The sequence below is a fragment of the Haemaphysalis longicornis genome, unplaced genomic scaffold, assembly GCF_048455015.1.
Source record: "Haemaphysalis longicornis isolate Haplotype H1 unplaced genomic scaffold, Haemaphysalis longicornis Haplotype H1 scaffold_7, whole genome shotgun sequence".
Taxonomy (NCBI): Eukaryota; Metazoa; Arthropoda; class Arachnida; order Ixodida; family Ixodidae; genus Haemaphysalis; species Haemaphysalis longicornis.
In genome coordinates this window covers 12,845,723-12,916,858 of record NW_027526422.1, presented here as the reverse complement: position 1 = coordinate 12,916,858, position 71,136 = coordinate 12,845,723, and the positions used below count along the sequence as shown (strand labels likewise).

The 71,136-nt window shown below is 48.2% G+C and overlaps 2 protein-coding genes across 4 annotated transcripts in view; both read left to right on the top strand.

Moving 5' to 3' along the window:
- Smg5 (Smg5 nonsense mediated mRNA decay factor) overlaps positions 1–4,266 on the top strand; it is a 25,275-nt gene extending 21,009 nt beyond the window's left edge. The window contains 4 exon segments of the mRNA XM_077676536.1: positions 156–246; positions 664–744; positions 1,387–1,553; positions 2,860–4,266. Of these exon segments, the coding sequence (XP_077532662.1) occupies positions 156–246; positions 664–744; positions 1,387–1,553; positions 2,860–2,936 (416 nt within the window). The 3' untranslated portion in view covers positions 2,937–4,266.
- Positions 4,267–14,885: 10,619 nt separating this feature from the next.
- LOC144144542 (transducin-like enhancer protein 4) lies at positions 14,886–65,823 on the top strand. 3 transcript variants are annotated; one of them, XM_077676050.1, is made up of 21 exons: positions 14,886–15,344; positions 28,712–28,812; positions 28,992–29,055; positions 29,143–29,187; positions 29,517–29,579; positions 30,752–30,826; positions 31,893–32,157; positions 33,341–33,363; positions 35,092–35,184; positions 36,049–36,102; positions 37,299–37,536; positions 39,913–40,052; positions 40,606–40,670; positions 42,774–42,954; positions 53,636–53,704; positions 54,240–54,341; positions 55,584–55,729; positions 59,448–59,559; positions 62,069–62,151; positions 64,372–64,552; positions 64,636–65,823. In XM_077676050.1, the coding sequence occupies exons 1-21, from the start codon at positions 15,300–15,302 to the stop codon at positions 64,741–64,743; spliced, it is 2,253 nt and encodes a 750-aa protein (XP_077532176.1). In that variant the 5' UTR covers positions 14,886–15,299; the 3' UTR covers positions 64,744–65,823. The 3 variants fall into 3 exon arrangements, with proteins under 3 accessions (XP_077532176.1, XP_077532174.1, XP_077532177.1); XM_077676048.1 differs by having other exon boundaries at positions 36,037–36,102; XM_077676051.1 differs by lacking the exons at positions 14,886–15,344; positions 28,712–28,812; positions 28,992–29,055 and having other exon boundaries at positions 29,151–29,187; positions 30,705–30,826; positions 36,037–36,102.
- The last annotated feature ends 5,313 nt before the right edge of the window (positions 65,824–71,136 follow it).

The window sequence follows — 71,136 nt, the reverse complement described above, 5'->3', positions numbered from 1 at the left end:
GATGCAAGACTCGCACTTGCCGATCAGTGGACTCGTCCTGTGATCAGAGCTACAAGCGTTTGTGCAAGCAGTACAGTTGTGAACACGGTATCTGTGCTGCTTCCTTGGTGGCAGTAATGGAGCCTCTGAGGGTGCCCTTCTCTTTTTCCCCCCAGTGATCTCAAGCCTGGACATGCTGAAGCGGGAAAGTGTCGGTGCCCGTGAGTCCATCCGCTGGTTGGAAGGCGAACTACGCCGGGGGAGCAGGTATGCGATGGCGTGCACGTCAAGAGCCGTCTTTTGTCTCACCTGCCGAGAGTGGGCTCACCTTGAAAGCCTGGCCAGGTTATGTCAGGGGTCGCATGACACTTAGGCCAGGGAAACTGGCATAGATCACTGATGGAAAAGCTGAGCTTGCTGTGCCTATTATCACATCTCTGAGGTCCACAAAGCGTGCAAGCCTTTTAGTATAGATGCTGAAGGGAGCGAAGAATTTAGTGCATAATATTTTACCTTGTTGGAGTGAGCCTTCTTGGTCCCGAGGGGCCATGGGACTCAGGTCGTCCATAGAGGTACGACTCGCGGTGCCGTGTTATCCACCCCATGTGCTACTAGGCACGCAGGAACTTTGTTGTTTGTCAGTGAGGATGATGCCCTCCAAGGTGGCCCGTGTGAACTTTGCAGGTACGTGCGCTCCCAGAAAAGCCACGAGCGCCTGTCACTGTCTCCCATGAAGTACCCCAAGCGCAAGGAGAAGGAAGCCTGGTACGTACTGATCCCACTCTTGATCCCCTGCACAGCCGCATTGGCTTTGAAAAAAAACTGCTCCAAGGAGAACATGACAAACGAGCATATTTGAGAAAGTGAACGCCGTAACCTTGGTTATTTTTTCTCATTCAGCGCTCCATTTCCGGGAACAAGAAATACAAACCCATGCAAGGATTCTTCTAGCACTTATTAAACCCACCAACGACATATCTAAATTTATAACGATGCATGGTGTATGAACTAAAAGTACAGTATTGTACTCCTACGGAATTGAAGCAATTATTGTATTAACAAAATAAATCGAAAATTTTTCTTCCTTAGAGAGCTTTAAACTAAGATGAATGCAGTTTATTTGCCTAGAAACGCCTGTCTGTTCTATGTATGCCAAAAAAAGCAAGTCCGATGAGATAACATATCAAGAAATGTGACTGGAGTGGCAGCCCTGATTGCATTGACAAACATTGATAAAGCACTCCGGGGAAAATGTGAGTACGATAGCTGACCAGTTCTGATTAAAGAGCCCTCTCTGTGGAAGCAAGGGGGCACGTGTGACGGTCTCTGTGCTCCACCTTGGCTGTGGGTGCCACTGTTAGCGTGTGTAGAGTGCCGACTTGGTTCTTCCTGCTGCTGCTGCTGCAGGGAGCTGTTCCAGATCCTGGAGTGCTGCCACCACCTGGAGCGGCAGTGCCCGAGGGGGGGACACCCGGCCGACCGGCCACTGGTCACCTTGCTCGTCTGCTCGGGGCTGCCCCCGGGGGGCACCACGGGGCTCCCGTCTAATGCGGCAGCCATCGCAAGCTCGGCAGGCAAGCGCTGTTTAGTTGCACAGAATGGGGTGTACGCCTGGCCCCGGGCGAAAATTTCTCGTGGCATGCAGGCATGCGTTTGCGTAAAGTCAGGAGTGTGATGGAAACCCGTCTGGTTGGCAAAATACGTGGCAATAATTAAAAACTGACTCCGACCAAAAAAGTTAAAAAAAAAATATTTTAGCCTTTTTCACAACGTCTTTGTTTTTATATATCTTTTAAGTGTGACCATATGCAGCGGCGGCGACAAGCGATGCACAGGCGACAAGTGAAAACATTTTTACATAGGCCACCAGAGATGACGGCAAAAGCAGCGACGGAGGGCATTGAATTTTTTTCGCTTGTAAATGTTGCCCAGGTTATCTGTTTGTTGTGCACATTGAGTTGTTTTTTGTGTTGCTTGTTGCCGTCGCTGCATGTGGTTACCCCTTTAAGCATCCTTGTTTTTTATTACTTTCCTGGTCAGAGTGAGTTTTTAGTTATTGTCATGCATTTGCCTGTGCATTGTGATGTATTGTCATTGTATTTGCACTAATGACGTGGGGGAAAGAAGTGATGGGTGCACTGTAAGAGACCGAAGCAGCTCCTCCCACTTCCTTTCACATTAGTTAAGAGCGCGATTCTTTCTTGCGTTGACACATGGCTGGTTAGTTTGAAGGCCATGGTCCTTCTTTTCTGGACGGCCAGAATGAGAAATGGACTTTGGGTGGCCATGTAGTGAGATGAACTGACGACTAGTAGACCACAATGTGGATACTGAGGGATGGGTCTAGAAGAAGGGGAAGGCCATTAATTTGATGCAGGGACGAATCCAGGGGAAAAAATTTGGGGGCAAAGAGCAGATGCAGGCAGCACAGGACAGGAACGGTTGGAAGTCAGTGGGAGAGGCCTTTGCACTGCAGGGAACTTGGACAGGCTGATGATGATTAAATAAGCTTGCCATTTTTGATATATTGTAGTGCATTTGTAGCTGGCAACGTGGGGTTCTCACAGTAGATGCTTCGGGAATACAAACAAAGGATGACACATGTATATGAAATGCCGTCTTGCTTTCTTTGTGCACAGCCATGGAGGATACAGTGTCACGTGCAGTGTTTTATTTAATTTGCGTTTAGTGACAGGTAATGTAGCGCGTGCCGCCGTTTTCTTTGTGACTGTTTTTGTGTTCGTTCGTTAAACACTGATCCAGTGATATCTTTGAGAAGGGCTCACTGTATCGACAAAGTTGTCGCTCTTTTGGTTGCACGACGAGAGCACATTGCAAGCTACTTCAGCAGTGGGCTCTCCTCCTGTTCCAACAATGCAGGCATCAGCATGGAGGACGTGGAGGCCTTTGCTGCCAAGTGGCAGTCAGTGAGCGTGCCCCGAATGCAACCTGGATGAGGCTTGATTGGGGCCCTGTAACCACTCATCGAATGAAGCTTGGCTGCTGCTCCAAGACGGTGGTAGAAGGTGGCAACAACAAGGCTTGACCCACAGGCACTCGTCCCCCTTTGGTTTGCAACAAGTGCAACGGTCCTGTTCAAGCGCGGGGCTCCGCGACAACGGAAGATGCTGCCCCTGGTGATGCACTCTCGCAAGTCCGCTTGTTGTGCTCCAAGTTGGCCAGCTGACGGGCGGCACTTTTCGGATCATTCGGCGCCGCCTGGAGCCAAAGGGCCGGGGCATCTGTTGGTGTTGAGTGGGTTGACACAGCTCAATTGAAAGCAGTGTGGAAAAGAGGCTTGACATGCAAGGCATGTCAAGCAACTGCGCACGCGAGGTGAAGGGCTCAAGTTTGATAGCAGTGCCAGTTAGCATTAGCTGGGGAAGAGCTGAGCGCCATTGTTTGTCAGTCTCGGGTACTCCTAGTTTGGTGAACGAAGCAAAATCACCGATGGTTATTCTGTTTCTGGGAAGTCTGTATTAGAATGCTGTACGCCTTTCGACCTCACAGTTGCCAGTTATGTTCAGCGCTTGTGCGGGAAACCCAGCTTGTTGCCGTACTTGGTTCATGCGAGCAGCTCCGTTTACGTGTTGTGGGAGGAGAAGGCACATGACGCGACATTCCCGTGTCTGGTTTCGAGAATACATTTCAAGGGGGTCTTCTGTTTTCCCACGCCAAGTTCTTATCTGTGGCTTTTTTGTTCTGAGCAGGCAGCTGGTCTGTTTGTCATGTTCCGAGTGCACCACCACTGCAGCGCAACTCATGCCTGCCGGTAAGCGTCTCGACAGGTGGAGGAGGCTACGCGCAGCCCGAAAAGTCAGTCCCATGTTAACTATGACATGCTTCCGTTTGCCAAGCAGGCCAAAGGAAGGTCAAATTGCTATGTTGACTCTGAACGATTGGCATTGCAGCGTTGTGATCCCGGCAGAAGGTTGGGCTCTGTGATCGTTGGTCCTCCCGTGCCTTTCGAGGCTGCGTGGATGGAATGGCCCGGAATGAGATGGCTAGCAGTGATGCCCAGCCCCTGCAAGGGTTGACCGCTGGTTGGATGTTTTGTTTTGTTGATTTCTTTTTTATTTGTTTTATACATTGTCTAGAAAGGTTCTAGAAATGCTGGTCAGGTTATCGCAACATGTTTTTGTTGTTTGCGTGTTTAGATGCCAAAGTTTGTGTATCGGGTGCATTTTATGCTTGGTGCCTCTTGGGAGAGTGCTTGTTAAAAATCAGTGCCATTGGAAAAAGTGTGGTCTTCTCGTTCATTTCAAATAAAGATATTTTGAGTTGGAAGCGTGTGTCTATGTTTTAGGCCTCACGGTTTGTGCAGACCCTGAAACCGTAAGAGTTCAGAAGTGAATGTTGTGCTCCTTTTTCCTTTTTGTTGTGCTCCTTTTTCCAGCTTTCCCTTACTTCCAGTCAAATGCAGGCGTAGCAGCTGGGTTTTTTTTTTTCTCTCTCTCTCTCTCTCTCTCTCTCATTCAAAATACTAGTTTACTTGCTTAGAAATTCTCAACCATTTTGATGCGCACAGGGGAACCTTGTACATTGGAGGTTGATAGGGTAACCACATGGATCGATTTTTGCGAGCAACGCGACGAGTGCAACCCGGTGAATATTATCTCTATGCTCAGTGGGCGTTGTTATCTCGTCGCCCACACTACGAGGTCACTACTGCACCCATTGTGTTAAACTTGTCATGCGTCGCTCGTCAAAGTTACTCCATGTGGTTACTCCCAAAAGCTCGATCCTGTGTTCAATGGTACGCTGAAAAGTGCTCTGTGAATTTTTTTCCCAATATATATTTGGCGAGAGAAAACTCCAAAGACTGTGCTTGACAACACGTATTAAAAAGTTGCTTCTTTTTCTTTCTTGCTGGAGTAAAAAGAACAATTATGCAAACTTAGGACCATTGAAACGGTTTTCTTTGTGGGCGGGGTGGTACTTTTTGAATACTTCGTGTCATGCAGAGATGGTCTAAATCGATGTGAAATGATGATCAGAAGAATGGTCAAACTTCTGTGAGAAAAAAAAGTGGGCCGTACCATTCATATGGTGGAGAATTACCCAGCAAAGCTCTTGCGGTTTCATTGGGTTGCACACATTCACGAAACAACACGATTGCCAGGGGGCGCAGCCGTGCACGAAACTGCTGCGTCTTAACGTGATTGGCGGCGGGAGCGGCGGTGTCGCGTTTGGCGCAAGCGGAAATGCGCTGGAGGGGGAAAGAGTGGCGTGTGTAAAATTAGCGAAGGAAAGAGTGCACTACCGGTCACTGAAGCCAACAGAGAGCCTTTGGGGGTTCATATTTTGCGTGAGCAACAGATGGGCATGTTAGCAGAAATTCGCGCTGTCAAACCGTCCTAAAACCGCCGCGGCAATAATGGTTTTTTTTTTTTTTTTTTTTATTATGGACAACAACGACACAAAAAACGCGGACCGACTATCTGAAACCAGATGACGGGTATTGACAACGATGAACTGCGGGAACACTATGAATCGTATGAGCTCTTATGTAACTATTTGTGTCCATCATAAACTATCGACAAGAGATTTTATGGTCGTCTGCTACCTCATTTGTCTCTGATACCTTGAATCGCCAACGCGCGTTTCTTTTCACATACCCCAGGAGGTGGCGCCGTCGTTCCAAAATCAGCTTGGCTATGATGGCCACCATTTTCCCGTAGGCGAAAATCGTTTTTATTTATTTTCAGAACAAGCAGGTAAGTACCGTCACTGTTCCCGGTGTCAAGCAAAATATACCACAAAATGCGACCTTCGTGTGAAATTTGAGCGCGAACTGAGCAGCGGTTCGCTCAGACCGTGCTGTTCGTCCGCCGCACTGGGGTCTGGCCTACGTGCGTCAGCAAAAAACAGAAAACGAAAGAAAAATCACGTCCTCGTTTCTACGGCGTATTTTTATTTCCTGCCAGTGTCAACAAACACTTCAATAGTAGATTTCGCTGCACTTTGCGAAACGAGCAAGTTGCGTTGACGCTAGCGTCAGATTCCGGTTTAACATGTAAGAGATCGAAGCTCGGTCAAACGAGACGCAAAATTACTTTTCATTTAGAGTAGCTTATGGCGTCATTTTTCGCTTTGCAGTGGCACCATGGTGTAGAAAACGATGCTCACGGACGCATATATAGTAGAGTCGTATAGTGTAGTAAAGGATCTAGTAATCTCTACATGGAAGCTGCGAGGTGAACTATATATATTTTTTTATAGCTGGTCTTTTCTCTCTTCCATTTTGTCTCCTCTACGGGGTACGCATTAGGGCCGCGACTGTGTACTAGATAAGTAGAGCTTTCGATAATTTAGGTTCCCGGGGCACTGATCTTACCAGAACTGCAGGTGTAGCTTTTTCTGTCGCAATTGTTACAGTAGCGGCCGGTCAGGATGGTGTGCGCGTCTAATCAACACGCACGCAAAAATGTGTGTGTGTGTGGGGGGGGGAATCATAATGCCACCATCCCACCATATGCTGGAGCTATCCCCTCTTAAGCCTGTCGTTTTTTTATTATTAATATTTTCTTCTCTACATAGGCCCTCATACTTCTAATACCAACCTACAGATCGCAAGACCGGTACTTTTCATCCGTGCTTTCGTAGCTGCTGCGCTGCAGTAATCGGCGGGCGACCGGCGCCCGCCAGACAGCTAATCTGGCTAATCCACTAATCGAGTTTGCGACGCTGCGCTCGCAGCTGCCACGGCTGAACTGGCTGATCGGTGGTGCTGCCGATTCAGCCGAGAAGAAAGGAGGGACGGGGGTGGGTAAACTCTTTGTTCTTCGAGCGGAAGCCGCTAGTAGGACTTCAGGTGACCTAGCGAAGTCGCCAGTCCACGTACGGAGGAATAGAGGTGCAAGCGGGGCCAAAACGTTTCTGAACATGGCCGCGAGCACTCATGCTTTCGAGTGCGCACCCAGAGGCACTTTGCATGAGTCGCATAAGGGAGGGCCTGCGTCTGTAGCTGCTCAATTTTTTCGTTGGTCGTCTCGCGTTTTGTGCTTTACACTGCGGTGGTCCACGGATTTCGAAGTATGGATTATCGTATTCACCGGAACCTCGTTCCTTGCTGTCTTGCTGGGCCTTATAGCTTCAGCAGAGATGTGCGGAGAAAAAAAAAGTACATTGCTACTCACAACGGCTGCTTCTGATCAGAATATGTCGCAGTGGCAAAGCGCACTATAGAAGCCAGCCTTTCCAACGCATCTGACACGACCCGTTTTAAATGCAGAGCATTTCAGTAACTCACGATGTCACCCGCGTTGACGTCCGTAGGCGTCCGTAGTCGTAGTCCGCACCCCTCCCCCTACACTATATAAAAAAAAATACTATCCGGCGCCTGGTTTCGATCCCTCGACCCTGCGAACGGAACGCAATGTACATGGTGCTCTACCCACTGCGCCACAAAACACAGAATGGGAGGCTACGAACGCGCCTTATATCCTTGACTCATTCAAGTTACTGCTGACGAGCGCTCTCTCGTCAGCAGTTGCCACAAGTGCAACAACATTAACGTAACGCAAACTACTTAACGTCGTGCGCCCCCGGAAATGCTCTGCATTTGATCGTGCCCCTCGCGAAGGGGATGTGTCACTGCGTCGCCATGCGAACAGTTTGCCATTATAGTTTCCGCCCGCTCCGGTCGGTGTCGCCACGGTTCAAACCACGGCAGGGGAGCTGCGCCGGCGTTCGTTGATCGGCGTGCGTTCCGGCGTGGTGGTTTGATGTTTTTTTGTTGAGTGGCTCCCAGGCATAGCTCAGCTGGGGACGAAGAATTCAGGTGGTTCTTCTAAGGTTGTCTGAAGTGAAAATTTCGATTTGTTTTTCAGTGAGAAGGCCACCAGTACGGATACAATTTACACGGTAAAAGCAGGGCCCTTCGGTTAAAGGCCTCAAGAAAGTGGCTGGCGTGGCGTTCTTGCCAAAGAAAATGCCAAATGAAACGTCCCCAGCTTTGTTTTACGTTGTGGTTGAAAAACATTTTGGAAAACTTCTGGTCACCATGCGTTAGCGGGAAAATAAAGGAACACGACTGCAAGCTCATGATTAAAAAACAGCGCAAGGACGATAGACTTAAAGAAGAGAGACAAACACGTACGCGCTGTCCTGTCTGTCTTCTTTTCTAAGACCGTCGTCTTTGCGCTGTTTTTTTTCATTATGAAACAGTACCAACTTGCCCAAATGACAGTCCTTCTACGAGGGCAAGAGGGGTTCAGGGGGGAAAAAAAAGGGAGGCTGTGGGTTCAGGCGCTGGTGTGGTGGGGGCGGAGGGAGTTCCCCTTCCGACGATCATCACAACCCGGAGACTGGGAACAGCTCTCTCGCACATGCACAGTACATTAAGCCACACGCAGCCCCCAAAAAATGCGACGCCACAACGCGCATTACGCATGGTCTCTTTCATTTCCCTGTCCAGAACAGTTCTGAGGAGTTTCTGGGCAGCCCAAAAGTGCCCTCGCAATACAATTCTTTGACAAAGAAAGGAGGAATACGGAGCTGTCCTGGAGCAGTCTGAAACAGTGACAAAAGACACACCCAACGCACACCACTCACGTTAGTACAGCCGGCTAAAGCAGCCTAATGTCATTTGGTGCGGTCTAATGGTCGGCTCTAGCGCTCTCGCTAACGGGAACGCCTTTGTGCGCGCCCATTTGCAGACTGCGTCAAAAATGTTCTCGAAGTATGGGCGACAAATGATGATGTCCGAAGTTTGAGAAGAGACGTTTGTTTTAACGCCAACCTTGTTTTCGATGCGCGTGTACTTCACCGTAACTGCGGACTTCAATCAGGGCCTTGGCATCGGTCATCACCGGAAAGGAAACGGGCCTGGGCTGTACAGCAAGTAAGAGGAAAGAGGGAGGCAGTGTGGTTTTTTAGGTTAGAGACCGGCTTTTCGGATATTCCTCAAAAGTCGAAGTTGACATGTCAGGCGGTCGCTTGGCTCGCTTTGTGACGGGCTCTTTTGCATCACGGAAAAAATAGATTCGAAACAAGAGAGAAAATTCCTTAACAAACAACACATTTTCCCCGTGTAGAGAAACAAAGACTTTTCTCTTTCTTTCTCCGTGTTTTTTTTTTTTTTTTTCGCCGTCTAACAAAGGCCGAAAGGGCCACGAAACGTGTGACGTACCTGTCCAAAGCAAAAAAGTTCTTCTGCCTGTGCCTTCCAGTCAGCGTCGCGCAAACAGGAAACGCGAACATACATCGGCAGGACTGCCGGGCTGATTATTGTATACGCGGCAAGCACGCCATTGAGAGAGCGGAACAAGCCCTCTTTGCCGCTCGCCCGCGCGGTGCGCGCGGATAAACCCGCCTGCCCGCGGTACCCCTCTCCCTAAACCGGCCACAGCAGAGGAGACGGGGGACTGACTCGCTCGTAGCTAGCTGCAAAGGGGGACGCTTTCTGTTCTGTTTGCTTCGAGAAGAGCACGGAAGGGGGAGGGGGCCATTTCGTCGCTGATCCATTACAGCAGCAGCGGGCCTCACAACCGCACCCCGCGGCGAACGGTCGGGAGTGGAGGGGCAGCGGGGCGCATCGTCCCAGGCTCTCGCGGGGTGTGGCAGTTCACCGTAGCGTGGGGTCGGCCGAATCGCTCGTCGGCCTGTTCTACGCACCGGCCCGGCCTGCTCCCCCCTTCGTCACCTCAGCTGCTCGCAAGAGGTCGAAATCAATTCTCAGCACGTGACGGGCTTTTGTCACCGTACAGATTCTCCGGTCCGAAGCTAGTACGTGCTGCAAAAAAAGAAAGAAGGTAAGGGGGGAGCGTGAAATGAAATGCCGTCTTGTGCCAATTTTGAGAGCACTACGACTGCCACGCAGACGGAGAAAGAGAACAAAAATAAAACCTGCTATTGGAGACGAATTCGAACGGCTATTGCCAGTCGCTATAATTATTCGCCAGGTGTGCCGAAGTTAAGGCACTGTGAAGCGCCTGGGATAGCATAAGGAACGCAGGGAAGTCGGGCCTTGAGGGCAGGGCACTTTTTACAGAGACTGGAACTTTAAAAATAGGGGCTTCGTTAAGATATCGTTGCTATCCGGCAAATAAAAGAATCCTCAAAGGAAATAAGTCTAGGTATGTACCATAACAAATTTAAACGAGCGCGAAAATTTTGTTACAACATTTGGGTGTACGAGTTCCGGCATGTACTACGCAATTATGGCAATCATGATTCAAGGGTTTCAAGATAGCTTACCAAGCTTGTTCGCCAACCAATCTTCTTACCAAGTTCGCGAAATCGATTGTCACCTGTTTCCTCAAATTAGGGTGCACTGTCAGAAGATATGGGGAGTCGACTCAAGAGAGCCAACAAACCCCATCGAATCCACAGGGCACAGGTGACAAAAGGGGGTGGCCGTCTGATGTGCGGCTTTCGCTGACCAGAGCGGTAAGAATGAGCAAGAGCCTTGAACGAAAAACAGCACAAAGACTTATATTTAGGCAGGCAAGTCACAAACACAAGCACGAGGTAAGGGATCGATAATGACAGACAACTTAGATGGAATTCAAATACAAGAAACAGTCCAATTAGACAAAATAATACAAACAGGCGCGTTAACAAATGAATATTACGAATCGGAGCAGTTAACTAAAAGAAAACGAACAGTTCAATGCTTATGAGAGACAGAGTCCCAGCATATTCACCGACCTGGCCGGACGATGCACCGCTGTCGGAGGCGATTCGGCTACCTGGGAAGCGTGGCTTCGTTGTAGGCCAGGCCGTCCGAGACGATCACGGTGATTCGAGGCCCGGGAGTACGTTGGAGTCCTCCAGGGCGCGGGTCGCCGATGGTGTGATGTACAAACTGACAGGTGCCGTTGTCACATCACGACTGCCAAACGTAGCTGGTTTGCTTAGGCGCGGCTTCTCTTTTTATAACCGTGCCGGCGCGGAGAGGGAGAGCACAACACACAACGCGCCCGCCGCCGTCAGCGAATAACTTCCCTCTTCTCCCTTCTAGAATCATCGACGCTCTTTAGCACTGGCAAGGCCACCCGTGCCTCCTCGAGAGTGCTCGAAGCTTCGGTGTAAGTTGAGCGGCGGAGCTTTTTACTTTGGTATTTTCTTGCCGGCGAGCCGGCGAGTGGTCGTGTTACCGCCCCTTCGTTCGCGAAAGTTCCAGCCTTGTCTCGGGCGAATAGAACCGAACTGAATGAATAGGACGACTGAAAAAGAGTTAGGCGCTGTACAATAAAATGAAAAATCTATACGATACTTTTAGACGTCGTACGCTCGAGTTTGTGACATCGATATATCTTCCTGTTCGTGAGCTGTTTTTTTATTATTATTATTATAGAGTGCACCAATTGTTCGAGATTTCAGTTGTTCACTGTAAAGTTCTGCACATGTTTTCTTTTTCATTTCTTTATCACAAATATGCATGATGCTGTATTATTTCTTATTCATTGTTTTTCTGTTAGCTATCTGCTACTTGCTTTGTTTATGTAATGTACGAATGCGAAGGATGTAAATACTGTTCTCCACCAAATACTTTTGCCCTTCGTTCAGAAATTTTGGGGCTATTCAAGCGGCCTTGGAGCACCTTTCCCTTCTTCCCCTCCCTTCAACAATGTTGTTTGTTTGCGAAAATAAACGTTCTTTCATCCAGTAATCGATCAACAAGGAAATGATAGAAAAGCCGCGCGATTCTAAGGTGCTATAAATAAAAATAACACGGAAATGCCCTCGCTGGTGGTGATTTATTAAGAAAGGTGGGAAGAGAAAAGAACTGGGGATATTTTCACCCTCATACAAACCAGACCAGGGAAGGGGAGTGGCGGTGTCAAAGGATATGAAGAGAGGGAAGAAAGAGGAGAGAGGGAGGAGAGTTGGGGACAGTCTACGTCGCGTTCGTCTCGTCCGTGGCCCGACGGCTACAAACGCTGCGCTAGTCCTGTCACAACCAGGAAGTTGAGTAGGTGCTGGAAGACCTCCCGTCGCATGGCGTCCGGTCCCGTGGGGAACCGGAAGTCTTCCAGCTTGTGGCTTGGTGCACCGAGTCGCTGGAGTGGACTTCATTCTTATACAAATGTATGGGATGGAGCTTCTGCTGCGCCCGAAATTGGGAACGTATATTTTTTTTGTACTGACGATGTTCATTCAAAAGCACAGTTTTCATAGTTTTAAATTGAAGTAACACCTGTTTCAATTTCTTCGTGCTTGACTGCGTCGCGGCCCAAAATAACAGAAGCGTACCCGCTGTGACAGCGGTTTCAACGACCGTGCTCTATTCACGTCAATGTCTCAATACACGAGTACGCCGTATTTACGTCAATAAACGATCGTGTACGCCGCGATCTCGCCGTTTGGGACCTCCTTGTCTACTGCTGTTTTACGGTGTTATTCAAAGCGAAATTGAAAAGAAAATCATGCGCCCCTCCGTCTAACGACGACGATGGTTGAACGCAAAGCTTTCTGGTGACGGATTCTTTGGTTGTCGTCTGAGTTTTCCAAACCGATTCGACCATGTCGAAATGGGGCAATCGGATAGACGCCGGCTTCATAACGCAAGGCCACCGCAAGCGTTTTTTTTTTTTTGTCACTTCACCCACAATCACTCATCATGATCGTCAGAGAAAGTTGGCTTTCCTGCACGGCGTTTTCGCGTTACAGACGCATCTGTGAGAACACGAAAGCTTCGCTTTAATAAACATGCCAAGTGGCAGTTGGAGGCTCCTAATTTGCCTAGCGCGAAGTACGCGTCGTTCACGCGCAACTCTCAGAGTGACGAAGCGGTTTCGTGACGCGCTTACCAGAGACAGCCGGAGCCGCTCGTGCATAAATCGTCAGCGTAAATAGGCTTTGAGACTCTCGGCCGAGTGAAAAACGCGCTCGGCACGAAGTCTGTATCAGCCTCATTCAGAGTCGGTTGCCCCCCCCCCCCCCCCCCCCCAAAAAAAAAAAAAGGAAGAACAAGTGTCAGCGCGAGTGAAGCATCTTTTCGTCACCTTTAACTAAATGGGCGCTGCGCCGCAAAGACGCGAATGTCGCTGCGCCTCCCACACCGCACGCCCACACACCTTTCGGGGGGTGCTGATGGAAATCTGGCCACCCATAGGTATACGGTATACAATACGTCCTTCGCTGAAGCGCACAGAACTGATTGAGAATCGCCCCTCGGTCGTTGTAAAATGTTGCCTGCCAAAATGGCGCTGTTCGCAACCAGAAAACGCATCACGAAAGACAAGTAGGGCGCTGAAGTACAGGTGCGCTAGCGCCGCGAGATCGTTAAAAAAAAAAAAAAGGAGAATGCGGAACCGCGCCTCTTACGTTCGAAGAGGCGCTCGCCCAGAGAGCCGTCTGCTAGGGAGAAACGCGCACGCACGCATAGACGCGGACAAGCGGAACTATAGCCGATACGCCTCCATAGGTGTTCTTTGCTGGCGATCGTTTGCACCCGCGAATGCGTCACGATAACGAGCACGGTGAGCTCGCAAAAGTGGGTCGGGTTATCGTGGCGGGAGCGTACATCCGCGCTTTCCACTGCTCGCACCAATTTCTCACGCCTACCTGGGTAATTCACCGCCAGAAAAAAAAAAAAAAAAAAAAAAAGAGAGAAAAATCTGAATTGATTTGATCGCTATATGTTTGCACTATCGTGGGCGGTAGTTTCCACGATGTTATCACAACTGTGTTGCATCTTTTTTTTTTTTTCGTGTGTGTGTGTTAGAAAGCAGCGAAATATGCGTAATCTGAACAGTGCACGCGACAAAATAAAACAGGTTTCACGGCACAAGTGTTGATGCGCGGAAATAAAAGGAAGTTGAAGGACAAGAATTAAACGAATTAAGGCCAACAGGCAGCCCAGTCGTTGGCTACGTATTATTGCCTCTGTTTACTGTCCAGTGCAAGCGGTTCGGCTCTTCCCGAGTTTCACTCCGCGAAGCGTAGCTAAATAACTATGATTCAGTCGTCAACAAAGACAGTGCAGGGGGCGCATACTAATTTCTGCAAGCCCCGCAGCGGCCAGCGACATCGTTCGCAGTCAGCCAGGTTGGAAACGGGCAGCAGCAGCAGCAAGTAGCGGGAAGAGCGGGCGGCTGTTTGCACACACGCTGCCGCGACACCGGCGGGGTCGGCGATAGGAGCGCGAGGAATTACGGCAAGTGCAGCGGAGAAGATTCCCGCGAACGCCCAAGGCGGCGGCAGCAGAGACAGGCGGTCGGCGAAAGAAAAACAAAGCGAGCTGGGGGTCGCCTCGGCCGCAGCGGGGAAAAGAGGGGGCGCGTTTAATTGATCTCGTCCAGGCGCGGGAGAGGAGCGCACTCGAGTTAAACAGGCGCGGGAACAATTTCACTCCTCAGGAGCAGCCCGCAGAACAAAACGCCGCCGCGAAGGAGAGCGAAATAATCAAGAGAGAGGCGGCACGCAGGGGCCGCCCCCTTTCCGCTTTACGAGGGATAAATAAATGCCGTCTGCGTCGCCTCCATAACACGCGACGCCGCTGCGGCTCGGCAAGAAGATAAAAATAAGGGGGTTCTCTCGGAGCGGGGAAGCGCTCCTCCGCCGCCGCAGCAGCGACGGGAGGGGGGTTCTCGGGGCCAGGTTCTGAACATTTGTTCAACATCAACACTACACGCTCAAGTGCTCATCAAAGGCAACATCAAGCTCTGTATAATTATCTTGCTCGGGGCGCTGATCGGCGGCCTCTCCCCCCGCCGTCCCCGGTTGGGGCGTCTCGCACCGTCGCTCTGAGCGGCGGCGGCGGCGGCAGCGCTGAAATGGAAATCGTATTAGCGCCGCGAGGCGGGCGCGCGGGGCGGAGCGCGTCGGTGACCGCGTGACTTTGACGGCCGGCTGTCACGGCGGGCCTGGAGAGCCTACGGAGGCGGAGCGCGTCGGTGACCGGCGCCCACGTGGGCGCTCCGCCCTCGCGCTCTGCGCCGGGGGGGGGGGGGGGGGGGGGGCCGAGGGGGCCGCGCGCTTCTCCCAACGTTTTCTCGTGGAAAGCGGCTCTAAAGCGGTGCCAGCGCGGTCGAGCTGACGCCTGGGAACAGTCATGTTTGTTGATTAAGCCAATCTCTGGGCTCCGCAATCGCTCTTCGCCGTTCGGGAGACCGCGCGTTTACGAAAGCCGGCGCGCTCCCAACAACTGCGCCGACTAGGACGACCCGGGAAGTGGTGCTGGTGGTGCCTCGCGGGTGAATCTCCTCGGCTTGTTCACTGGTCGGTGCTCGTGGTGCGGGAATGTGTCTCCGTTGGTGTACCAGGTAGCGCCGGATACTGCCCGTTCGGATACGCCATGGCGACGACGCTCCAGAGGCGGGCATCGTAGCAGCGGTGGGACGCCTCATCGGCACCGAGGCTGACCCGTCATGTACCCGGCCAGACACCCCGTGAGCTCAGCCATGCCTGTCACGGTGAGCAGCACATTTACCGACCCGTGCACGTGATCACGAGCCACCTTCGTGAGCGTCCGCTACCACGATCCGCACCCGGCATGCGCAGAACGGATGCGATGAGCCCGGCGATCGAGGCGACGTTCATTGTCTTTTTTGTTTTGTTTTTTGCTACACCACTACCTCTACGTGACAGAGCCGTGCTCCGGCTTCCATTGAAACCCGTTTCTCTGTGAACTGTCAATCAGTTTGCTGGCTTTGTTCCCGGTCGTGTCGTTCACGTCGCACTTCCTTACGATGCTGTGCTCAATTTTTTTCCCGTACGATTTTTACCTGCAGTCCCCTCCCAACTAACGAATTGACGATCGGGTTGACGTTTACAACTAGCCGTTTAGTTTTCCGGTGGTTCACTACTCGCAACGGCCGTTGTTGTTTAGGCTTAACACTGTCATCATAGCTACTTGCGGAAACTGCCTCCAGATGCCGCCACGATGCAAAGCCCCCAGCGGTGGCATTCTCTCGGCGCGCAGTTTGAAAATGGAAGTCACGATTTCATTTACGCACTGGCGTTCTCGCGATTTTGAGGTCGTCTGCTGCACGCACTTTTTTGAGGAGACGAGGCTCATCCTTTCGGCGACCATTTGCAGTGCTAAGGCGCGCGGTGACGTTAAACTCTCCCCTTTGCCCTAACGAGGGCTCCTTGATGCTTGTACGAAGCATTCACGACTCTTACAACCTTATCGCCCATCTATCTGTATCGTTCTCTACATTTGCATTCTCCCTAATTTCCTAATCCTATATCCCCCGGCTGTCTTGATGTGGTGTCCTCCGTCGGTGTGATGTCACCAGCCGTTGAGGACAGGCAAACTACGTGCCTCCTCAGGTTGACTGCACTATCTAATTGGCCGAAAACTACACCAGTGTGAAGCTCCCAGAACCCTGGAGGCTTTTACATATCTAACAGCGCACGTTACCTGCTGTATGATACATGATCGACTCTGAAAATGAATCTCATATATTTGTATAAATAAAATACATGTTTGTTTTCTTTGATGGAAGGAGTGTCAGTGATCTGTCATTTTCCTGTTTCATTATTGTTCTTTGGTTGTACATGCCAGCCCTTATTGTTAGCCTTTTCTTGTGTAACGTTTTTAAGCTGTTTGTACATTTCTGTTGCAATGAGGCTTCTATTGCCATTGTGATCTTCTTTCCACCTACGTGCTGCGCAGTGCAACGAGGAAGCCAGGACCTCTCAAGCTGTCCTCCTACCTTTTTTCCTGCTGCCTCCTTGCAACGTCTTAGTCGCGATGTGACATTTAATTTCAGTCAACAGCTTTAAATCATCTCGAGTGAGGGAAGTCATTTATGATGTATACTTCTACAAATCGACCACACATTTCCCATTACATGACCAGGACATAAACTCCGGACCTTCTAGCTGCCACAAGATAATATTGAGCATCTCTTAGTTAAGTTCTTATTCTAGTTTGAGGAAATTTGTTTCTAGAAAGCATGTTAATGACTTTTTGTTTGTATGGCTATCAAGTTCATGATCAATTTTCGTAATGGAATGCAGCGATGTACCCTTTATTTGCCCTCTCCCCCGCTTCATTTGGACTGTGAACTTTCCAAGACAGAAAGAAATTTTGGGAACACTGCAACGTCATAGTTTCTCTTCATGAGAACTTTGGCCCCGAAATCATTTTTTGTTCACGTGCCAAGTAGATGCGGGTTTTCGTTACGTATTGCTGTTCGTCATTCATTTATATAGTGTAACGGTGATGTCATGCCATTGGATTTTATTGTTTTTTGTATTCATTTCAACAACCAAACACCGTAAGAGAGGTCTTCAAGGCTTTCCTAACACCTCCTTCCCAATATCAGATTAGGGAAATAAAATCACTGTAATTGAATATCAACAAGCCCTGATGTTTCGGAGCCAATATTAGTCCACTTATAACAATATCCAAGTGCCATGGAAATCCCATCGTTATAACCCATGATTGTTATAAGCGGGTTGTGAAATAAAAAGACGGAACAGAGCTCAAAACATTTCGCATGCCAGCAAGGTCGTACTACTACTAATTTGCGGAAAAGAAGCCACAGTCGGTCACCTTTGTTTGCCGTATGTGAAGCTAACGAAAATCTTTTCCAAGAGCATCTATAGGTGCTTCACCTAGCTGAGGTAAGTGTCCTTTGCGGAAACAAAGTCCCCGAGGGACTGTGTCACGCATTGGGCCTCCTACGAAGACACTACCTGAGTAGGCTGCGCAACCGCGTCGTTAGTCATCACTGTTGCACTTCTGGTGCACAATAAGTGGATTGAATTGTTATATCCAATATCATGACACTGGAGAATCGTAATAAGCAGTTTATTTTACCATAGAAAGTATCCAAAAGTTGACGGTGCCATAGCTTTTCATCGTATATCCGATATATTGTTATAAGTGGACTCGACTGTATATATATATATACATATATATATATATATATATATATATATATAAAAATCTTCCTCCGTAATCTAATGTTCATTTGGGAAGTATCTGATGACACGTCTCCAACTGGAAGCGTAATACTGCTTTCAGCTTCAGGCATTGCATATCATGACATCTAGTGACACATTCTAATCACACGTGCTCTCTGTTGGAAAACACAAAAGAACAGGTGTGGGACCAGGATGGAGTGTGTCAGGACCACGTATTGCTCATATCATCGAGCTCTTACTACACCGCGCATTTCAATACCTCTTAGAATGACACGGACACCATCTTCTGTGAATCAGTTCCATGTCCAGCTTGCTAATTTTGGGCGAAAATCACACACGGGCCCTTCGCGTCGTTTGCTTCGCGATGGTATTCAATCACTGTTGTCCAGTACACTGCAGAGGTAAATCAGTAACTAATCCTAAAGTGTCCACATCAGGCAAAAACATCACATTCAGGCGCATAAGTGGCCTGGACATTCCAGGCACAATTGAAAAAATGTCAGTAACTAAGGCTAATAGAAGTTGAAGGTGATTTGGGTTCTGTGGCTGATTTGTCATAGCGTGACAGCATAAAAACATTCAATGGTTCCTGAGGGGCTGTTGGCAAAAATATTTACGAGGGTGGGTTTTGTTTTGTCAAACGGAACACTCGCACTGACTTGCATGCAGCCTGGAAAAAATTTTGCGGGGAGTGTGTGGCGGCTGACGCCCCTAGCTACATCTTGGGGACGTGAGCCATAAATTTTACAATTTGCATATAATTACTCATGGCGAGTGGTCGTTAAGTCTTGTTGAATAAAACGAGTCAGTACAATAGCACTTCGAATGAGCTTATTTCCATGAGCTTAAACATACGTCCAGGCGTCCTTCAACCAAGTGGCCAAAGATACCCTGGCAAGTAGGAAGCGGGGCTGGGTGTTGAATGAAATTTGTAATCCGATTAATTGGCAGGTTAATATGATCGATAAATTCGTTGCATTGATTTGTCAAGAAAAAAATGATAAAAATAACATTTTTACTCTAATATTGCAATAATATTCGAAATATAATATCAATATGCTCCCCGGACTTTTCAAAAATATTGCAGATAAGGTAAGCAGTTCAGTCACCCGCCGTGGTGGCTAAGGCGTTGTGCACGAGGACGCGGGGTTCGATTCCCGGCCGCGGCGGCTGCTTTTCTGATGGAGGCAGGCGAAAAGCAAAAACGCCGTGTGTACGAGATTTTGGCGCACGTTGAAGGTCCCCAGGTGGTGAAAATTAAACCGGAGCCCTCCACTGCGGCGCGCCTCATTGCCTGCGTTGCGTCGGCGCGTTAAACCCTACAATCAATCAAAGGTCACAGTGATATGGCGGTGATGCGGCTGGGACGCTTATCACCACGTTCGTAATTCCCACTTGAGGCTTAATTACGGTAGAGTTAGTCTATGCAATGGTGAAATTATGTTAGTGCCCGCTAGCTGATTTTTCTACCGTGTATGTTCGTATTAGAAACTGCCATTTTACCAGCTGTCTTGGCTATCATCTTGCGGTATTCATTGCCATCATTTCTGGGCATACTTGCAGCGTTTCCTGATGTGACGTAAGGAGGGTTATTTGAACACAAATATGACTCTCGACCAGATTTTCAACGTGACACGCTTGGTTCGTTTTGCTCCCATGCCATCAACCGATTAACCGGTCAAAAAAATTATTCGCGTCTAAAGCATTAATCGATGAATTGGAAGGTTAGTCGATCAATTGCTGTAAAGCAGTAACCAGTCAGGATGGCTAAAGCAATCCCCGTGTGGCAACAATTTTAACAGCGAAGCTGTTCAGCAAATCGCAAGTTTTCGTGTCTGCAGTTGAAATACCAAGAACTTTCCGATCGCGCGCACGTGAGCGCGGTCCTCGCGGCGACCGCCGGGAAGGTAACAAAACCAAGAAAATGCCTAGCGCTCCCGTGTGCGCGCCTCGCGACGAGCGCCCAGCGTCCCCTGCGGACGTTTGTCAAGCCAAACGTGTACCCACTTATGAAATTGGCCAAGGTTGCGATGACTGCTGGACAGTTAAAAATGCCGAGCGCTCGGTGTGTGCCTCGCGGCGACCGCCCAGCGTCCTCGACGCACGTTTGTCAAGCCAAACATACCCACTTAGGGATTTTGGCCAAGGCTGCAAAAAAAAGAAAAACTGCGTTCGCCGTAACCGTGGCAATACTTGCTCTGAGGAAGCGTACGTTCTTCCAAGTGTCCAATGGAAGTGTCCACTTCCAAAAAATAAAAGAAGCTCACACTTATATAGCAACAATGATCAATTGAGTAAAGGTCGAGGAAGCAAATCGGCTGCAATCGTGGACTTAAACCTTCGTGAAGGTCGCGCACAGCTTCGCCACCTTCAAGTCCTACGCGTTAGTGTGAACTTCCTTCATTTTTTTTCCTTTCTCGCACTCACTGCAATTTGCACCTCTTTCTTGCCCCCTTTTCGCCGTTGTTCTTTGAGATTGTTTTTTGTCGTCGCCCGACGACAGATTACGCTTTGCGACAAAGCCAGCTTTCTTGCGAATGCTCTGTAGCTGTCAATCTAACGTGGATGTGTTAAAAAAACATCAATCTGCCGCTAAGACGACTCTATCATTACCTCTTCATGCCGGGTTTCTCAATTTGTTTTCATAAAATCTATTGCTATGCGCCTTCTAATTACAATAACATCGCTAGTACCGGTTATATATTTATGCATTGTCCCAAATGTGCCGAAGGTTTTCTTTGCGGAAAACAGTGTTGCCACCACTGAAGGCAATCGTTTTACCAATGCTAGTTGTTGGGAAAGTGGTTTGTGGATTCGCTGCTTTTGTGCACACTGTCGCGGCGGCAGTGTTTGAGTCAAAATAACTCCAAGCTGATGAATTCAGGTGCATGCCGACAGAACGAGAGGTATCTGGTTTCGTCAATAATTTTTCGCGATAAGTAAGGTGTGCACATGAATCACTGCTCCGAATACTCAAGGTTACGTGCGTGAGGGTTTCTGTTAACGGGGTGCGCGAGTTTCAGGTAGCTCCTGTCGCCTTGCGATCACTTGTCACGGCTCCTGTGGAGTAACGCGAAGCCTGCGTGATTCCGGAAACCTATCTCGATTCTGCGTGCGTGGTGTGGGAATATGGCCAAATGAGAGGGGGGGGGGGTATAATATTTCAAATAGTTACTAGAAGCACCTAGCGTCACTTCATTGGGCAGTTTGCACCACGTGATATTTGTTTGAATATGGGCGCAGCCATTTTGTTTCTGGGTGCCTCTCCTCTCTCCCTCTCACTGCTGCGCGGACGCTAGAGCGGCCGGTCACGCTCTGTCCGCCACAACTGGTGGTGGTTTCGTTGGGAGAGATGGCAACACTGTAAGCCAGAAACAAAATGTCCCCCAGACGGTTTCGGGTGCACGAAGTGGCGGCACTCTTAAAGGAGTACTGACACGAAATTTTTATGTTACGTTTTTTTCGCTGCTATGCGTGCCTACCAGCCCACTAATCATAAAATGACAGATTAGACAGTCGAGCGCAGCGTAAACATTCATTTACGGCGTCGTTTATTCGTGCCAGTTTCGGTTTCGACTGAAAAACGCCGAGCGGCCGCCATGACAGCATGTATAACATGACGTCACCATTCTTGCCGTATCGCTGCCTCTCTGGAAGCGCGCGCGAGAGAGCGCACGCGCGCGCCCAGACCGGCCGAGGTTTTCGCCGTCCCCACAGGCCCGGGCAGCATGACGTCAGTCCCAAAACCATGACGTGTACACACGCCCGAGCAGCGCGCGCCAACCACAGCCAGCGCGTCGGCTTCGTCACGGGAGCCCCGACGTCGGCAGTTTGGGGCACGTAGCAGATGATGTCACGTCGACCCGCTCTGGGCTTTCTCGTGCGGGGAAGATTATAATGGATTTTAAATATGTTTCGCTGAACGGTTGCTGTTGAAACTTGCTGGGAGATATCTCCTGATAAAAAGGAAGCGTTTTACATAGTTATCTCAGCTTTGAAATTTCGTGTCAGTACTCCTTTAAGCGTAGCTTATTTTGTGATGCTAGAAGACCCAGTCTGCACCGGAGAATAAAAGTTGTAATTGTGCTTTTTTTTTATTCAGTTTTCTTTTTTTAGTTCGTTTTGTAACAATGCTTTCTGGACAATGTTTATTTGAGAGTTGTAGCAGAGCAGAGAACCGGTCACGGTACGGTACCCGGTAGGTGACTGACGCTACTGCGCATGCGCAGAAACGGAAAAACTGGGGCGGTATTCTCGTGTTTGTCCGTTTTGAAAACGTCTGTTTAGCGTCCGTTTTGTTGCGACGTACTTCCAGTTGTAGGCGGGCTTTGGGTTTACTTTTGCGCAACTGTTCTTCTAAACACACTTTAAACGACTAAACTTATTTTAAACTATATTTTATGTGTTTATTGTTCCGCCAGCGAACCAACAACAAGGTGACGAAAAATCGTCTGCTCCAAATCGTCTGCTCCGAGAACGCATCTCATAGCCCCGCCGTGCTTGCATGGCGTCACATCCGGGTGTCCGCTTTCAGCCAATAAGGGCTTGCTCAAAACGGATACTATAGTGCCTAGAATATACTCCAGTATATTCCAGGCACTATACGGATACCTTTGAAACGGACACAAAACGGACAAAACATGTGAATACCGCCCCTGGCGCGAATGCGCAGGTGTACCGGGTACCGTACCGGGAGCGGTACTCCGCTCTGCTATCGCTCTCTATTGATGGCTTTGTTTCCTTTTGTGTTTGTGTTTGTGTGTGTGTGTGTGTGTGTGTGTGTGTGTGTGTGTGTGTGTGTGTGTGTGTGTGTGTGTGTGTGTGTGTGTGTGTGTGTGTGTGTGTTGGGGGGGGGGAGAGATATGGACGTGTTTCGCTACATTAGTGCGGTCGGGGCTTTACACTTTCCGTGTACATCTGTATCGATACACTACTATATCTCTGTATGCTTATGGGCCATTCCTGCCAACAGCGGCAGGAAATGGTCATTTCCGCGCGACGCTGCTGTGGCTGCGTTTGTGCGGAAATGCATCGGCAGGTCGTCCATCATCCTGGAGAAGGGTCGTCGGAACGAATGGGAGCCATGATGGGCGATCCCATCTTTGCGCCCCCTCCCCCGTTCTGGAGTCCCTCTTTCCTTCTCGTTTCCTGCGTGCTTCCCACTACACACTGCTTTTTAGTATGAGCAGATGCTGCATATTTCTTGTTTTTGGGAGTGTTTAGTTTAAATTTTTAGTACCCTGAATAAGGCCCCGCACTCCATAGCCCTCCATATCCCACGTGTAACTTCTTAGCGTTAGGCCTGATAATCAATCGATCGGTAATGTGAAAGCATTATAGCTTCCCCGGGGCGATACTTATCAAAGACGTCTTTACTGCTACACCGTGCGTGATAGCGTCACTGTCCTTTCTTTTCCTCCTAGCCGTCCTCGCTGCATTCTTAGCCCTGGCGTGCTTCAGTTTTGTTGGCGTATTTAGCGTTTAGCCGGTACAGAAACTGGTGGTACATCCGGCGTAGAAGTACGTTTCATCAGGAGACACGGCAGCGCGACTCTTCACGCCACTTCTTTCCCAGAAACGGCGTTGGCCGTGGCTGGGGTGCACATGTTCTTCTCACGTGCTTTCACGTGTCCATTTACAACTGCACTCGGCGCACCTTTGGCCAATTAGAACCGTGGAGCCGCCGTGGCGTCGGGGTAGCGTGTTCATCTCGCACCCCGTAGGCCCTGGTGCGATCCCCACCCAAACCTAAATGCGCCAAAATTTCGTTTCAAAGCCATTAACTTAATGGTACCTCTCTGTGAAATTTGACGTCATTCCGAGTTTAGTAATGTTATATTTTTTTTTTACGCATTTTTACTTTTTGCGCTGTCGGCAATTTTTCGTAGCCAACTTGCGCAACTTCGCATCCGCAGTTGCGCTCTCTGTAGCTCCCACCTACTAGCTTTTTACTGCCATCGCTAAGTAGCGAAAGCTCCTCTCGTAGGTTTGCCAGTGGTCGCGCAAACCCCCCAAAGTGGAACAAAAATTACAGGGGCGCTTGTGGAAGGGTTCTGTGTGTGCGTCTCTGTCCTGGGCGATAGCCGGGGTCGGCATCCGGTCCCGAGTACTCTTCTGCTTGCGTCAGTGAGGATGGGTCGCAGTCTCTGCCCGTGAGTTCCACTCGCCACCGTGCACAGCGGATGAAGTGCCGCGCTGCCCTCTGTGATCATCGTGACACGGCTCCCCGCCCTCCAAATCAAGCGCCGACTGCTTCGATTCCACACCAAGGGAAAAAAAAAAAAAGTCTCCCCTTTCTCATGCACCCGTGAAATATGGCCAGCATTGGGAAACACAGGCTTTCTTGTTTCTGAGTCGGCGTATGTCGGTTTTAACACTCGCGCGGGAAAAGCAGCTAGAGTTGCTTCATTTTCACGGGGAAGTGAACGACGGAGGACGCAAGTCGAGTGCCCGAGAGTTGCTTAACGCCGAAAGTTACTACGAGTGATAAAAATCTCTTTCCCGTCGCTTTCTCTCTGACACGCCGCACTATTTCCCGAGGCGCCTGTGGAGGAGTGCGAAGTATAAAAAAGGGCATCACATAAACGACACTTCGGCAGTTGTCGCTTCGCTATAAATGTTTCATGCGCAAAAGAAATAAAAGTAAATTATCAGGCCCACTTAACGTATAGGGCTCACATCTGCGCCTACACAGGCGTTGAACGGCTTCGCATCCCTTACCGGAAACTCGGCCGAGAGCAGATCGTTCCACCTGCGGGCGAAACTACAGGTGGTCGCAAACATTGCGACCGCATCCGGAGGGATCCTCTTCCTGCTAAACTAACGGGGATGTCTAATCGGGGAAAAAGTATTATCCGAACTTACTTTGAAATGAAAGAAGTAACAGGATACCGCAACGTATCGGCGCGGCCGTATTGTAATTACAAATAGACGAGTAGCGGGCGCAATCGTGCCGTTGCGGCACGCATATTTCAAACACGCGTGCATTGTTTTGTAGGGTGAGCTACACTGGCCGAGGTTGAGCAGTTTCCGCGTGGCTCCTGGAGAGCCGTGCTGCGCATGCGCAAGGAGCAGTGACGTCTCACGGTGCACAGCTGGCGCGCCGGAGCCGTCGCCGCGATTGGATTGGATTGGAAATCGTTTTAGCAGCAGTAAGCATGATAATTAGCTTAATCCTGGACAACCAGGAAAGCTAAGAATAACCAGCGGAACCTTGGCTCACGCTACGTGTATCCTGGCATAGCCGAACTAAGCAACTGCTATTTTTTTTTACTGGTACTGGCGTTTAACAGGACAAATGGCGTGTTGCGGTCACCGTTCCCCGTTTCACGAACAAACAGTGTTTGCATGAAGCCAAGGGTACGCCTAGTACACCATTCGCCTTCTTGTGGCCTCCACTACGGCGCGCCTGATCGTCTGTGTAGTGTCGGCGCGTTAAACCTCATAATCAAATAAATAAATTTCACTTTTTCCTGACTTTAGAGAGTTATAACACTAGAGAGTTATAGGAGATCGGAAAAACGGTTCCGGTACGGTAACGTCTACCGTCTGGACGCCACCGTGCATGCGCAGAACCCTGCCGTAAACCGGCGCGACTTGGCCGGACGGTACCGAGACGTTCCGTGTCCGTCGTTCCAAAGCGGACGGCCGCTTTGGAAGAGTTTGGTTGACGTATGCTTGGTTCACGCCTAGTCGAACGGATTGTAAAAATGAGATCGTTTGAGAAAAGTGAGGTTGCAACAAGTCAAGGAGGTTATAGTATAACCTCCTTGCAACAAGTGAAATCCGCGCGATTCTGTCAGCTGAAGCAGCAAGCGAAACACGGTCCCAACCCAACTGCCGTGGCTTGTGTCGTCGAGCGACGCATGTACGATAGCTTCTTGTAGGTTAAATAAAGGCGATCGGGCTACATAACTAGTATTAACAGCAACATGGGGCCCGTCTACAAATCGGCGAGTGAGGAACAGGCGGTATCAGTGCGAGGGACTTTCAAATACAACGAAAAACTAGAAGCAGCCAGTCGTATGTACTGAGATTGCTGAGATCCCAGCTTGACCTGCTGGCGCCATCTGTTGAGATGGAGTAAAGGTAAAATGCCCGCTTCATGTTCGCACAGTCGCTAGTTCGATTATATATTTTATGGATATATATTTTTTAATACTGCCTTTAGCTTTTGAGAACTGAAAACTATTTCCGCACAGGAAACGCCAGACTCACTAAGAATTGCCGAACGACGTACAACCCAGTCGCTCCCAGTCACGGTAGTATATCCGGTAGTTACGGTCTGCTATAACTCTTAAAACTAACCGTCCCGGTACGGTCCGGTAACGGGTACCGCGTACCGTACCGGAACCGTTTTTCTGATCTGCTATAACTCCCTATTCTTTCGGGGTGTCACCCGTAAACGTCGGCGCACTTCGCACCGTTTCTTATACTTCCGATGGATTATCGAGGGTCGACTCATTCGCCGAGCTGCCCTGCTGCTATTCACGGCGTGTACGGACATCGCCTCCTTTACTGTAAAACGTCAGCGTAAAAAAAAAGCGCGGGTAAACAGTGGGAGTAACTGTGGCAAGGGGATGGTACGGATGAAGAGAGGTGACGCATTGCTGCGCGACAGTGTCGCAGTTAGTCCCGCGGAGGCCCGCTGTCGCCTGCACGCTTCGCAGCTTTGACCCTGCCCCCCGCCGGCTCGCACGAGCGACGACGAGGAGCTCGTTGGCTCGGCGACGTCGTCTCTGCTTTTTCGGACCGCGCCGCCGTCTCGCTCACCTGCGGCGATGACGTTACACGCGCCTTCCTGGCGATTCGAGGTCAACACGCTGATGGGGCCGTCCGTTGTTTGCCGGGGTAGAGGGGGGGCCGGCTGCAGCGACCGACGGCTCAATCCCAGAGGCTTGTCGAGGAGTGCCTGCTGCACGTCACTCTTCTACATGCATGCCTGGCTGGCTGTCTCTTCGCTGTGCGCGTGTTACTTTTCCGCTCTGCGCTGCGCCATCAATCGACTCTTGCCCCCCGAAAGGACGCTGCTTCCCCCGCGCTCGGTACCTGTTAAGCAACCTTAATAGGTGTGCGCGGTATGCTGTTGGTTCTCCCGGTGGTGGTAGCACGAAATGGTACGCAGCGCGCTTATGGTTTTGCACCGTCAGTGCTCTGGGAACGCATCCATTTGTCACAGCTGAGGGGAAAAAGAAAAGACGAGGGGCGTTTGCGCGCGTATTGTTTTATTGTCTTGGCATCCTGCGTGTATTCTTCTGTTCTCACGTGCGGAGGGGCAGTATCGTTTGTCAGCTCCTTACGTTTTCTTCGTGACCCCGTTTTTGTCCGGATGACCTCGCCAAAAGGACGACAGACCGAGGTGGTTAACCGGCGCATTGCAAGCAAAGCTCGTGCGCATGTCCGCCTAAAACACTGGGATCTTCCGACAGAAATTTTTTTATATATGCGCACTTTGCGGTGAGGTTTTTAGTCCGGGGTGTTTGACCGCGCATTTTTTGTGCTTTCTGCGTACTTCAAAGTATTTGAGCTGGTTAGTTAATTGCCTTTCGTCAGTTCATACCTGGTATCTTACCGCCGTTGTTCCACATACTAACATACATTGTGAGTTATAGAATATAGATGTAGTTGTCATCGGCAAATCTCTCATTATGCCCTTTTTTGTCGCCCGCTCATTGTTGCACCATTTGAGGACGTTAAAGTCGCAGCTAGTCCACTGTGCACAATAACCTGTAGGCTAGCTTTAAATATGGGTCGCTGAATTTCACACCAAGTAATAAATTTGCATTCCAGCTCATATTGTAGCTTGTAGTGGCAATATTATAATTTTATCTTGAACGCCAAGTTGACGACAAACTGCTGTCAGACGTACCTCAAGGTGTAAGTCGGGTAGGAGACATTTAATTGCATCTCATTTCCAGTATCCCCTCCACATTTTCTCGGGCGAGCGTCGCCACGTTGGGCTGTCAATCATACCGGTCGCAGTCACACTTCGGTCGTGAGAGCGCAATTCTTACCGAAACTTGTAGAGGAAACAGGGGCCCTGGAAGGATCGAGGGAACCTACCCTAGCAGCCCAGTCAAGACCTTTTATTTCCGATAAACGTTTCATAGCTCTCTCTTACTCTCTCTCTCTCTCTCGGCCCCATTTCATTGTCAATCGCAGTACGTTATCGCGTTTCAACCTTGTTATAGGTTCACTGGAACAGGGGACCACCGTCCTTGCCGTAAAGTGTACGAGGATATAGTGGCGTGCTGTTTCTCTCCGCTTTTGAAACGTTGCGAGATATGCTTTGACAAGCTAGTCATAGGTGCCACTTTTTTGTTGACTGGTGTCAGCTACCTATATAGCGTTGTAGACCGTTTTTCGGGACTGTGCGATGCCACATAATATGTGCACTGTTTACCTTTTTCTTTTCGCAGTGTGCGGGGCTGCCATTTGTACTGATTCTGATTTACTTTTGTCATTGGTGCCTCACCAGTTCGCTATTAGCTTGCTTCCTGCGATTTGGGTAAGCGTGGAGAGTTTGGTTTGGTGCTAAGTATCATTTTTTTCTCATCTACAAATTGGTTTCACGTAAAAAAAAAAAAAACTCCTTTGGGCTATCGCTCCTTTTTATTTATTTTTTATCGGCTGCTAACCTGCCATGGCTTGGCTTGAGCGGGTTTCGTTCCCCGAATTTTTTTTGTTTTTATTATGGGGAACACGGAATCAATAAAGGAATAAATAAAGGGGCTCTCCGCGCCACAGGAAGATAAATGTGGGATCTGAAGGAAGTTTGTGACGGCTTGGCCGCGTCCGTTATGTTTTGATGCTAGCGAGTCGACAACTGCGGAGGGGCCCTCGCGGGCGGGCGCAGTACGTAGAGCGATTATCAATGGTCCGCGAATCGTGTCTGCCGCAGGGTCCTCCGCCCCAGCCGGGCCAGCCGTTCAAGTTCACCGTGACGGAGTCATGTGACCGCATTAAAGAGGAGTTCGGATTCCTCCAGGCGCAGTACCACAGGTGAGCTTCATTCCACACCACACTGCGCATGCGTCGGAGAGGTAGTGTACACGACTGAGCCTGAGCCATCCAGTTTCGGCCCCTTTTTTTGGCAAGTCGATACGAAAGCTGCATGGACGAGTTATCGTGGCTACTTGTGTGCGCCATGTCAAGAGTGCATTATTGCCTCTGTTCCGCAGCCTCAAGCTCGAGTGCGAGAAGCTGGCCAGCGAGAAGACCGAGATGCAGAGGCACTACGTCATGGTGAGTGGACGCGTCCGCTATATGGCCGCTGCGTACACCTGCAGCCGGCACCCGCTCACACTATGGGTGCACCGTTTTGCCTCGCAGTACTACGAGATGTCCTACGGCCTCAACGTGGAGATGCACAAACAGGTGAGCCGTGTTCCGACGCACTCCGAGGCGCGGGAAACTGCGCTTGCAGGCGAACCGAATTACAGCCGAACCTGTTTATATCCCACTCAGACATTTCAAGTTACTGAGTCTCGTATCCTTCCGGAAATTTCATTTTTATACGTATTGTAGGTATAAGTTTTTAACACTGAATTATCGGTAATGTCGAAACAGCGTTTCCTAACTTCTCTCGGATTCGATATACCCTGGTTCGACTGTGTATGCATACTCCCTGCTCGTTGCTGTCGGGTATTCGTTCACCGTGCTGTAGGCGAATTACGCCAACCCGCCGGGCGTGTTTCTTTTTGTAGACGGAGATTGCCAAGAGGTTGAACGCCATCATCGCGCAGATCCTGCCTTTCCTCTCCCAAGAGGTGCGTATTCCGTGCGTCTCCGCTGCCGCTTTGCTTCCCTGCCGCCGTGGGAGGGGGGCTAGCCGGACAGCTGTACAAATCATATATATAGGCAGTAGAAGACACTTCCCGAGGTGCCAGAAGAAATATTTGAAAAAAAAGACAAATGGTTGACTCACGATTAAAAACAAAAACAGTGTTTTACTGACGTTTCGACTGGAGGACCAGTCTTCATCAGAGTAAAGACTGGTCCTCCTGTCGAAACGTCAGTAAAACACTGTTTTTGTTTTTAATCGTGATTAAACCATTTTGATTGATTTGATTGATTGTGGGGTTTAACGCGCCGACGCAACGCAGGCGATGAGGCGCGCCGTAGTGGAGGGCTCCGGATTAATTTTGACCACCTGGGGATCTTTATCGTGCGCCGAAATCTCGTACACACGGGCGTTTTTGCTTTTCGCCTCCATCAGAAAAGCGGCCGCCGCGGCCGGGAATCGAACCCGCGACCTCGTGCTCAGCAGCGCAACGCCTTAGCCACTGAGCCACCGCGGCGGGTACAATTAAACCATTTTCGCAAATATATATATATATATATATATATATATATATATATATATATATATATATATATATATATATATATGTATATATATATATATATATGTATGTATATAGCGAGAGAGAAAGAGAGAAGCTTTTTATTGAAATGCAGACAGGTTTGCCAACGTGCGTTCATCGACACGGGAATGGGGGAAAATATAACAGGTTAGTAAAAAGAAGAGTAGTGGAGAAAAGTAGCAAGAAAAAAGATAGCGTCATGTGTAGGGGCATTGGATATAGCAAGGAGTGTCCGCACTAAGGGGTACATAATGTCTCAATAGTCAAGGCAGTCGAATAATGCGCCCAGTACTTTCCGTTGAGAGGAGGGCGAACGCCATGGTCGTAGTATCGGGACTCATTGGAAACGCTTGCTGCTTCAGCTCGGCCCTTGTACATATAGCTCGCAAAACGCTAAGAACACGAGTCTCGTTACTGATAATCAAAAGCTGATGGATTCTAGGAGAGCGTCCTAAAGTGTAGTCTCCTTCTTCCGCGCAGCCGGGAGGAATGATAGTGTCCGTGGGCGCTTTCGATTTTCCCTTGTAGCGCTGACAGACCTGCATGTGCGGTCTTTGTGCTTCCTGGCAATGCAGCACCAGCAGCAGGTGGCGGCCGCCGTGGAACGTGCCAAGCAGGTCACCATGACCGAGCTGAACGCCATCATCGGGGTACGTGAAGAAGCGGCCGCACGCATGACCATATAGTGTAGTGGCGCCGCATGCTCCTCCTGTGCAAAATGCGACGCCGGCGGAGATGGCGTCCAGCGCACGCAGTAGCCCCCCCCCCCCCCCCCCCTTAACGTTTAACGACGAAGTCCATTGCCGAAGATATATTCAAGCGAAAAACAACAGGCGCTTTCGGAGGGGTACTGGCTGTGTTTGCAACTGTGTGTGTCTGTGCATGCGTTGCCCACTAAACGCAACGCTTGCTGTTTTTGTTTGTTTGTTTTATGGCGCCGTATATGCAAGAAAAGCAGTAAATGAAATTCGTGGAAGGATTAAAATGAGCACCTGGTTCGGGCGAAATCCTCTGTTAGGGCCGTTGAGTGGATGTCGGGGAAGTGATCGTTCAAAGCGCAGCGCGTACGGGTTTGCTGCGCAACCTCACAGCTGTGGGGCGTTCGCAGATCTAGGTTAAAACCGTTTCACGCGGCAGAAAAAATGTCGGGCACAGATCCAGCTACGGTGTTCGCAAGTAAACGCGTACCGCCTTCGACGAACGCGAGGATGATTTATTTTGGCAGAAACACGCTAAAGTAGGTACCATGCAGCTAATAATGGCTGTCTATCTTATGGGCTCTGATAGCAAGACTTCGCGTGTGGCCCGCTCCACGGTATGCATTCGAGGCCCGTAGATCGGATGCGTGCGTATTGGGAGGGCCCTTCGTCCCGACTGTCGCGCAAAGGTGAACTTTATCAGTTTGCCGGCAACCCTGTTGACAACCCCACGGAACTAGAGCCACTAAAAATTTATCGGGGCACTTAAGTGTGCGTACGTGCGTTGACGGCGAAAGCCTGGCGATACAGCTTAATCCGCCCGCCTCACCGTACTAATCATTACTATCAATAACTAACCGAGCATTCACTTTGGTAATAATTAACCACCTCTAGTACACGGCTGGCATGCCTTGGTTCGCTTCTGGCCTTCCTTGAGTCACGTGGGTTTTTGTACCGTTCGTGTCGACCCCGGGGTCATTTGAATGACGAGCGCGATCTGCGGTGTTGCTCGCTGCAGCACCAGATGCAGGCGCAGCAGATGCCGGCGCCTCCGCTGCCGATGCTGTCGCACGCGGCCATGGCCGGCCTGCAGCCTCCGGGCGCGGGCCTGCCGCCCAGCACGGCCGCGGGCCTGCTCGCGCTGTCGTCGCTGGCTGCGCCGCCCCCGCCCACGCACCTGGCCGCCGCTGCCGCCGCGCTCAAGGACCACCGCGCGGCCGCAGCTGCGGCCGCGGCTGCCGCCGCCGCTGCCGCCGCATCCGACGACAAGCGCTCCTCCTCGGGTACGCCGGTTTAACATCATCCACTTTGGCCGGATGTCACTGCATGTCGACGCGACCGAGCGCAAAACGTCCTTGTTACGGCACCCTCATTTCTCGTCTCCTCGCAGTTGCCACCGTTCTCGGTTGCTGTGTCAGATGGCTTGAAATGGTGCAGTAAAGCATTTCGAAGTAGTAAATCATTGGTGTACCGCGAAACCCTACAGCACTACCGTCTCTCACGCTAGAAGCTCCCAACGCCTCACAAAAAACTAATTGTAGAAGAAGCCACCGTCTGGCCACACGCCATCTACCCGGGCCAGTTCCCCTCAAACAAACGCCCTCACTGCCCCTACGAATACGGATATCCCTACATCACGTGGGCCTGTCAAAACACCTAATCCGTCCCCTGAGCAATGGAACGCTGCGCTGACCAGCTCGGATCAGAACGACCAGCTTACGCTGATCACCAGGGCTCGAGCAACGGCGCAAGACTTCGGTGTCTCGTACTAAGTGCGCCACCACTTCAGGAAGCAAAGGATCTTTTGCTCTATATTGACAAAAGCTGTTCTCCTCTTTATTGGTAGCCCATGGCCAGGTATAAAAATGGCAGGGGCAAAGAGGCCGCATAGTCAAGGCTGATCATTGCACGAGCTGGCTGCACGAGCTGGCTGCATGGTTATATCTTCGCGGTAATTTCGCTTGTGTATTTGTTTTTTGAAGCTCGTTTTCATGTTTCGTACTGCCGTATTGTTTTGTATCAGCTATTCTTTGTAGCATATGAGCTCTTGACTGCTTAGTCTCATCTCTTAGCGCAATTTATTAACAGTTATAACTAGCCCGCGAAGATTTCTTATCAGCTTCCTTTTTCTTTTCTTCCTTCTATGAGCGTAGTGACGACAAGCAGCCTGAAGTTGGTTTGCGAGTGGGTGACGGCGAAGTAGTACCCGAGGGATGGAACGCAGTGGTGCCTTCGGAGGCTAGAGGATTAAACTTGGGAGGGTGCCAACATTAAAACAAAACACGATCACGATTAGGGGCGCGGGTTTCTCCTCGATGCTCACGAGTGTTGGCAGCGCTCATTTTCAACCGCAACTTGCTCATTCTTTACTGAAATACCTGTTCGCCCGACAATGCTTCTGACAATCGCCTTTGTTGCTGACTCTCGCATGCGCGCCGTCGGCTGCTGACCTGGCCGCCGGAGCAGTTCACAGCAGCGAAGAACGGCATGTAAGTGTTGCATTGTTTTCTTTTCTGAATGCTCAGCAGCGCTAGTTCGGTGTCGCCTCCGCAGGCCTGGGATGACGGTTCGCGCTTAGCACTGGTAACGGTTAAAAAAGAGATCGCAGTGGCATCTGCGGTCGCACGCCGCGTTCGCTACGGCTCCGGGTCGAGAAAGAACTGGCGGGAGAAAGACCCCTTGACCCGAGTTGCTCTTTGCCTTCGTCATCCCAGCGGGCTCTCTCCGGCGTTTCCGGTGTCGGGAGGGCTGGGTGCGTGCATGTTTACGACGCGTGCACGCTGCTGCAAGTGCGGATATAAAGAAGAGAAGTGGGGGGTGGGGATTGTAACCACCGCCACCCGACCTTGGGAGAACCCTCGTCGATTGTCAGACGCCTTTGTTGCTGACGGATTGCTCGCCGCCGGGGCGATCCCCACTCCAGCAGCTCCCTTTTCTCTCGGCCCCCCGCGACCAGCAGCTCCTTTGTGCTCTCTGGCGAGAAAAAAAGCGGCCAAGTAAATGCCGGGGGGATCGGGAGGGGAGACGGGCCGGCCGCCGCGCGGCAATTTGCGGTGCCGCATGAGTGTCGGTTGAACCCTGGCGCCGCGCGCCGAGCTGGGGAGGGGAGCCCGCTTTATTGCTCGGCGGCGGCGGCGGCGTCGTGCCGCGCTTCGTCGTACGCCCTCCCCTCTCGGGACTGCGCGCTTGTTTCTTGTTGTTTCCGGGCGACAAAGAGCTGCCGGCGAAGCTCGTCGTCTTGGGGCGGTGGCCGCTGGTGTGCGACGTCTGTTTTTCTCCCGCCCCAACTCCGATGGGCTCCGGGTAACGAGATGGGTCGCGGTTTTCGGGAACGCCAGGCGCGCGGAGCACTTTACAGCGTCGCTACCGAGAGCAGACTCCTCACATTTCCTCGCCCCCCGCCGGGGTGGGCGACCGGTTTTCGGTTTCTCGTTTTCTTGTCGAACAGTCGCTGGCTGAGGTTTGCTGACTCGATTGGCGCCGCTTTGTGCTACCGCGCGGAAGCGAAGCAAAAGAAGAAAGCAAGGAGCCCCGCATTTCACTTCTCCGATTGCAGAATACCTAGAATATGCCCGAAGCGGGGAGCTGAGGCGCCCAGAACTTGACAGGCAACATGTTTGTTTCCTGAGCTTGACACAACTGTGAAGAAACGTCTGGTGTTAGTTGGCACAGGCACATCCCCGTTAGTTTTAAAGTGAATACCACGACCGATCCGAAAAACATCGCCATCTGAGACATCTCGCCACTGGCGTACGCAGGAGGGGGGCGGGGGCGGCGCAAGGGGCCGCCCACTCCCCGAAATTTTTTGGGAGAAGGGAGATTTTCAAAGCTGGATCAACCACGAGGCATTTTTTGTTTTGGGTTTTGTTCGTTTTTGTTCTTAATTTTTGGTGGTTATAATTATTATTTTGTAATTTCTGCTTGATATTATTTTCTCCATTTTTATGTGGGCTAGCCCCCCCCCCCCCCCCCTCCTTCCAAAGCAGAATACTGCATATCTCGCAAATGATTTTTAATGGATTACTGGGATCTTCACAGATGAGCCTAATGTTGTTCTGTGCATTTTAATTTGGTTCCTAAACAAACTATTTCCCCTGGCAACTGAGCCATTTGAAACATTTCACCTCGGTGTACCTGCAAATTATTTTAAACTGAGAGCTTGGATTTTAATAAAGGCTGAGCATAACTGTGTCCCTTGTGTTTTGCTTGGTTTCCAGAGAAACTCTATTTCCCCTGGGGAGCGAGAGAAATTCCGTGGACGCTCTCCAGACATCGACCATGATCTCAAGAAGCGCAAGAAGGAGGACAAGGTACGCTTGCCTCAAGTGGTGAAAATGAGCTCAATGCAGGCTCTAGAGCTGCCTCAGTTCTTATTTCCTAAAACGACAGTTTTTTTTTTTGTAATTTATATATAAAAAACAGCAACAAAATACTTATACACCTCAGTTTTTGTGTTATTGAAAAGTAAGCACACTTTTTATGTGTATTGTTTCATTTTCATCTTTTCGAGTGTATAAATTGTGTTTGAACTGGTTTAATTTTAGCCATAGTTGTTTCGTTTTACGATACAGATAAAAGTTGCTTTCCCTTGTCATAGCATTGATTGATTGTAGGGTTTAACGCGCCGACGCAACGCAGGCGATGAGGCGCGCCGTAGTGGAGGGCTCCGGATTAATTTTGACCACCTGGGGATCTTTAACGTGCGGCGAAATCTCGTACACGGGCGTTTTTGCTCTTCGCCTCCATCAGAAAAGCGGCCGCCGCGGCCCCTTGTCATAGCATTACCTCAGGCCTGTGGAAGTGATCAATGAAGGCTGCTCATTGCTTCACCTGATTTTTTTTTTTTTTTTTTTTGTAAGGAGAAAATTTATATGCCGACACCCAGCACTTTCTTTGGGATGGGCTCTTGGGCAGAGGGACAGAGAGAACTTTATTTAGGCAGCCCCAGTCTAGGCCATTGTGCCACAGTCTCTTCATTAGGAGATGGCCCCTAAAGAACAGATTGGGCAGGCCCTATGGCTCCCAAGCTATTCAGCCTTGATTGCTTTTCTTTGCATTGTACAAAGGGGCGGGGCCTTATAAAAAAAAGATCTGCAGTAATAAAACTGCAATGAATTTTGCATTGTTTGTGGTGAGATGGTGTCGGAAAGTGAGCCAAGCAGGCACTCTTGCAGGACAGCGATGGCGAGAAGAGCGACCAAGAGCTGGTGGTCGACGTAGCCAATGAGGTAAGCAGTGGTCGCTTTATCTCTTGCTGCACTGGGACACTTCTGGTCAGCACATCAACAATGGCACCAGTAACAGCAATGTCTATCAGAAGGAGGGGCCTGAAGCTTGTTTCCTTGTGCATTCAATATTTCGGAACGGATAGGTGTGCCAAATAATGTGGGGGGTTCAGTGGCCACGTGTTATGCGTCAAAAGTGATGCTGCTGCCTGGGGTGATTTTCCACTGCGGTTTGAAAGCCGCAGGTCGAAAGGCCCCATGTTTCCTTTCGTGAACATAGCAGCACCTTGTTAGGAAGGCAGCCTTTATTTCATTAATGTCTGAAATTTCTCCATAAATGGAATGTACATAATCTTGGGGTGTTAAGCACAGTTTTCACTAAGTTGGCGTGCCTTTATTAGAGAAAATTTCTGACCCATTGCATTTCGGGCAGTTTAGCTACTAGTGCGCTAAACAGTTTAGTGCATCCCTTTCTTTTACTACAAGCACATATGAGAACTTTTATTTGAGACTCAAAAATAAATGGAAAGCGTTTTCATGTTTAATCTTTTGTAGTTATTCACATTGTCGCTGCAGTCAAAGTTAGCATGATTGCACAACCTATTATTACGTGCCCCCTTTTCCCATGCACTGTCGCTTCTCAACTACACCACTTTTCCCACCCCCTCTGCTGTTTTCTCCGCGACTTCTGTTTGATTCCCACTGTTGGTGCCTTGATTGCTGTTGTTTGCCAGTTGCTTTGGTAGTGTTTGATGTGAGGTGTGTGAAGCACTTACATTTTTTCCTCGCATTATATTTGGGTGCACGCCATGCAAGCATCATAAATGTTTTTGGGCTGCTGAGTGGGTTGATGGAATACATAATAAAAATTTAGTTCCCACTCTATGCACCTGCACCACTGAATTGCAATTTTCTTTTTTTTAAGGGTATGAGTTCATGTTGCCCTGCATGTTCACAAAACTGGCTCTTTTTTTAAGTTGGTATGGAAAGTATCGAACTTCAGGAATGTGTGGTGTTACAGGAAAACAGTGAAACCTTCCAACAGTTTGCTCAGTGCAAATCTACGTTAGCCCAGATCCCCAAATTCAGGCACTCGTTTTAAGGGTTCTTCACTGCCTAGTAGTACTCCTAGGGGGGGGGGGGGGGGATGACTGCTGAGCTAAGGCGATGTGTCTGTGGCGGGTGCGTGCAATGCGCAGGACTCTGTGGGTGCGCCCAACGGTGCCCTGTCTCCTCGCGAGAACGGCACGGACAAGGGCCTCAAAAAGGAGTCCCACGGGTCGCCCCACTCGAGCATCTCCTCCAACTCGAGCACGCCGTCCTCCTCCAAGCACAAGGACGGGGACAAGGGCGGCGGAACGCCCACTCCCAAGGCAGCGACGCCAACGGGCGCCGCCCCTTCCTCGTCGCACAAGGGCGCCAAGGCGGCGGCACTAGGTACTGCAGTGTTCATGCTACGCCTCTCCTCACTCTGAGCGAAACTGTGTGGATGCAACACGTTTTCAGATGGAGGGGGAAGGGAAAATGCCCATGTGTGGAGGTTTCAGCGTGTGTTAAGGGCACAGGGTGAGGCGAAATTAAAAAATCTCTGCAACTAGGAAAGTTCAGTTCCTGGTGCACATTTTTCATATTCACATTTTTTTTTAGAAAGATGCATTTTTCGCTCAAAAACAGTTTTTTCGTAAGCAAGTAGTAAGTGACCACATCCTCTTTAAGAATGTTCTCGGAATTTATTGCAACTTTTTTCATCAAGAAACTTCCAGTTCCAGACCAAAATGCTTTTCTGGAACCAGCTGTATTAAGAAATTGCTTAGCAACTATTTCATTGCAGATTTTTCAGCAAGGGCAATCCAAAGATGCTTTTGCACGTTTTTTCTACATTTGTCCTTCAGAGCCGCGCATGAAAAAACAACTTTTTTGGGCTTCATGCTCTCAAGATTGCAACATTGGATGATGTTTTTTCATTCAATGATGATAGCAACGCACGAGCCAGCATTTTGAAATCATTCGGATGAAAACCTGGGCACAACACTACCATCAAGTGGCTGAAAGAGGTTAACCACGAGTGAAAATACTTTTCGAACAGAGCTGTATGATGGTTCACAAAATAGGCAAGGAAGGACAGACGACAGGCTGAAAAGCAAGAAAAATGACTTCAGCGGTGGTTATGAAGCTGGTGCTTTTTAAATAAATGGCTCCAGTGGTGTTTTCGGCAAAAAAGTATTGTTTTTCACCTCTTTTTTTATTTTAACTCACTTATCTCAAAACAATGCTTCTTATTCCAGGACAACGAGCTGATTTTTCTTTTTGCCGTCATTATCCATGCAACCGTTTTTTTTTTTTGTTATTAATACTAAAATAATGCCGTAATTTAAGTACTAACAGACAAAAAATCATACAAAAATTGAAATTTTGGTTGATGTTCCTAATTCTACTACAGTTAAAAGAGCACAAAGTTTGAAAGAAAATGATATATACATTATGTGGATACCTATAAGATGCCGAGAAAAATGTACCTCAAAATGGCCAAAAATGCATGGGAAGTATAGGACTTACTCTGTGCCCTTAAAGATCCCCAGGTAGTCAAAATTAATCTGAAGCTCTCCACTACAGCGCACCTCATAGCCCAGGTGCAGCTTCGATGCAGTAAACCGCAATTTTTTTTTTTTTTTTTTCAATAAGCATGTGAAAAGATTAGGTGAACCCAAGGAGCCATGAAAAGGGAAGAATAAGGAGTAACAACTGACAGTAGAAAACAGGTGCATTAGATTAAAAGGAGCAAGCCCAAATGGAAGACATCTTGGCTCAGATTGAGAGAAAGAAATGGGAATTGGGCTGGGAATGTTATGCGGAGAAGTGATACCTGATGGAGCACGAGTGTAGCAAACAGCTGCCAAGAGATTGGACTAAATGTGGGGAAGGCAGATAACTCTGTGGAGGAATGTCGTGAGAAAATTTGGGGGCAAGAAGTGCATTCAGGCAGCACAAGATGTGAGCAGCTGGAAGTCGATGGGAGAGACCTGTGTCCTTCAATACACGTAAATATGATGATGACGAAGACGATTAGTACATGTATAATATATTTAGTACAGTGATCCCTCATTAATATGAACTCGGATATCTCGAAATATCAGTTCAGTCAAAACGTTTTCTTGCCGTGCATTTACCTCCCATAGACGCTATGTATTTGCCCCCCTTTATCTTGAAACGTTTTTTCAGGGGAGCACGGATATCTCGAAATGTTGACAGAGGACACAAGGCGAATTCCGTAACAGGAAGCTGATAAGGTCTTCGTTCGAACACTTGGTTCCCACTACTCGCCGAACGCGGTCACGAATGGCGAATTGACGAGGAGTACACGCTGTACAAGTCTGATATCCCTGTTACCGGAATGCTGTCAAGTGCCTAACATTGTTGAGATAGCTGTGGACAACGAGGAGCCTCCAGAGGTGCCCACAATGGGAGAACATGGAACACGCTAAGCCTGCTTCCAACACAGTTGATTGTAGCGATGGTGACCAAACAATTCATGCGATGCAATAAGCAGCTTGAAACGCTTTTCTGGGACCAGATGCGACCACAAAACAAGCAAGCATCCCGCGGTTCTGTCATTTGCAATATTAAAAAATTGTTTTTCCTGTGAAATATTCTGCCTTTGAAATTTTCAGCGGATTTTATGACTTCGAGTTAAAACAAGGGATTACTGTATGTCCGTGGTATATTTTCCAATCCCCTTGGATTTTGTATATCCCGAGTGGTGGAGAGCTCCTACGGTGCAGGCAAGTACAACACAGTGTCGATGCTGGCACCCAGGGCCCCCGTACCCGTACCCGCTGCATGGTGGCGCCCCCGGTGGTCACGGCATGCCAGCGGACCTGAGTGCCTCAGCATACCCGCAAGGGGTCCTGCACAACAGCATCGCACCAGGGCTCAACTCTTACTCCAGGGGCCTGGTGAGTGCAGCTCAGTGGTCTACATTGGGGGGGGGGGGTCGCAGGCCTGTTGTCTCAAACGTGTCTTGCCACAGTGTGGTGTGTACTTCCTAGCGCAAGTAAATTTGTTTGAGTACCTGCACTTCTCCGTAGTAGTCACTCTCTGCCCTTAATTGGCACGGCAGCGGCCATTTGGGCATAGGCCGCTACAAACTTTTATGAAGTTTGTAAGTTCCCATACTAAACGAGGCAATGCAAACCTGCCCATTACATGACTAGTAAAGATATGCCATGTTGTCGTCTTGGTTTCCTTTATAGACTAGTTTGGTGTCGCCTTGCAGTAGCCTGCTTGCTTTGGCACTTTTTGTTGTGTTACTTTTAGGCCTCCCGGCAGGGATGCACCAAGAAGTGAGAGTTGGAACAAGGGCATAGGAGACAGCTCTAAGGGTACCTACGGAAACAGCTAAATTAGAACTGACTATAATTAAAGCCTAGGTTGGAAACGGTTGTCACCCTTGCTTCAACGCACTAATCTTTGAGCAGAACATCGGTCTAATCTCTTGATGCCACGCAGGTTGGGTATGAGCCTCATCCATCAATGCGAGGACCTGGATTTGGCTCCATTCCGGGAGGAAAACCGTAAGTCCCACAGTTTCGCCCAGAGGCGAGAACGTTTTGGACCGCCGGATGGCCGTCCACCATACGTCCATTCCGGCTCTAGAAAACATCCGTTTCAGGGCCAATGGACGTACCATTTACGTCTGTAGGATGTCCGGATATAACTCTTCCGTACGCATGTTCAGTAAAAATTTCCAGAATCACATAACAAGAAGCTTGTTTTGACAATGAATACTACACTCCACAAGGCCAATGCACTACCGAGCAGACAGGCATACATGAACACAGTGAACTTGCTTAACATGTTGTGTAAGCGACTCTCAATTGTTATATATCCTTCCCCAAAGAGATCATGGCTGAAGCCAGTGAGGTGCTCCAAAAAAGTTAAAAATAAAAGTAAGGCGTAATTTTAGAAATATGCAGATGAAACTTGCAATACATAAATTGGGGTGCTGATGTACAAAATTTTTCTAAAGCAAAGTAGCTTTCTCTTTCTTGCTTTTATATTCAATGTAAGCCATTATTTGATGCTTCGTAGTAACTGTATGTCCACTGGCGTTCGTTTCTGGGTGTCCACTGTACGTCGGAAAAAGTACATCCAAACATGGACGTACAATGGCCATCCCAACTGGGTGCCGGGCATTGGATGTTCAGCTGCATTTCGGACTTCTTGCGGACGTGCGCAGTTGCTTGGGTACAGGAACCGCTGTCTGATCCTTTTTTTTTTATGGCTAACTGCAGAAATTAATCAGACAGTAGGCCTCTCTAGCTTTCTAGTCATGGAATGAAATTTTTTCCGTTTCAAAAATGCCAATTTCCCATCCGCTTAAATTGACATGTTGCACTGATGACATGCACAGAAACGGATGCCCTGCTTTGCTTGTGCTTCGTCACACTTCATAGTCAGCTTTCAGCTAATGTGGCTCGCTTTAAATGGACACTTGGAAATGGGCATGCAATGGACAAAGGTGAGAATTCCGCCGCTGGATAATCAACAGGCAGGCATCGGATCACCCTTGGAAAGGAAGTGGCATAGCAAATACTTGCTGAAAAAAAAAAATTTACAGTCCAAGTTTTGAATAGTACATGGCAAGTCAAGGACTTACCAAACTAAAGAGGTCTGTGTAAACTTTTGAGGCCATGTGCATAAAACTGTCCAGTGCTCTCCTCACAAATGTTTGAGAGGTGACTGCCGGACAAGGGTAAAGAGCAGGCACTTGCACGAGACAATAATTTTGCGAAATATAAAAAGGACAGCGAGGGCAGCTGCAATCATTTTCTCTTGTCCAGTGCGTGTGCCATGGATGGTGACCCAACATTGCCTAGATGACAAGGTCACATGCTTAACAGCTCACTCCTGCGAAGTGATTGGCTGATTTCATTTGAAACGTGCTGGTGATTCTTAAGGGAAGCAAAGCACGTAAACAAGGTAGCCCTTATTGGTTTATGAGAGTGCCAAAAATGTAGTGTGCTTGGCAGCAGCAGTTGTTTAGTAATGCAGAAAATTCCTGAAATGAGTATTGCAGCCCCATACAATTTCCCACTCTATCAATTTCCCACTTTATCAAGTTGTGTCCCTTTTAAACTTTGCCTCTGATGTCACCAAGGTCACAATCACTTGATAATTTTTCCTATCTAGTGAATTATAACCTTATTCCCTAGTTTGTTTTGGAATCTAATAATCAGTTATAGTAACAAAAGAAAGGGGACCATGTGTGTGAGTGAGCCGTCGCTTCCTATTTATGCTCAGGAATGTGATTTTCTAAAAACCTTTTACTGGTGTTCGCCCATGTTTTTTTTTTTTTTTTTGAGTACTTTCCTTTTTCTTTAATGTATGCATGTCTCATATATGCATGCCCTCTTTGAAATAAACTCAGTTAATAGTAGCGCCTGTCTCATCTATCACCATCGTCATTGCATTAAGCCTCCAATTCAGTATGAACCAACTCGCCCAGCAACATGTTTTATTGTAGTCACATCAGTTGTGCTGAAAGGATTCACACATCGCAGATCAGTTAATTCCAGGAGAGGAAGTGACCTTAGGGACACTACTAGCTCATGCACATGGCAAAGGCTTAGGCGCAGCTAATCTACATAACGGGGCTGTCTCTTTGTTCCACGCAGGGCCTACTCCTTCCACGTGAGTGCGGAGGGTCAGATGCAGCCTGTGCCGTTCCCGCCAGACGCTCTGATCGGGGCAGGCATTCCACGTCACGCCCGGCAAATCAACACACTTGCCCATGGAGAAGTGGTGTGTGCTGTCACCATCAGCAACCCTACCAAATACGTCTACACAGGTGGCAAGGTGTGTGCCTGTCTTATTCTGTATTCCTTTACATAGGCGAAAGCAACCTTCTTAAACTCTTATTCTTTATTTAAGGATAGATTTGAATAAAGTTGGTGCTTCTCATGCATTCTAGTGCATTGACTTCAAACATGCCCTGTTTCCTTCTGCGGCGTGTGGCTTTTTGGTATAACATTGAATATACATTCATTATTTGGAGAGATGCTAACTGCTGAACACTTGCTTCTTTTAAAGAAGTCTGATGTACTAAAATGATGAGGGAGTGCAACCAAGCAATTATGAATGAATATTTAATGGAAATTTGAACCAAAGTTAGAGCATGTCAAACTTTCGTGCATCACAACCCGGCTTTACACATAAAAGGATAGTTATCCTAGCGCCGTTGCGCACTCCAAGGGTTTTATCTTTGCAACAGAAAGAACAATGGAAGGTGCAGCACCTGTATTACCAAAGGTCTCCCCTACAAAGTTGACAATCTACCAAGAATGCTGCTTTCAGAAAACAAGAAAAAACATTTCACAGCTTGTTTGTGACAGTTATGGTAACCCAAAAAACCACCAAACGTCCGTCGGCCGTCCAGCATATGTCCATTCCGGTTCTAGCATACATCTGCTGAACGTATGTTTTAGAGCCGCTGGACACATCATGTACGTCCATGGGACGTCCGAATTCAGCACTATCGTGTAAAGCAGGTATTTTCATCGCTTTACTGCAAAAACTGATGTTTATTAAAACAATCTAACCGTGATACGCTCGGCACCCATGGGCAACAAGCAGAAGCGTATGTCGACGTCGGTGTAACAGACGTCTGTGTCATTTGTTTGTAGCATTTAATTAAAATAATGGCAAAATGAGTGGTATACCCGCATGCGCGATGCCTACAAAGTGTAGTCAAGGCAAATAATCAGCCGCGCCTGGCCCACCATGATTGGTGCGCTCACTCCAGAGAGGGGAAAGGCGGCCCGCGCGCCGCGACCACTGCGTGTGAGAGTACGTTTCCCCCTTGCCCGATGCAACGGTCTATACACGAACACGGTAAACTTTCTTCACATGTTATGTTAGCGGTTCGCAATTCTTATATATCTTCCCCAAAGAGATCATCGTTGAAGCCGATGTGAGGTACTTCAGAAAAGTTAAGAAATGAGGTGTAATTTTAGTAACACACCGATGAAACTTGCAATATACAAGTCAGAGTGTTGATGTACAAAATCTTTTTAACCTCTTCTAGCCTGAATTTGCCGTAAGGCATGAAACAATATTTTTGCTATCGCGTTTGCTAGTCTGCTTATAAAGAAGCTGCAAAAGAACTTTTACAAATGGCGCGGTTTTCGGAAGAAGGTTACGGCTATGGCGCAGAAACAAAACAGAGGTCATAATAGACCAATACATCGTAAATTTCTTCAGAAACAAAATATTTATGGCAATGCCATGTGTTTTTCAACAAAGTACCTAATGTGGCGACATTTTTATTGCAATCAAAATACTTATATTCCTTTCGTAAACTTTAGTAAATATGGGTGTAAATGGATGGCCACAGAGGAACGGTGATCATTGGCATAAACCGGAGGAATGGGAGCAGTAAGCTCTTCACTGAAAGTGCGTTATATGATGCCACTTGTTCCATATGTTGCCATCAATGTGTAGATTCCTTCCGAGCGAGGGTGTTGCAGCTACAAATTCTTTATTCTGATTTCGCGGCTTACATTTGGTGTGATGCGACATCACAACCGGTCATAAGAGGTTAATTAAAATGCAGAGTGCCTTTTCCTTTTTTGCTTTTGAATTGAATTCCTACCATTATTTGATGCTTCGTGGTAACTCTGTACGTCCGCGGCTGGACATCCATCGGACATCCGAAAAATGTATATCCTTTGTACACCTGTTGCTGGATGCTCACAGTACAGCCGCTAACGTACATTCAAACACGGACGTACAGTGGTTGTTCAAATTTGACATTGGATGTTTGGCTGTTTTTGAGACGTTCCACGGACATCCGTGGTTGCTTGGGAAAGTTTGGTATACCAAGTTAATAGAGAATGGTCAGAGGGCATGATATTACCCGAAAGTGCAGAGGAGAAAACATTTGTTCTAAAGTATTTCATTTACCCTATAGGTAACTTTTTTTAGGTGTAGTTCCAACCCGATTGCATGTCACCGGCTGTGATCTACGCAACTGTGGTGGCATTCATGCTGTATAGGTTGTATTCCCTGGCGTGGCACGCATGCGGGCAACCATGCACTTGCGCCGCCATGATTGTGCCCAGGCGTCTGTTCTGTGTTGCTAAGGCAACGCCGCACTGGTTACGTCTGGCTTTGAGGTGGATGCAACCGCGCCGTGGCGCTGACGCTCGCTTTCACGTCGCCCGGCGGCCCGGTCAACGCCGCGTCAATTGCAGTCGGATAAGCTCCCTGGTTTGCGATGCATTTTCTCTTCACCTCAAATAAATCCACTATTGAAGTGACTATGTAATAATGTAGGCTTCCTATTATATTTTTATAGAACACGTTATTTGTCTCAATATATAGGCCGTCTTGACATGTGCTCTCGCAAGCCGCCAGCCGGGACAAGAATTCGAGTTTTGCTTCATTACAATTGCTTCTAGCGCACAAATTTGAAGCCGCAGACACAGCCCCCAAACAAAAAATCTGTTCGTGAATGTAAATGTGAATTTCGGACTGAGCTGTTATTTCAGGGAAGTTGCGATTAGATTATTGAATTTGGCATGGCTAGTTGACTAGAAAGGTTTCTATGCCGGTTATAATTTAATGGAGCCGGATGTATTTAGCGAAACGTTAGAGCAACGATTAAATGTTTTGTAACTCACTGTATTTTCTCGTATTTTTTCTGTATTTTTTCTTGTTTCTTGCTCGTTTCGTATTTTTGAAATACTAAGACGATATATTTGACAAGCCTACATGGTTTGATTCAAGAAATTCGTATTAGCAAAACATAATTGACAAGTTCAAAGTAAACTCCATTAACTTTCATTTGTTTTATAAATAAATTTGCCTAAGAAATGAAGAAATTCATACAGTTGAACACGGATATATCGAACTCCAAGGGGATCGCGGAATAGTTCGATATATGAAAAATTCGATATAACAAATATGGGCTCTGAGACCTCACCTATGGCAGACGATCACTTACCGATCGTCGCATTCAAGAATGACAACTAATTCCGCACTCACGACGCAACAGGACGCTTTATTTCGGTGAAAAAAAATCGCTGATCTTGGCATGCTTCTTCATCCTGGAAATAAAATTGAAGACACTGGTCTCGATCTTCTCGAGGCTGCACAACTAGAAAATTCCAGCAGTACGCTGCGCCTTCGCACACCATGCACAACACGCACGCACAAGAAGAACAGCGCGCACGCACGCACAAGAACTTTAAAGATAACAATTCCAAGGCTCTGAACGGACTCCAACAAAGCGCTCGCGATGGTCATCTCCGAGAGAAATAGTGATCTCCGAGAGGTGCGGGACAGCTCGCCAAACAGCAGCAACAGCAGCAACATGTAAAAGAAGGAGGCCGCCAGCACCTTCGTTCCCTCTTCCCTTTCCCGAGACGACATCGGGGGAAGACAGACCCAGAGAGAGACGAAAAAAAACTTTTTCAGCAAGCCGGGGAACGTACGCAGCCGGGGAAAAAAAAAAAAAAAAAAAAAAAAAAAAAAAAAAAAAAAAGACGTGCGCAATTGGTGCATCCCTACCTCGCACTGTCACATTTCTGGAGCGTTCGGGCTTGTGTGCCTAGAGAGATTTAGCATACCGGGCTCCGTCAGCTAACGTTCCGGTAGGGGGGATTAGTTCCGCGAGCCTGTCTTCGCCATGCCCGCGCATTCCTCCACATGCTCCTCAACCTCAATCGGGGGTGCAGCGACCACCGAAGAGCTTCTTCCAGCTCGCGCGGCGTTCGATATACCCAATGTCGCGAAAAATACGGTTCGATATAAACGTACGAATTCCTATACTTTTACACAGCATTTTCAAGGGGATAATTTATGAGTTCGATATAGACAATAATTCGATATACCCGTGTTCGATATATCCGTGCTCGACTGTATTACGATACGTAATTGGAGAAATAACAACAACGGTCACGCTTCATTGACACTTGCTAATTGTTATGTAGTTAATAATAAGTAAAGTAAAGTTTTCGTTTCGTACACTTTTTCATTTATGATAGCCAGAAACAAGCAAAAAAGCAGTTTGATAGATCCTCACCACTCACAATTATTCAGAGAAAGCTTTAACTTCTTATATTCATCTAAATATTCTTCCTCGTCCTAATTTACCGCACCCCTTATTTATGCTCTGCGGAGAAATAAATGCTCTAAAAGCATGCTTGCCTTACTGTTTAATGGAATAATGACATTTCGGTAATCTACACAGTTGGCGGCAAGCGCGGCCGGGGCTTCGTTCAATTCATCCAGCTCAACCCGTTCATTATCGCGACCTTTTTGTGTAGGCGCAACTTCCCTCTGTTTTTCCAATCTTCCTTTTGGTTTTCTGTGATGATAGGTAATTTGGTACGATTTGGGAAGATCGTTGGGATCGCATCCGGCTGGAGAAACGGCACGCACAACAACCAAAGTGAGGTGTTGCGCTAGCGCACCAGCGCACCATATATGTGCACCAGCGCACCATTTCACCTCGGGTGTTGCGTTCAAATTGACGCGCGACGCTAAATGCAGATCGAAATTTTCAAGCGGCTTGTTGGCGCGAGGTGTGTTGCTCTGCCACTTGAGCCAAGTTTCCTCGTTTTTCCGGCACCCCGAAAAGCAACAACTCCTGGAAACATTTAATACATGTCGTGCAACCAAGCACAAAACCGTGATTCTAACGGCCGCGGCTTACCCGAGAACAAATATCAGCACTACATCTAGCATAACTCGGACCAAGAGCGACAAAAATTTAAAAAGAAATGAGTGGAAAACGCGCTTATGGCCATGTATTGTGCGCTCAGCTCGACGTGTAAACGACCGCTAGCGCCATCTCGCGGATGCATGCAAGGCGGCGACGGCGGTCGCCATAGGAGCCGACGGGCGATAATCACACTTCCCTATTCCAGCCACTGTACTACAGTTGACTCTCATATCTAGCAGGATTTTTTTCCCCCTCCGTCTCGTGTCCTCCTGGACATAGGAGGCTGACCACATCCCCGTCCCAATACCCTCTCCCTCAAATAAATGTTCACTCCTCCGTCTTCCTTTTCGTTCACGCAGCTGCATCTTAGCCCAGCAATAAATGCAAGACACAACGCTTTCGGAAGCCAGCATGTCTGCTAAGCCAGGGTGTCGGAAAAGAATGTTTTTCGTTCTGGTTTCTGTTTTGTTCCATCCATAAAAGTTCCGTTCTGGGGCGGTATTCTCGTAACTGTCCCTTTTGAAAACGTCCCTTTTGCGTCCCTTTCATCGTGACGTACTTCCGGTTAAGCAGTGGGCTTTGGCAGTAGGTTTGTCGCACTTGGTTACGTCACTTCCTGTTGTTTGCTTTCATCCAATCAGGGCTCGCCAAAAGGGACACTTCTGAAAGGGACGCAAAAGGGACAAAACTCGAGAATAGCGCCCCTGGTTTAGCTCCAAAACAAAAGAAATAACAGTACATAATGGTTCGTGGTAGCCCGCAAGAAAAATTGGGGATAGAAGTTCCGCTGTGCTCTGGCACTTGCGTACAAGAGGAGCATGACTTGTAGCTGCGTTCATTGAGTGTGCCACGGTAATCTGCTGTTTTCACTGCAATCTGTGTATGCTGCTCTAATCATGCTAAAACATTGCACTTTCTCTTACTTCTTTATTATTACGTGTGTAACTGAACACTCTCACAACTGTGCCTTAGGAGAATGTCAGTATGCCAATAAATGAGTGAATGAATAAATAAACAAAAAATATTTAAATAAACCAAATAATAAATAAAACACGGCCGTAACATCTGCTTCACAGCCAATTGCGGGCGGATATCACGTGGATCACTAAGCACTGACCACCTAGACAAACTTAGTGTTTTAGAGGGTTCTAGAACACTGAGCAAGCCTGCCAAATGAAAAAGGGTGCCAGTGAAATGAAAGGCGATTTATATGCCAGCGAACCAGTGGTGGTAATTTTCCACCTCTCTGCATGGAAGTTGGAATGAATGCTGAAATACCTAAACTTTCCACTCAAACTGAAAATCAAAACGAATATATATATATATATATATATATATATATATATATATATATATATATATATATATATATATATATATATATATATATATATATATATATTCTGACGAAGGTTATTCTGACGAAGGCCGGTCCCTCGGCCGAAACGTTAAACCTTTTCTTTTTTCGACGTGTCTTTCTTTTTCTGCTATATATATATATATATATATATATATATATATATATATATATATATATATATATATACAGTCGAACACGGATATATCGAACTCCAAGGGGATCGCGAAATAGTTCGATATATAAAAAATTCGATATAAAAATATGGGCTCTGAGACCTCACCTATGGCGGACGAGCACTTTCCGATCGTCGCATTCAAGAATGACAACTAATTCCGCACTCACGACGCAACAGGACGCTTTATTTCCGTGAAAAAAAAATCGCTGACCTTGGCCTGCTTCTTCATTCTGGAAATTAAATTAAAGAAGCTGGTCTCGATCTTCTCAAGGCTGCACAACTACAAAATTCCAGCAGTACGCTGCGCCTTCGCACACCATGTACAACACGCATGCAAAAGAAGAAAAGCGCGCACCACAAGAACTTTGAAGGTAACAATTCCAAGGCTCTCTGAACGGACTGCAACGAAGCGGTCGCGATGGTCATCTTCGAGAGAAACAGTGATCTCCGAAAGGTGCGGGACAACTCGCCAAACCGCAGCAACAGCAGCAAAATGCAAAAGAAGGAGGCCGCCAGCGCCTTCGTTCCCTCTTCCCTTTCCCGAGATGACATCGGGGGAAGACAGACCCAGAGAGAGAGAGAAAAAAACCTTTTTCGGCAAGCCGTGGAACGTACGCAGCCGCAAAACAAAAAAAAAGGACGTGCGCAGTCGGGGCATCCCTACCTCGCATTCACATTTTCCGAGCGTTCGGGCTTGTGTGCCTAGAGAGATTCAGCATACCGGGCTCCGTCCGCTAACGCTACGGCGGCCGGTAGCGGGGCCCGACTGGGCAAGCGCAAATTCGTTCCGGTAGGGTGGATTAGTTCCGCGGACCAGTCTTCGCCATGCCCGCGGATTCCTCCACATTCTCCTCAACCTCAATCGCGGGTGCAGCGACGGTTGAAGAGTACCTTCCAGCTCGCGCGGCGTTCGATATACGCAATGTCGGGAAAAATACGGTTCGATATAAACGTACGAATTCCTATACTTTTACACAGAATTTTCAAGGGGATAATTTATGAGTTCGATATAGACAATAATTCGATATAGCCGTGTTCGATATATCCGTGTTCGACTGTATATATATATATCAAAGTTGCAGTCCTTATTGCCAGTGCTGTTTGGCGTTTTAACAGTATTTTATAGTGCCGAATGAGGTATGATTGCATTTTTTTTTTGCAGGAATAAATAATTGAAAATTCAAGTCAAGAAAATTCAAGAAAAACGGCGCATTTTTTCTCGACTTGAATTTTCAATTATTTATTCCTGCAAAAAAAAAAATGCAATCATACCTCATTCGGCACTATAAAACACTGTTAAAACGCCAAACAGCACTGGCAATAAGGACTGCAACTTTGATATGTGTCCTTACGGAATCCCTCGTCCCGTACGTCTCTGTTCTACAAAATATATATATATATATATATATATATATATATATTGTTTAGCTCCTGACAACATAATAAATAATGTTTCGGTTACATTTCTGGTCGGACCAAAAATATATTATATGCCATTTTTGTACTGCCAAATCTTTGCCTGCAACCGGCATTTCAGGCGTAGCGTAAACTACGTTTGGTGCTTGCGAAGTACCGACATAAGTCTCTTGAAGATCTGGGTAAATGACTTGCTACTTTAGCCTTGAGGGAGCGTTCACGCTGACCCTGCTATCACAGTTTTTTTTTTTTTTTTTTTTTCCCGTCACTGGGCTTATCTTCCCGGCAAGTGATGAATCCTGCAGCACCACCAATGAAGTGGCAGATTGCAGGTCACACGGGCTCAACTATGCATAGAGCTATAGATTTCAGCATTTTTATATACTTGTTTCATAAGGAGCCAATCGATAAAAAATGCTTTCACGGCACAAAATTTAAGACGAAGTAGTGCTTCTAACGAGACCAAAATTACAGCGATCGCTTTCGTAGATTGGTTGTCGTGAATCATAAGAAAGTGCCGGTTGAGTGTCGAAATCTTGGCGATCTCAGCTGGGCTCGGTGTAATAAAGGATACTACAACCCAAGTGCTCTGCACATTCCCCAAACGCAGCATTTAACAGGTAGAGAGAAAAAGGCCTGTACTTTTTGGAAATACCACTTTCAATAATTGATTTCTCAAAAATCTTTGCTTTCGAAGCATTGTGTCCCACTTAAGCTTTATTGCAGCCTAATGCTCAAATATGTATCATGGGTCTGGGCACATCTCTCCGCCAGAACATGCTTGGAGCAGAACTTGGGAGTAGTTGCTCCTGGTACAAGTACTTAATAAAATGCCTCCATAGCTTTTGCAAACTCGTGGAGTTTGAAAAAGGGGTCATAGCGCACGTGGCACACTTTTTTGGCAGTTTGGCATACATACTACAATAGGTGACCGGTAAAAGGCGTAAAGGCTTGTGGGTACGTCGTCTGCTCCTGCCACTTCCGGTTCGAGGTTTTTCATTCCTCCTGCGCACCGGCGGCTTTCACGCGCGTGTGTGTGTGTTGTTTATTTGTTGCAGAGCGCTTACCTTTCAGAAAAGCCCCTAGTAGGATCAATCGTTATTATTCACTGACTGCTTGATGCATGCGTTTTTTTTTTTTTTTTCCCGGTGGGAACAAGTAAACAAGACGCACACGCGCGTGCGCGCGCACGACTTACCGACCCACCCACCCACACACACACACACGCGCACGCACGCGCGCGCACACACACACACACACACACACACACACACACACACACACACACACACACACACACACACACACACACACACGTGAAAGCCACCGGCTTTGGGGAGGCTAGGAGAGCTTTTGAACCGGAAGAGACGGGACTCTGCGGGAGCAGACATTGTTTTGCGCGTTTTACCAGTCACCTATATAATCTCAGGAGAGTTTGGTACATGCCGGAGGAGGATGTGTGTGTGCGTTTCGTGATGATATGAAGTATTTTATGAGCCATTTGAAGTTCTTATTTTTTGTAAAGTCAGAGTAGATGTGACTCCAGAAATATGCACGGACATGCCTTAAGTAACCAACAAAGAAGGACGATTTTTCAAGTGAAACTGAGAAAAAGGCAGCTGTTACGTCCAGTTCTTCAGCCACTGGTTGAAATGTCACTTATGCCCCATGGCTGCTTGCGTGCTGCATCGGTAGCTGTATCTTCGTCTGTTACAGAACTACTTACAATGCTTCTACTTGAGTAACTGGATCTCCCAGAGCTACCAGTTATGTCTCAGTTGCTTTGTTAGCACCTAGTGCAAGTTCAGAATAAATTAAGCCAAAGTCAGATTTCACTACAGTTGACCTTTTAAGGGGCCATGCCGACAAAACATGTTTGGTTCATTCGAAAGATTGCCTCATTAGAATCATACTGACACTACTTTTAGTGTGAACTTCACTCAAATAAGCTACATAATTAGCAAAAAAGTGAATGGCTATGTGACCCACTGGCTCATTTCCCGCAACAGAACCTATGATGTCAAATGTGCCAGCTCTGCAATTGGCTGAGCCCGGCAAAAGCAAACGCAAATTAGGCAAAATAGCTTGCCGAACAAGCTATTTGTGCTTACATTTAGGGCACATCCTTTTTTAGCAGTAAGAATGGTGGGGAAAACGGTGGAAGTTACAAAAGTCCACGTAAACATAGAAGTACCGATGTGTACTGCTGTCGGTACTGCGCGCATTACGCTCCGTTAAGATGCAGAGCACTCCCGCACTTTGGGGTTGTCTTAGACGACATTGGCCAATTGGCATAAGCAACGGTGTCTTACGTGACCATACTTGTCGGGCGAACAGCATGATTCTTGAAATGATTATTTTTTACCTTAACGAAAACAAGCCAGGTACAAATATGGTCAAAAACAAACCAAAGAGAGAAAAAGCTCAAAACGGCCCGCTGCACTATGGTGGCACCATCTAGGTGGACTCACGGTAAACGATGTTTTGGAGCACACTAGGTTTAGCCTGAAGACCTGCTCTTGTGATGTCATTGCAGACGTCAGGAAAACACATGATTTGGTGAGATAATTAAAATATTAATATAAATCAGTTAATTTTTCAGTGAATAAAGCATCCTTTGCTTCTGGACAAGCGCCAGGGGCACTACAAAACACAAAAGTTTTCGAATAAAACAAGCTTGTATTTTGCACGATGCCCTTGTAAATGATGTTGACGTGGCACAATGGTGAAAAGACCTGTCAATTTTGCTCGTGGGCAAACTTTTTCATTTTTGTTGTCTCACAATGAATAGCACTGCTTTCAGTGCACGTAAAGCAAGCAGTTGACTGTGCTAGTGCCTGAACTCAATCTCCACCCACAGGGCTGCGTCAAGGTGTGGGACATCAGCCAGCCAGGCTCCAAGAGCCCTGTGTCTCAGCTTGACTGCCTGGTGAGTGCTTTGGAGTGCAGTGAAAGAGGCATTCTCCATATTCACTTCATTTCATTGCTGAACAGCTCTCGTTAAGCCAGCATTAACAACTGCTGTCCGCATAAGCTGAAGACAATGGGCAGGATTTCTGGCCGATGTAATACGAGGCCACATAATTGTCGTGGAGGCGAACTTTGGCAATATTCTTCAGGAGTACAGCCTTCAAGAGTACAGGTGGCAATTCAAGTTTACTTGAAGCCTGCAGTGGCAAGAATTCACTTTCAGTTGGAAAATCTTGGGCTGCGTGGTGCTAAAACATGGGGTGAAAGACAGTGTGAAAACAATGACCTGCTTCCGGAGAGTATAGTAGCGAGAAGTTGAAGACATCGTTCACAGATTTCTGACCTAGCCACTTGCTATACGAGTTTTGTGACTGACGTCAGTGTCGAAAATGCGGAAGTGAGGAGCTCTGTTGTCATCTACCAGGAAAAGTGGAAGATATTGTTTACTGTGTGTGTTGCGATGTCGGCACTGAGTTGTCTCTCCCTCTTTTCAGCAAAGGGACAACTACATCCGCTCCTGCAAGCTGCTGCCTGATGGGAGGACGCTGATTGTGGGTGGGGAAGCAAGCACCATATCCATCTGGGACTTGGCAGCAGTGAGTGGCTCTGGTTGTCTAAGCACATAGTACTTGTTAAAACTAATAGTTATGAAATACATAGTAGGGCTTGCTGGTCCGCCTTTCTTTTAAATGAAGTGCAACGCACGTGGGGCGAGTCTATAAAGGTAATGTGACACATAATTTCCACATCCCTGCCTGTACAACCAGCCTTGTTGGTCTCACGGCCTGCTATTTCATGGCAAGCACAACTGTTAACTTTGCATAGCTGTGGCATTGTAGTGAAACACCTTTCTGCCATGCCAAGCCTGTTTTTGTCACAGTGTGAACAAAACTACAGGCAGGAAGTTGCGCATCAAAACATGGCTTTAAATTCAAAGTGGAAGTTATAATGGGCGTTAAATCTCAAATTCCTGCCCTGCATTCATTCAAATGAGCTATACCGCTGTAATTCAGCTGAGACGGGCTTCCACAAACACCAGTGGCTGTGGGAGATAACTTCGCCTCACCTCCTTACTGTTATATTCGGTCTGCATTAGGAAAATACAAGCAGCTGTTGTAAACTGGTTCATTTTTGTCTAACTGCTGTTTTCATTGTATTAACTTTGCAACGGTAGTGATTATTGTATCATCATCATCATCATCATCAGCCTATCTACGCCCACTGCAGGGCAAAGGCCTCTCCCATTATTCTCCAATTACCTCGGTCCTGTGCCAACTGTGACCAATTTATCCCCGCAAACTTCTTGATCTCATCTGCCCATCTAACTTTATTATTGTGTAGCTGGTGTTAATATTTGGAACACATCAACAATAATTCGACGAAGGATGCTTTCCCTTAGCATTGACGTTGATTGTGTTGAAAAGGGACAAACATAACACGACGTTCTTGGTGTTAGGCAGGGATATTCGCTGCGGTACCTACTCCTATTCTTCCTATGTTTCGGCTACATGCTATGCAAGCGTCCTCTCATCTGCTCATTGTACCAATTACCCTGCGAGCAGTAGGATCGGTGTGGAAGTTTTGCTTTCTACCATTTGCATGACTGGTTGCTGTTTACAGGACCACCTGACATAGTTTTCAGTTAAGCTCCCCTCCCCATAGAGACACTTCGTGCTGCATGTCTCTTTTCTGTCGCGCTTCAGAAAACCTGCAACCTGCTCCCAGCCACAGCAGTTTTCTACTTCATCATGTGTTGGGCCTTCCTCTAGTGTCGCATTCTGACTTTTCATGCTTTAGGAGTCGCCGGTCCCTAATCGAGAAAACCTATCTCTTTGCAGCCGACCCCACGCATCAAGGCCGAGCTGACTTCAAATGCTCCGGCGTGTTACGCCCTGGCCATCAGCCCTGACTCCAAGGTGTGCTTCAGCTGCTGCTCAGATGGCAACATTGCCGTCTGGGACCTGCACAACCAGACGCTCGTCAGGTATGTCCGGAATCGCTTTCAGCTTCCCATGGCATTAGAGGCAAGGTTAAGGTCAGTCTTGGGCAGTAACTAGTCACTAGTAACGCGTTATTGGTAAATAGCAGCAAGGGATAAAAGCATCATTTGTTCTACTTGCTTCCTGTTACAGCGTATACCTATGAATAGACAGGTCCACCACAGTTAAATAACTACAAAAAAAAGCATGAACTATGCTAACAACAATGTCATTTGTGAACAAGCGCACATTCGATTCCTGGCCGCGGCAGCTGTTTTTTCAGTAACTTGTAACTGTAACTGGACATACTGTGTATGATGGATATGCCATGTACGTCCATGGGACGTCTGGATTCAACGCTTCCGTCCAGTTGGACATCCGAAATTGGATGTATTTTGGATGTCCAATAAAAATTTCAAGAATCACATAACGAGAAACTTATGTTCCTACAATGAATAAATACTACACCCCACAAGACCAATGCACTACAGGGCAGACAGACATACATGAACACAGTGAACTTGCTTCACAAGTTTCGTTAGCGTTTCTCAATTCTCAGATCATTATTGGAGTTGGTAAGGTGGTTCAAAAAATTAAAAAGAAAATTAGGTGTAATTTTAGAAATGTGCAGACGAAACTTCCAATAAAGAAGTCAGGGTGTTGATGTACAAAATCTTTTTAATTGAAAAGCGAAGAAGTTTTTTTCTGTTTTGCTTTTATATTCCATTTAAGCCAGTATTTGATGCTTTGTAGTAACTTTGCACATCTACTGGCGGATGTCATTCGGGCTTGTACATCTGTTTCTGGATGTGCACTGCACGTCCAAAAATGTACATCCAGACATGGACATACAGTGGCAGTCCAAACTGAGCATTGGATGTTTGGATGTATTTCGGACGTCCCCGGCTGCTTGGGGGAGTCCAACATTAATGTCTAAAAAGTTGCTGAATTTGTGTTTTGCAGATTTGCAAGCACATTGCTGTATCTTACTTACCCTTCCAGGTTCCTCCAATTTGCATTCACAATTTTGGGCGTCACAAATTGCTGTGCCGTGAAGATGGGCTTCAGTGGCAGTGACCATGTTAGCATTTTTGCAAGTTGCGAGTTTGTGTGTAATTTATCGTAGAACTTTTTTTTTTTAACTTGTCATCTCGGCATACTAATTTGTAGTTTCCGAGCGGATTTTAAGAAATTTGCAGCATTATTAGGGCCAATCAACCTCTTTAGCTGTGTCAGCGTCCTTGTGTCAGTATGGCTGTCAACGTTGGCAGCATGGAGAATAAGGAAGAGAAGGTGTCACATTATGCTATGAGCACAAAGCCTTTAAGTTGATCATATGCTTTTGTCCAACCCCTCACTGTGGATACATATTGACAATTAAAAGTGAGCACCAAAATTGCTTTTCTTGCACAAACTGATGCTAAAATATCAAACCACATAGTATTTGCATGCAGTCAACCCTAAACCAATGTTCTTTTAATTAAGCATTCTAGGGCTACATTCCTCAGGAAACCATGCATTCATAATGCAGTGCATTGCTCTCCATAGGAATGCACAGGGTCTTACAGAGGTGTTTAATATGAAGCCCTGGGGCATTCTAGGGCTACATTCCTCAGGAAACCATGCATTCATAATGCAGTGCATTGCTGTCCATAGGAATACACAGGGTCTTACAGAGGTGTTTAATATGAAGCCCTGGGGTATTCTAGGGAAATCATGCATCCATAATGTACCGCATTGCACTCCACAGGAATACATAAGGAGGTCTCTAATACAAAGCCCTGGGGCCGTCATGTATGACTGCTTATATCACTCCTGAAAGGTCCTGAAACAGTGAAGCGTAGCCTTGCAGGGGTTCTTGTATAGCAGTCAAAGTACAAAGACTTGGTCATCGCGAGGTTATCTTTCACACATTTTCTCTCTGTATTGTAGTGAAGCTTCACAGCAGTAAGTGAGCCACCTAAAAAAACTTAGGTGCACTTCCGCGTAAGTGTGACCAATGCATCCTTATCCGAGAGTTCCTGGTAAGAGTGTCTATAAGTACTTCAATAGTGTTGAAACTTGGGCTAGTTGGTACATAATCGAACCGGTAAACACAGTGCAACGGATGGGACACGAGCAACTGGAGACAAATATTTGCGCTGATTACCATGGTTTATGGTTGTTAGTCAGCGCAAGCGTTTTGTCTCCGCTTTCTCGTGTCCCATCCGTTGCACTGTGTTTATCGGTTTTATAAGAACTTTGTTAGTTCACATCTTCCTAATGGTCAAGGCTCTCTTCTCAGCATTGTCTTGTCACTGTCTTCATAGCACCTTGTTGCTTTAGCTGTTAACCACCTCGTGGCACTCCTTTCGAAATCCTTGTCATTGATGCAGTGCTCTGCTCGCTGCTGTGTTTCTCTTTACTTCTTGTCACACTACCCTACACATGCCCTCCCCTTGTGCCCGCAAACTCATTACTGTAATCTGTGTGTTACAAAGTACAACACGGAATACAATGCGTAGTTCAGTGAAAAGTACACAAAAAAATGACAAAGGAGCCGGACAGTTCGAGTCTGTGTGTCCCAGGCTAGTCGTGAACTCTCCCTTAGTGTCAGTCTATAGTTCCAAATCCAAGTGGAATCGATAGCACATTGCAGAACATTGAAGCCAAAACAATCGCCGCTCAAATTGCCTCTGTAGGTCATTCGACATGTATGGTGACATCATCAGTGTGGAGGTTGATGGAGGTTGGTGCCTGGTGGGTCAGGGCGGCAAGTTTCACAAGAAATCAAGTAACCGGACCACCTGGTCTTGTAGCCAGTGCAGCGCTCTTCAAACATCACCAATCCATCAATGTCAGACACCCACTTTATGGCTAGTACGTGCAGGTACGACCGAGACCACGTAGAACGATGGACGATGTTGTTCATCAGAGAAACCAATTGGAGCAGCCTGGAAAACTCTTTTAGGAAAGAAATGTCTTATGGATATGATTTCAATTTGCTAATTTTACTTTCAATGCTGCACTGTGCTGCGTTTGGCAAATTAACTGTCAATATGGATTTCCAACTGTTTGTCTGCAGTGCTGCCATCCTTCCATCTTGAGAAAGACACACACCTGCACACATTCTATTGTATGGTCTTTCTTTTTTTACTCTCAGCTTTGTGTGCCCCAAGTTTCAAATCCAAGTGGAATTGATGATGCATCACAGAACATTGAAGCCAAAACAATTGTAGCTCAAATCGTCTCCGCCCAAAGAGCAGCAGACACCATGATGCCATCTAGGATAAGTCATGTGCGGTCTGCAACCCCATCTCCAGGGCATTGCATGTGCTACGCACCTAGTTTCAAAACTCAAACCCAAAGCAAAGTAGAAATTGTGAACGGTTATTCCACAGGTACTTAATTAAACAGATACTCCAACCTGTCCCAGAGACAGTGCGTCTTCACGGCATAATGCAAATGCAAAAATGTTCCGCTGCAGTTGTACATGTGCAGCAGCAACCACACACGTTGCTTCCTCATTCCCTCACCCGCGTGGCCACAATTGAAAAAAGGGTAAATCACTCCCAGGCACACACGAAAGTGAAGTGTTCAAAAAAGGCCAGCGAGATGGCATTTCACGTTGCTAGCTAGCTGTGGCTGGCTAGATCAAGTGGACCACTTGTTGTCAGACGACCCTGTTCTGCCTGGCATTTCACAGCGCTTCTATTTTTGATGCGTCCCCTCTCCCGAATGCAGGCAGTTCCAGGGCCACACGGACGGGGCCAGCTGCATCGACATCTCCAGTGACGGCACCAAACTCTGGACAGGCGGCCTGGACAACACTGTACGCTCCTGGGATCTCCGAGAGGTGGGCTCAAGCTGATGATGCTCCGGCTTTCAACTCTTGTTTGATGTTTATCACCTGTGTTGAAAATCAATTAAGCTTTAGCACTGACATATGCACGGGTCATTCGGCTCTAGACTCATGTTCGACTTCAATCCTGGCGTGTTAGTAATCAAAGCATGATATTGGATCATCTTGCACTTGGAACTTCGTGTCTTAGTGGTAAGTCCGTCGTTACTCAAAGATGCATTTGCAGAAATTGTTTATATAGCAGTCGAGACATTTTGCAGCAGTTGGCGAGCAAGGCAGTTACTTATGTTTAGTTTCTGTTGCACTTTCAGTTAACTTGAATATAGTTCCAGTGATTAGGTTGCATCTTTCTGTAGTAAGCTCTACACAGTAGAACTGTGAGCAAATTGCAATTGTTGCAAATGTTTATTGGGAGGGGTAGTTCAGATAAGTTTCCAGGGGCTTGCAAGCAACATCATTGATTGTCCTGGAACCTTCTTCTAGGCATCTGATTGCCTTATTATACTTACTGTGTCTTCGTTGAAAATCTAAGGTGTGGTGAACAAAAGAAGCAAAAAAAAATCCCTTTTACTAGATCCTGTGGTTCAGAGATTTTCCCCCTTCAAAAGAGCGAGCACATCTTTCGTACCCGTGGAAGCCTAACAGAGTATTTGACTATCGTAGTCGCCTGCCTATAAACAATTCACGAAAGCTTATCGGCATTACGTGCACTCGCACGCGCACACACTCACACACACACGCACGCACACACACACACACACACACACACACACACACACACACACACACACACACACACACACACACCGATATCGCTGTAACAGCAAAAAAATGGTTTATCAGATTAAGAGAAAGAGAAGGGGACAGATGGCGAGAAATACACTCACACCACTGTATTCACTCTGCCCGAGCGAGATGACAGAACCCTGGGCTATGGCATTCACCTTTCAAGCGAACGACCACTAAAGCTGCGTGTAAAGGCAATCGTGGGTGTTAAACAACATACGTTAAACAACTTTGTACTTGTAGGATCGAGTCAAAAATACATAGACCACATATTGAGAGTTTTCTATCCCGAAGACACGACAACGAAGGCTGATTTACAATTCAAAGAGCAGCCAGCATCGGCCAGACGAGCCTCGCTTCAACCTTAGGCCAATGGCGCTGCCTCGCGGCATGTGTCGGAGTTCGCAAAATTACACCGCTCCCCTTGCGGCGCGCCGCCGCAAGGGGAGCAGCGGCGCGCCGCCGGCAGCAAATCGCGGAGGCCACGAGACACGTATGGTAGTTTCGTGTTTAGACACTACATGGCACCACCCTTCAGACTTCAGCAATTTTAGTGAAAAAAAATGAAATTATTTTCACTTGTTTATTTAGAAATTCCTTGTGGTTACCCCAGTATATAGAACCCTGGATTTCATATGAGTTAGAGGACATGCGCTGCACAAAAATCAGTTGCCCATCCTTTTAACAAAATGTTCATTGTTCACATAGTTAACCATAGGTAGAAACAAAGTTCTTTTGTAAAAATGAAAATTCACTTGGAACATGGTGTTTTAGAGTTACAGTCGAGTCCACTTATAACGATACCGTTTATAAAAATATATCAGATATAACGATGAACAGCTATGGCACCGTCAACTTTTATTCCTTCTATGGTAAAATAAACCGCTTATTACAATGCTCCAGTGCCACGATATTGGATATAACGGTTGAATCCGGTTATATTGTGCACCAAAAGTGCAACAGTGACGACTAATGGCGCGGTGGTGCAGCCTACTCAGGTAGTGTCTTCATAGGGGGCCCAATGCATGACACAGTCCCTCGGGGACTTTGTTTCCTGCAATGACATTCACCTCAGCTAGGTGAAGCACCTATAGATGCTCTTAGAAAAGATTTGCGCTAGCTTCACACGCACAGACAAAGGTGACCGACTGTGGCTTCTTTTCCGCAAATTAGTAGTAGTACGACCTTGCTGGCATGGGAATAAATTGTTTTGAGCGCGGTTCCGTCTTTTTATTTCTCAACCCGGTTAGAACAATTATCGGTTATAACTACTGGATTTCCTTGGTACTTTTAAATTGTTATAAGTGGACTAGACTGTATGCTTAATCAAGAGCAAATATTTCACTCTCAATGAATCATTTGATAATTATGCAATTATGCAATTCTGTTTACACTGCCTATTGCCCATGAAAACTTGCCTTGAAGTGGGTTCCAACTGTACATATAGGCTTGAAGATAATTATGAGAACTGAACTACAATCACTAGTTTCCCTTGACATTGACATTGTTTGTAGCTACCAATCAAGTAGCCTTCAGTTAAAATATGTTTTTCTTTTGAATATAAAATTATGATTTCTGAAGGGCATTTTTAAGATACCACGAGATTTTTGCTCCCGATTCTGAAAAAAGTGTAAAACCCAAAGGCATGTGTGGTGCATTGAACATAAAACCAAGGAGAGCAGCAGCGTGTAATGTGTGTGATATGGTTCCAACGCAGGGTCGCCAGTTGCAGCAGCACGACTTCACTTCGCAGATCTTTTCACTGGGCTACTGTCCTACGGGAGAGTGGCTGGCTGTGGGGTGAGTGGGCTGAACGATGTTCCCCCTTGCCGCTTTTGGAGTAGTGTGGGCCAATTCCTGTTATCACATCTAGTGAGAGTTGGTTCATGCATGCAGCATTGCTGAAGACTTTCATGAGTCTGCATTTGAAAAATAAAGGCCGGAGCAGCTCAGAATCCTGTCCTTGTGACAAACACAAGTTTTGTTGGCTGCTGTGCATGGGGCAAGAATTAGGGTTGCCACTTTTCCTTGGAGAAAAAAACCTGCCCTAGTGAGTGGGGGGGGGGGTTGAATTTGTCTTGAAAAACTTTTTTTTTTTACATGCAACTCTATTTATTGTGGCGTTTTCCAAGGAAGAAATCAACACATAATGTTCGTACTGAAAGTGACTGAGGTTTTGTTTATTGATCAGAATGTGGTACACTTAAAAGTAACCGCCATACTTCGTCCAAATAAAAGCTCTTCTTCGCATCTGATTCAACCAAACGAACATTAAAAAGTATGCCATGCAGATGAAATTACGTATTTGCTATTCATATATGCGTACACGCGCGCAATAATATGCAGTACACCAACTATGCAGAACAACAAATACAGTCTACGCTTGTTACAGCGGATCCGGCAACAACGGACTTTCGCTTACAACAGACCATTTCTGTTCGTTTGTCTGGCCCCCATGCATTTTAAATGGAGTCCACTCCGCTCATAACGGACCCAGCTAGAGCGGACTATCGGCTACAACAGACTAAATATTAGGCGAAAATTGTTTCGACTGAATGTTTATAGCGGACTTCCGCGGGGCCGGCACCCAATGTGCTTTTTTGTTTGTTTGTTTATTTTGGCAAGAAAACTGTTATGTCTGGCAACATTGCTGGCAGCCGGGTCGTTGGCGCAGCCAATCCAAGCCAGTGCCAGTGGCTTTTTTTTGTGCGACTAGCGGCATGAGCGGCAGGGTAGCTGATTTCGCTGTTGGATAAATTAAGTGTAATTAACGCTGTTGAACATGGGTGAAAAACTGCCGACATCGCCAGAAGTACAGGCCTGTCTAAGCAGACGATCCGCTCTACCATCAAGGACAAGGCCGCTGCCGATAAACGCGACTTCGGTGAGATTGAAAACAGGGCTATCGAATACTCGAAGTGGTGCACTCGGAGTCAAGTCTGCCCTCGTCAGTCTTTTTATGTAATAAAAACTCTGGTTAAGTGAATTTCGGGTTTTATTATTCCCACGCATGCATCGTTCCCATTCCGTTCGGGGGAAAAGGGAAAATACTTCAAGTAGGGGGGTTGTTCCCCATCCATTGTGTGCAGTCTGCCAGTAACAGTGCGCAGTCCAACTGGTATAACTTTCAATTTTACAGCTGTCCGTCATCAGATTATTTCATTACAGCTGTTTCAATGACCAGACTAAAATCGCTAAAAATGTAAGCTGCCTTGAGGGAATGTCAGGCAGCCATCCGATTTGTTGACAAACGGTTTCGGGAAAACCTGCCTCATCATGAGGGGATTTAAAAGAGCCTAGCTAATGCTGATGGCCACGCCTGATGTTTTATAGCTGGTTAATAATTGCGCCTAGTTATATTCTTGCTTTATTTGCTCAGCTCATCGTGCGCCTTTACACGCTTGACCGCATGCGCGAGGCCTTTTCCAAGTGCCGGTGCTAAGCTTTGGAAACAGTGTTTATGCGATTCTCTGCCCTCGCGGGAACGCTGTGCAGAGGTGCTGCAGGCGTGTAGAAAGAACAAGGTGTATGTACTATGCATATGCAATATCGTCAAAGTACCCACTTTAGGGGGCTTCAGTGGCAGTGACCATGTTAGCATTTTTGCAAGTTGCGAGTTTGTGTGTAATTTGTGTGTAGTTTGTGTGGATACTGCATACTTCGGCTACAGCGGACGTTTTTTTCCGGATTCAGAGGGTCCGTTGTAACGGGCGTAGACTGTAGTAAAATTCTATACGCTTGCCCTCTCCTATTTTCGGAACTTCAGTTTATATTTAGAGTTCAACTTTGCAGCTCGGATGAGTTGCTGGAGTTGATTGTTCCTCCCATCATCTCAGGGAGCGTGCTAAAATGTATCTGTCACTATGCATGGTATTGGTGATGCCACACTCGCAAAGAAATGTTAGTCCGTGCGAAATTAGAACCGCATCAGATCCCTTGGGAGATGGGGATGCCAGATTAGAGGCAGACGTCACTCAGCTTCTCCCTCCTCTTCCTCGTCCCTCATCCCTGCCGCCGCAGGATGGAGAGCAGCAACGTGGAGGTCCTTCACTGCAGCAAGCCGGACAAGTACCAGCTCCACCTGCACGAGAGCTGCGTGCTGTCGCTTAAGTTTGCCTCGTGCGGCAAGTGGTTCGTCTCCACAGGCAAGGACAACCTGCTCAATGCCTGGCGGACCCCCTACGGGGCCTCCATCTTCCAGGTTGGTCATTCTTCCCTCCTCCTCCTCTTCCTTCCTTCCTCTTGCTCCTCCACTCACGGCTATCCTTCTTCCTCCTCATCCAGTCCAAGGAGTCCTCGTCGGTGCTGAGCTGTGACATCTCCTCCGACGACAAGTACATCGTCACCGGCTCGGGAGACAAGAAGGCCACCGTGTACGAAGTGATCTACTGAGCTGGACCGCAGATCGATCGCCAATGCGAAACTGCCTGTGCGTGGTTGTGTGTGTGCTTGCGTACGATTGTGCGTGTGGATTAACTGCGGTGTGCGGCCGCCATGTCCCGGCCGTTCCTGCAAGCAAGTTTGACGGGCAGCTCGACAACGAGGGAGTAAGCTGCTCACCTGGGACCTGCCATCTGGTGAAGTTTGCTGTACTGACTGCCGTGCAACGTGCAAACTGTGTGCTAGCTAGCCTGTGTTGCCTGCCAGTCTGCCAGAACCCCATTCACGTAGCCCCAAAGTGGCGGCAAGTTCATTTCGCTTGCAGGCTTTGCATAGCAGATTGCTGCTGGCAGCAGACTTCACTGGGTGGATACACATGCCCTTGTCTGGCACCGGCCTGACAAGCGATCCACGAATTTTGTGCCATCGAGAATTTGTTACAGCGCTTGAGTGTAGAACCCTGTGGACTTGTCATGCCACGGCATGATAGACGGTGAGGAGGAGCTTGTGTTTTTATGTGTTCCGGTGATAATCGTGTGGAGGGGTTCCCCGTGTGAACGAAACTTGGGCAGCTAAAATAATGTAAGTACCTCAGAGGACTGTGGAAGAGTAGATAAGATAGTGGGCATGCATCGACATCCTTTTTAGCAGGAAACCATCTCGCCGAATCTCCCCGTTTATCCCCCCGGTTTCAGTATCACCACGTTAAGAGCAAGGCGATTAATTTGCATTGAAAAGAGGTTTGAAGCAGTTGCCTCTTTTGCAACATCCAAAACGTCTAAGTGCTGCCTTGTAGCCCAGTCTTCCTTCGGAGATGACCGCTTCACCGGCCCTGTAGCTATGCATAAGACACAAGCTTCGTAGTGCAGCACGCCAGTTTGCAAGCTCAGGAAACATTCCATTTTGCTGCAGAAGCCTTGTGCAAGTGAGCTGCCATTTCTCTGCGCGCTGCTGTGCAACCGACCGTATGATGGCCTGGCCTTCTTCCCGGTCGGACAAAATGTCTCTCCAGGCCATCCTTGTGTACAAAGCCATACTGGCCTCTGTCGGCCTGTCATCCTGGTACAATAAACTGTTCCGTTAAATGCCCACTCCCAATTTCAGGCTCTATTGTTTCCACATGCTTGAATTGTTACCAGCAACTGTAACTGTGGTTCATAGATTCAAGACTGCATAGGCTAAGCGCATGTCCAAAATGGGTAGATTTACTGTAACGTGCGACACATGTTTCCCAGTATGCATTGTTATTGACGTTGGTCGCCACCTTATACGTTGACCCATGGGGCTCCCTAGAGAACAGCTGCGAGACAAGCCTTGAGCATACTGCGCAGTGCTGTCCTCTTGATGAGACATGACTGCCAAACTTGCACAGCCATCAATGAAATAGGCTATCAGTGTTTTGATCCTGTGGGGCACACCTGGGGTAGTAAAACCATATTTAATCTCTTTTCCGACATTTTTCACGCCCGGTATGCTGCTTTATTTTTCATTTTTTATTATGCGCATTTTTCTTGTTTTACCATCGCCATAATGACAACCAGTAAAAACAACGTGGCACATCGAACACTGCTGTCCTCATTTAACAGCAGTGCAGCACTGACAGCACACTGGTTTCTTCCCACCATGTTTAATTCTGGCAAGTCAATTAAACCGTGTGCCCTACATATTCCTGCGTTTCTGACGACTCCCGCTTCTGTCGGAGAGTTCTCGTATCGTTTTCCTGCAGCGTAACAAAAGACCCGAGAGCCACACGCCCCCTTCCCTACCTAAAAGAAATAAAGATAGAAGGGGAAGAATAAAGCGGGTGCGAGCCGAAGGGAAAATGTGATAACGTTATGGTGCCTCGCTTCAAGTTTTAGATCCCGCTAGAGTATTCCTCGCTCTGCGCTCAGCGCCGTCCAATTCCGCCGCTTAATTTTCGTCGCTCGCTGCTGCTGGCGGTGAAGTAGAGAAATTCCGCTTCCCTCCTCTTTCCTTTCACTAGTCGCAGCGCAGTCCCTAATCGCATTGGCGCCCTCCCTTCCTTCCTCATTCCCAATTTATGTGCCTCCGGCGCCCAGCCTATCCCATTTTCGTCCGCCCCTCTTCTGCTCCCCCTCATCTATGTTCTGTCTGTTTTGCTTGCTCTGACTCCCTTTCCCGCGCTCTCCACCCCGAGCAATGTTGCCTCGGCTGCGTTATTCCGGGCTCTTAGCCGAACCCCGCTTTTTTTTTTTGCCCCTCCCGTGGCAAGCTCTCTCGTTTCTTCGAGCTTGTCGCATCCCCTCCGCCCTTTCTCGCAAATGGCAGTAAAAGCGAGACGCCGGGATGGGGAGCACACTAAAAGGCGACAAAGGAGACGCGCCGGGCAAATAGGACGGCAGAAGGGGGAGGGAGGGGAGGCAGTGCAGCCGCGAAGACGTCAACAAGAACAAGGAAGGGGAAATCGATGACTGCTTTGCGGAGCGGGGCGTAACGTGACGCCCTGCGGCCCCCTCCCGCTGCTAGTACCGGGCTCGCTCCGGAGAAGCGCCCGCCCTTTTCGCCGCCGCCGCAGTGGCGTGTTCCTTCCTTCGCCCAAGGCGCGGTTCGCTCGGGGAGCTCTCCCGCCCAAGTGCGCGGAGAATGGGGGGATGAAACTTGCGGTGCCCGAGCGACCCCTCTTGTCTGGCCCGCACTCAGGCCGCTGCTCTGGCTTGCTTGTTGCCTCGGAGGGGCTGACGAGAGTGTCGTGAGCGCGCTTCTCTCCTCCCCCTCCCTTCTTCCTCGGTGGGTAGAAAAGCCGGCGGGGAGCGCTAAAAACCGCGAAACGGCAACGTGCTTCTGCTTCTCACTTTTCTTGCTGTTCGCCTGAACGCCGAGAAAGCTGGTTTTCCACGGTGCCTGTTTAGCTTCGCCGGTCGAAGCCCCGCTTGCTGCACGACGGGAGAAACTTCGCGCATCGATGGCGGCCCAGGTGCCCCCGAGATGCTCGTCGCGCGGCGAGCTTTCAATGGCCGTCTTTGAAGACGCGGGGTGGTCCAAGGGTCCAAGCTAAACCGGTGTATCATTCACAGGTAGAGGGCAGTGTCGTGCTGAGAACTGCGGCTTCGGGACAGGGGGCTTTTTGCTTCTTTCCTGAGTGGCCGGGCTTCCGACACAAGGCCGCGTTGTTGACCAAGCGCCTACGCACACATAGCTGCCCGAAGCTCTGAAGAGGACCTGAGTCTCGCGGAGAGCAAATCTTGAGCCTGTTATATTTCTTTCTCCAGCCTCTAACGAAAAAGGAGGCTTGGTAGACGGTTATAACATACGTAAGATGTGAACCGGGTTGTGGACGCCCCACCCTGCAGTGCCAAACATTTCAACAAGGGGGGGGGGGGGGTGTTTGAGGATTGATTCACGGATCCTTTAGTGCAGAAAAGGAACGACGACTGGGTGTGAAGAGATATCTTCTCTCTTCGACCGCCGTTTGCTTTTGCTCTAAGAAATCCTTGACCAACATCTACCAACTAACTCGGCTGTTGGTATCCCGACTCAAGTTTTTGTTTTGCGTATGCTGTTTCGTTTCCTTTACAGTGAACAACATTTGCTGCTGGTGCTTCAGATTGCAGAAGCATCTGCGTCTTATTTGCTGTTCATCGTGCAATATCTTATCAAGCGGAAACTAAACAAGCAGATCGTATATGTGTCGCCCTACAAAGCGTCATGTCCCAGCTAGTATTGTTGGCAGAACTGTGCAGCGGCCGCGTTGGCAGGACGTCGTGTTTGTTGTACGCAGGAAATCGTCGAGGTCAGACGCCAAAGGGGTGGTTCTCAGACATATGAGAGTAGCTGCACCTGTGCTCGAGGGTACGCCACTTTCGAGACTACTGGTGTTAGCCAGTTCGGAGCCTACTCTGAAATAGTTCGTGTCGAGGAACGCGAGCCAGGGTATTAGATAGGCGGGCAGCCGGGAGGACGACCCCGGAGCACTCAGCCACTCGACATCACCCCAACAGCACCCGCGGCTTGTGTGCATTAAATATCCGCTAGCTGTCACACCCAGGCTCCCAGAGTCGTTTCGAAGCCCGGAGGCGCCGCAGATGTTTATACGAAGCAGCGTTCACGATTCACGTTTCGGACACTTTAGTTATGCGCGTTCTTGGGGCAGGAGAGTCGCCCTCTCGCGAGTGCTCCTTTTTTCCAGCAATTAAACCTTTTTTTATATTCCGAAAAATAAGTCCTCCATTCTGTCATCAATATAAGCCACGACCAAGCTGGCACTGGCGAGGGACTTCCGAGCACTTGTCCCCCAACAGAGCCCGTAATTGGGCCCTTTTGTGCCTTCTTCGGCGGTTAAATTAACTAACGGGCACGTTGATGCCTACAGGTTTTTCTCCATCGAGAGCAGCTACAAGTGGGTGACAACTGAATGTGTAAGTTTAGAAAACAGAGTCAAAAAATGGTGATTGTAAGAAAGTCGAATATTTTTCGTGAACGTCTGCCTGAACGCAGCAGCTTTTCCCCGTTGGCGTCGAGCGTGTGTCCGATTGCGGGGAGGGGGGACCATGAATTCCGCATTCTGTACTGGAAGCTGGTGTCTCGCAGCAGGCCACAGATTTGCGTAAGGAAGGAAATTTTCTCTCTCCCCCCGCACGCGGCATTTACTGTGAATGTCTCGTTCACCTCAAAGCATTGCTTGGGTAACCTACCAATGGCGGTGCCTCGCACAGAACGCAGGGCCTATGGTCTGACTAGCGTGCGGCAAGGGTGGAACTCCGCTTGGGACGAGCGTCTGAAATTTGTGGGTTCGGTACGAACGGGTCGGGTTAACCTATGCTTTTAACCCGCGTGAAGGGTGCTGTATCGGGGAAACGTGCCTCTTGGGCCGGCGCTGGGGTAATTCATGCTCGGGCCCAGAGTTCTCGAGTTGCCGGCGGAGTAACTCGCTGCTCGCCGCAGCGAAGGGGGGAGAGAGCCTTTATTCACTCAGCGCCGCCTCGAAGCGAGGGGGGGGAGCCATGAATAATGGGCTGATTTCCTCTCGCCTTGACGAAGCGCTCAGTTTCTGCTTTTCTCTTGGCGGGGAGCTCGGCTCACATCATTTCCTTTCTTGCCGGGGTCTCCTGCGCGCGATAAGAACCGGCGGAGGGATGAATAAATGAGTCAGCGCAAAAGAAAGAAAGAGCGGCCGGCAGTAACCTAAATGATGGAAGGCCCGAGCTTCATTGTCCAACAAAAATAAAAGCGGCAGAGCCGCCTTTTGCGAAAAGACAAGGCGAGGGGGGATGACGGGCTACGCAAGAGATGAAAAGATAGTGCGCGCGGGACGGACCAAGAAATTGAACGCGAAACAGCGTCGCTGCCGCAAGCCTAACAGAGCGAGAACGCGAGGAGCAAAAAAGAGCGAGCCCCCTCCCTCCCCTCGCTACGTGCCTGCACGTTGTCGGCCTCAACAATTGGCAAGGGAACAGAACAAGAAAAAAAAACAGGCAGCGCCCATCAAAACGAAAGCGGGGCTCCGCCCGACGGCAGCTATTGCTGCGAGAGGGCAAGTGCCGGGCGGGGGAGAAGTAAAGAGGAAAAAGGCCGAGAGGAGAAAAAGAGAATCATGATAAGCGCTGAAAAGCGGGTCGTAAAACGGCGCAGCAAAAAGTTACTGCGCTCGACGGCGGCTGATGAGACGAGCAGGCGTCGATCCCGTGCCGTTCTCCGCTGGTGCGCGCGTCGTGCCCCGAGAGGGGGATAGAAAGTCCGGGGAACAGTAATAAAACGCACACGGGCGGAGGGCTTCTCGCAGCGGGCACAAAAGACAACCAAGTCGCACGGACGGGCGGCGAGCAGCAAGAGAAGAAAGGCTCTTTCAGTACTCGCCCTCCCGCGGCACAAAGACGGCCCGGCAAGTACAGATAAATGGAAGGGGAGCCGAGAACGTTTTTAACCCCTCCTTTCTTCTGACGCTTTCTCGACGGGAAGCAGCAGTAAGGAACAAGAAAAGGCACGGGGAACACACCCGCAGCCAAGCAAAAACGCGCAGCTCGAGAGAGGCAAGACGAATGAAAGACAGGCAACACCTACGAAGCCTGGCGCGAGACGGTGAAAGCAAACAACGCACAAAGAGCTCCCGCACTGTGATCAGGAAGCGGGGAGAAAGCGCGCTCCGCGGTGGGATACGGGAGGGCACGAAAAAGAAAGAAAACGCTCAGGTGGAAAGCAGAAAAAGCACAAAGCTCCCCCGAGTGGAGCGGCCCCTCCGCGTGTAGGCACATATCACCCTCGTAGCACCGGAATAATAATAACGCTCTATCTGCGCCGGCAGCAAAGAGAGGCACATACGCGGGGAGGTGGAGGGAATAAAAGCCCCAAAAGGCAGGAAAACACGACTCGCGTCGACAGCGAGACGCTTTTGCTCCTCTCCCGCTCCGCTCCCCTGCTGTTCTTTACTACGCCGCGGGTACTTGCTTG

What these genes read in the sequence shown, in the direction of transcription:
- LOC144144542 (XM_077676048.1), top strand. Translation starts at nt 15,300, where the DNA reads ATGTACCCGGCCAGACACCCCGTGAGCTCAGCCATGCCTGTCACG. An exon ending in TGCCTTTCCTCTCCCAAGAG is followed by an intron (nt 29,580 to 30,751) that starts GTGCGTATTCCG and finishes CTGGCAATGCAG; the next exon opens with CACCAGCAGCAGGTGGCGGC. An exon ending in AGCGCAAGAAGGAGGACAAG is followed by an intron (nt 35,185 to 36,036) that starts GTACGCTTGCCT and finishes TGAGCCAAGCAG; the next exon opens with GCACTCTTGCAGGACAGCGA.